Consider the following 60,948-nt stretch of genomic DNA (forward strand, 5'->3'; position numbering starts at 1 on the left):
CTGCAGCTCCGGCTCCTCCTGGCCTCCCGGGAACTACAAGTCCCAGGGGGCCTGGCGGCGGGCGGCGGGCGGAAGAGGCGGGGTCGGCGCCGCGAGGCCGGAAGTGGCTGTGGAGGCGGAAGTGGCGCGGCCGCGGAGGGGCCTGGAGCACGGCGGCGGGACCCGGAGCGGGAGCGGCGGCGGCGGCGGCGGCTGGGGGCGGCGGCGGCGGCGGCGGTGCACTGGAGGCGGCCATGGCAAAGCAGTACGACTCGGTGGAGTGCCCCTTTTGTGATGAGGTGACCAAATATGAGAAGCTCGCTAAGATCGGCCAAGGCACCTTCGGGTAAGGCTGTACCCCCGGGGGACCGGGAGCCCTGGGCCTGCAACCCTCAGGGCCGACGTCGGGATGCCCAGGGCCGGGCCCAACGTGGTCGGGACGCCACAGAGCACCAGACGTGTCCCCTGGTCTCTCTAGGCCGCGCCGCAGCCCGCCTGGGCCTGACGGAGCCGGCTGGCGGGGAGGAGCCTGAGGCCCGTGATGGGGGGCGGGGAGGGGTTGCAGAGAGGAGCTTGTGAGGGGAGCGGGCTCTCCAAGAGAAGCCTGGGTGAAGAGTCCGAGGAAAGGAAGTAGAGGCTTGGAGAGGAACCGCAGATAGCGGGAGGATGGGGCGGGCAGAGTAGGCGAGTGCCCTGAGTACTCGGCCCAGCCCCGCCCGGGGAATCCCTTTTTTCTGCCCTCCTCCTCAGGTGGGGGAGGGGCGGGCCCAGCAGAAACGGCCTGATGAAACCTCTTGGGTCCCCCCCTCTCGGCCTGCAGGGAGGTATTTAAGGCAAAGCACCGTAAGACCGGCAAAAAGGTGGCTCTGAAGAAAGTGCTGATGGAGAACGAGAAGGAGGGGGTGAGTACGGGCGGGGTGGGCGGGCCTGCGGTCTCCTCTCGGCTCGGGGTTGGGTTTCCACCCTGCTTCTGCTAGGGCTCTCACGTCGGGAATCAGTGTAGGTGTGGTAGTTTGGGAGTTTCCATATTCCAGGGAATTTGGCTTCGTAGTTCAATTTTTTTGTTCAAATGTTTTAGAGCCTTTGAGATTTCATTTTTAGGTAAATACGGTTGGGGCCAGGAGGGGGAGCTCATGCTTGCAGAGTGCGCCTCGGTTCCTCAAGTTAGGAAGCTTTTAAACACTCTGTCCTTAGCGTTTATTTTGGGTAGCAGAAAAAGAAATTCCATGCAGTGGCCTTAAAAGGGTGATTGGTACTCAGTTGTAAAGGAACAGCCCCCCCTTCCATACATCAATTTAGCTGTAGTCCAGCTTCCCAGAGACCTGATTCTTAGCAAGGAAATGTCTTTGAATAGCTGTTTTTGTTCCCACCTAGTAAGTTAAACACAGGCATAGAGCTAAATTTAAGGGTTGAAGAAACTGTGGAGCATTTGGTGACTAGCAGTGAAGTGTTAAGTACCACTGTTTCAGTTCATCGTCTCAAAGCGGTGCCTTGAGGGTCGCGTACTACTCTTAACACGCATTTTACAGATAAGACATCTGAGACTGCTGATCTCAGAGCCTGTCACCTTACTCTCTTTCCCAACCTGTGCCCCTTACTGTGGAGCTCTTGGCTCGATCGTGGGTCTGTAGTTCACTCGCTCACCTTTGACCACCTCCTGTCTTTCTCCCACTCAGTTCCCCATCACAGCCCTGCGGGAAATCAAGATCCTCCAGCTTCTAAAACACGAGAACGTGGTTAACTTGATTGAGATCTGTCGAACCAAAGGTAAGTTGTTTGGATCGGGTCTCCATCTTCAGATGGGGAAAATGAGGCTTACCCGTCCCAAGGCTTTGTTTGTAAAGTTGGAAGCGGACACGCTTAAATCGCCTCTTCTTAACCCAGACCTACCGACTGTGACTGCTTTCCCGGGTCCTTTCGTCATAGCTCTTGCTGCCCCGGGGCCTGCCACAGCACCTGGCCTGGAGGAGGCACTCAGCCAATAGTTGACCAGTGAAGGAATGCACAGCCGGCTACCTGAGTGTCCGTGGGTTGGAGGGGTAGAAGCTGGCTGTGGGAAGATAAGTTGCACATGGGGTTTTATACTTTCTTTTTCTCACCCCCTTGCCCGTTCTTCCCGTCTTAGCTTCCCCCTATAACCGTTGCAAGGGCAGCATATACCTAGTGTTTGACTTCTGCGAGCATGACCTTGCGGGGCTGCTGAGCAACGTCTTAGTCAAGTTCACGCTGTCCGAGATCAAGAAGGTCATGCAGATGCTGCTCAACGGCCTCTACTACATCCACAGAAACAAGGTGGGGGGCAGAGTGGGGGAAGAGACCGAGGCTGGGGTTGGCCTCCGCTCCCACTGCAGGGTGGATGTGCCTGAGGGGCCCTCGGAAACCTGATCGAGCCGTCTTGTGCTTCCTGCAGATCCTGCACAGGGACATGAAGGCGGCTAACGTGCTCATCACCCGCGACGGGGTCCTGAAGCTGGCAGACTTCGGGCTGGCCCGGGCCTTCAGCCTGGCAAAGAACAGCCAGCCCAACCGCTATACCAACCGTGTGGTGACGCTCTGGTACCGGCCCCCGGAGCTGTTGCTCGGTGAGGACTCCCGAGCGGGCGGAGGGGGGCAGGGGCTGGGCACTTACCCGGCCTCAGTCCCCCACTGCCAGGGCTTCTTGAGCCGCCGGCCCTGGGGCATTGCGTCTCAGGAGGCCCTCGGGCTCAAGGGGCCCTCCTGGTGCGCTCTTCTTCCCAGGGGAGCGGGACTACGGCCCCCCCATTGACCTCTGGGGTGCCGGGTGCATCATGGCGGAGATGTGGACCCGCAGCCCTATCATGCAGGGCAACACCGAGCAGCACCAGCTTGCCCTCATCAGCCAGCTCTGTGGCTCCATCACCCCTGAGGTGCGTGGCCAGGCTGCAGGTCCCCAGGGTCCCCACAGGATGCAGAGATCTGGAAGTCCTCCTGGCGAGGGAGGAGTGGGGAGTGGAATGGAAGGAAAGCCCTGGAGAGGTGGCTGGTGGAGGGACAGGGCTGGTGGTCGTTAGAGCCACACGGGCAGTGTTCAGATCTCACCCCCATCGCAGTTCTGTGGCCTCGGGGAGGGCATTTGAATCCCTCACCTCAGGGCTGAGTTTTCTCCTGTGTGAAACAACTACGCCTGTGTCGGGCTTGGTGAAAATACCGTAGGTGACTTGTGTAAAAGGGTGTGGCGCTTGGTGTGTGTCAGGGACACAGTCACTGCTGCTTTTGCTTTGGAGAGGTCCGGTTCGTCCTCCAGGGGTGGTCTGGGAGCATCTGAGCGGAGAAGTTTTAGTCCCTTCGGGTGCCCAACCAGTGGACAAAGCCACGCACCCCCCTGAATTGACGCCGTCCTCTCCCCATGCCTCCCGCCCAGGTGTGGCCAAACGTGGACAAGTACGAGCTGTTTGAGAAACTGGACCTGGTCAAGGGCCAGAAGCGGAAGGTGAAGGACAGGCTGAAGGCCTATGTGCGTGACCCCTACGCGCTGGACCTCATCGACAAGTTGCTGGTGCTGGATCCCGCACAGCGCATCGACAGCGACGACGCCCTCAACCACGACTTCTTCTGGTCTGACCCCATGCCCTCGGATCTCAAGGGCATGCTCTCCACCCACCTGACGTCCATGTTCGAGTACCTGGCGCCACCGCGCCGGAAGGGCAGCCAGATCACCCAGCAGTCCACCAACCAGAGCCGCAATCCCGCCACCACCAACCAGACGGAGTTCGAGCGCGTGTTCTGAGGGCCGGCTGTCGGCGCTTTGCATTAGGGCAGTTTTATTTTTTCTCCTGCTGTGTGACTTGCGTTGTGGAGGTTATGGGGCATTTGAGTTTTCCCTAGTGCTTTATTTTATTTGATCCCCACCCTGGGCACTGGGAACGCCAGCTGAGTGGACTGGAGGAAAGCTTTGGCTGAAAGCCCAGGAGGGCACTGGGGCTGCCTCCCCTGGTTGCCTGGCTTTCGAGATGATGACCAGAGGGTCTCCGTTTACTTTCAGACAGGAATGGGGTGGGAGGAGAGGCACACCCCACCAGTGACTTTGTAAGCGTTCCCAGCGTGACCGGAGCAGGGGACAGGCCCCTGGCCTCTCGTCAGCCCGCCTCTCGAGATGAGAAACTTGCGTGGGGGATGGAACCAGCCTCGGGAATGGGCTGGTCTTGGCCCAGCCCTCGGAAGCACTGGGGCTGGCAAAAACTTGGTTTCTTCAATAGAAAATTTTATCGTGTTTCTTTTGTTCAGTTGTTTGGAGACATTCCTGGACACAGTTTGGTCAGTTACGATTAAAGTTGACTCTCTTTTTTTTTTTTTTCACCCCCCAGTAAGTGGCTGTGTGCTGTGTTCTGTGTTCAGACCGCCAGCCCTTAACCCTGTGGCCGGCACGCTGGGCCTGAGCATTGAGATTTGATTTGTCGAGTCTTGACTCTTTTCTTTATCCCCGTTCGTGTTTCCGGACGTAATTGCAGAGGACTTTCGTCTTTGTTTTTCTTTTGAGTATCTTCTGGAACACCGGTTATGATGCTCCCTTAGTTCTCTCCACTCAGTGTCCGAGGAAGAGGGAAGACAGTTGCGACAGGGTCGCAGTTCCCCGGAGAGGGAACCCGGGAGGGTCTGCGATAAGCTGCATCTGCAGCAGGGACCCCATCTACTGTGGCCGACAGACACGTTCAAACTTGACTCACAGGCACAGGAGGCTGCAGAAGGCTCTTAATCAGAACGACAACCGTTCGATCTGTCACTTTGCAAAGGGCCCTCAGGCTGCTGAGTAGCGGGTGGCTTAGGAGAGGCAAGAGAGAAAGGACCAGAGCAGTTGAAGGCTCTCCAGGGGCTTGGGGAGGTGGCGGCCACCTGGATTAGGATGTGAGTGGGCAGGAGGACAGAGAACCGTGTGGCGGTTGGAGTGTCAGGCACAGGAGCTGGAATCCTTGGACGAGAAGCACGTTCTGGTGGATCTGTTTCCTGTGAGCATGAAGCTCAGGACAGACACGTTTGAGGCAAATTCTTCTACATTCTGGTCACAGGAGGAGGCCTTTTGAAGGGGGTCCCCAAAGGAAGGTCGGCAAAACCTTTTACCAGAACTGTCCCTGCAGAAATTGACCCAGATCTCGGCTTCACAAAAGGCCAGTAGAAGTAAAAAAAAAAAAACAACAACAACAAAAACACCACCACTTGACTAGTACATTGAGTTCTCAGGGCTGCTGTGGGGAATCACAGACTGGGTGGTTTACAACAGAAATGTGTTCTGTCACCGTTCCAGAAGCTACAAGTCTGAAATCCAGGTGTCAGCAGGGTTTGCCAGCGAGGCTCTGCGAGAGAATGTTCCATGCCTGTCTCCTAGCATCTGGTGCCAGCCCTTGACCTTTCTTGGCCTGTACATGTATCTCTCACGTCTCTGCCTCCCTGCCTCCGCCTGCAACCGGGTCATCTTTCTTCTGTGTGCGACTGTCTCTCTGATGAGGACACCAGTCCTTGGATTTCGAATCCATCTTGATCGAGTATGATCTCTTCTTAACCAGCTACACGTGCAAAGACCTTTTCAAATAAGGTCCCATCCTGAGGTTCCAGGTGGACGTGAACTTCTATTCAGCTCAGCTAGGAAGGAAGCAAATCTGTTTGGAAACAACGTTGAGGTGTCCTGATGGCTATCGAGTTGGTAGGTTTTGAGTGACCCGATGAGGGAGAATTTCCGGGGCTGGTCTCATGGTTCGAGGTGTGGTTTTTTTCTCTGAAAGCTAAAAAGCTGCTCCGAAAGAGACACCTGCTCTCTGACCCAGCAGTTCACAGAAGTTTCCACTGACGTACAGGGACCGTACGAATCCTCCCTACCTCTCTGATAGTTTGGTTCCTTCATTCAGCACTTACTGTCTGTGTCTTCCGAGGACCAGGCTTTTCTAGACTCAACACAGCTACAAAGCAGTGGCTTCACCCACCTCTGTGCTACTCACATTCTAGTAGGCTCAAACTAATCTGATGGGATAAATTGTGTGGAAAACGACAAGTGGAATAAGGGGAAAAGAGTAGGGGTCAGTTGAGGGGCTCCGGGTGACACGGGAGCAGAAATCTCAAGAGAAAGGGGGTACCTGGGTGGGGGGTGGAGAGTGGCACCAGCACCAGATCCAAGACTGGGAGGCTTTGAGAGCTTGTGCAGAGGGGGACACGTGTTGAAAAAGTTGCCGTGACTTCAGGGCGCCTGGGTGGCTCAGTTGGTTAAGTGGTTAAGCATCCTGACTTCGGCTCGGGTCATGGTCTCCCAATCTGTGAGTTTGAGCCCCGTGTTGGGCTCTGTACTGACAGCTCGGAGCCTGGAGCCTGCTTTGGCTTCTGTGTCTCCCTCTCTCTCTGTCCCTCCCCTGCTCGTGCTCTTTCTCAAAAACAAATAAACGTTAAAAAAAAAAATTAAAAGGTTGCAGTGACTATGTGGAGACAAACGTGGGCAGAGCTGGAAGCAGGGGGAGCGGCCGAAGCTGCTGGAATAATCCGGGCATGAGGTGGTGGGGGTCGGGCCAGGTCATTAATACAGCTGGTGGCAAGTGCGTTGATTTACAGGTGGCCGTGAGGGCAGATGTATTTTCGGGTTGGATGTGAGTGTGAATGAAGGGAGTCGAAAGTCCCAGGCTTTGCCGGAGGGACGACGAGGCTGCCATCCCTGAGACGGGAGGCCGAGGGAGGTCAGGCCAACCCACCGGTGGGTCAGCGTGCTGATATGGAGGTGACGGATGGACATCCAGTTGAGTGGGCAGGTGTCTGTGTAAAGCTAGCTCAGGGCCCCCAGAATCTGCCAGCACGGTGGTTTGTTAAGGCCCAGGGCAGGAGGGGAGAACAGAGACCACGGCCTCCTGGGCCCTTCAGTGTTGAGACGTCCTCAGGGAATCGAGAGCAGCAACCGATGAGGTACGAAGGGATCAGAGGAGGAAGGTGTTCTTTTTATTTAAAAAAATTTTTTAAATGTTTATGTATTTTTGAGAGAGAAGGCAGAATGTGAGTGGGGGAGGAGCAGAGAGAAAGAGAAATCCAAAGCAGGCTCCAGGCTCTGAGCTGTCAGCACAGAGCCCGACACGGGGCTCGAACCCACGAGCCGTGAGATCATGACCTGAGCCGAAGTCAGGCGCTTAACCAACTGAGCCGCCGAGGTGCCCCGAAGGGAGAGGGTGTTCTGGGGAGGAGGGAGTGCTCACTTGGACAGGTACCACTGGTGAGTCCAAACGATGGATGGGAGTGAGAGCTGACCAGGCATAGCCATGTGGGGGTCAGTGGTGGGTGGTTCAGACAAAGGCCTGCCGGGAGCAGCAGGATTACAGGAGAACGAGATCTACTGACTGAAGAAGGATTAGGGGGGCACCTGGGTGGCTTAGTCGGTTGGGCGTTTGACTCTTGATTTCGGCTCAGGTCTCACGGTCATCGCGCTGAGCGTGGAGCCTGCTTAAGGTTCTGTCCCTCTGCTGGAGCTCTCCTAAAGCAAAACAGAACAAAACAAAGCAAAAAGAACAACTAAGAAGGATCAGGGGTCCAACTAGTCTTGGATAGTCAAAGAGCCCTGACACTGGAGTGACCCAGTAGAGACGACACACGTTGATTCTTGTCCTGTAGACAGAGGGCCATGTGGCCAAGTGGACAGCGGCCACACAAGGTCTGTAACCTGAAAGGCTACACCCCTCACCCGTCCTCTGCTACCTCCTCCCAGTGTGTCCATGATGTTCAGGGCGGCCCCGTGGGGGGAAAAGCTGGGAAAAACCTCCCTGGGCTTCCGAAAATTAGAGCAGCTCTTCTCCACCTCCAACACACGTCCAGATCTGTGACTCCCAGGCCGGGGTGGGCGCCTCTAAGCAGGCTGACCGGTGATGCCCACACTGCTGGTTGGCATTCGGGCAGCATGCGCAGGCCTGGATGGAATGCTATGCAGTTGTGGAAAAGGATGTGGACTGGACGTATGCGCGCCGGGACAGAAAGATGTTCCAGAAACAACAGCTGGAAAGAGCAGGCTATAAAATATCTGTTGCCTGAAATCATTGTATAAGAAAAATAATCACACGAAACCATTACCCAGGGTTTTTCTGGATGGTTTTGTTCCTCGTGTTTCTCTGTTTTCTCCTATTTCCTTAATTAATAATTTTACTCATGCAGTCAAACCATATCTTTAAAAAAAGCAGGCCCTGCATGCTGGCTCTGAGCTCCCCAAACACAGAACACCCCAGAGAGGAGGCCTGGACTAACCAGCCTCAAAGCCTGGTGCGCTGGACACGTCCTCCTGTCTGTGGAGGGAGATGCGTGGCCTGGCATAGAAGCTCCCTGAGGGCAGGGCGTTATGGGGCATTACCCTGAGGCACCTAGAGAAGTGCCTGGCATCTGCGAGTCTCAACTACCAGCGGGAGTCAGCCCGCACAAACAGGTGGTTGAAGAGGCCGTGTGGCATCCGTGAGAAAGGCCTTCACCAGCAACTTTGGGCAGGCCCTCTGTGTCACCCTGCAGGCCAGGAACTCAGTCCGTGTCCTGGCTCCTTTCTGAGCAGATGATTTGGTGAAACACAGCCTCTCCCCCTCAGCAGGCTCTGACTCCTCAGGTCAAGGGTGCCTGGGCTTCCTACCCCTGCTCTGCGGGGATCCCAGCCTGGCAGGGCCTGAACTGTAAGGGGAGGTGGGCTGTGATGATAAGAGGCCAGATAAGGCCAGCTCTGCTCTGCAGGAAGCCCAGCCCAGGGTCTGGAAGTTTCCCAAGTGCCTGCTTCCCTCAGCAACACCCCCCTCCCCTCCCCCCCCCCCCCCACTCACCTTTAACCTTTGCTAGGTTGTTCTTTAACTAGGGAGATTCATCAGAGAGCTCCCTCCCGGGGCAGATCCCAGGATGAGAGCAGGCACCTATCAGGTAAGACCTTCCTCCCTGCACACGGGGAGGCGCAGGCCATGGGGTGGGGAGAGGGAACCCCCCGTCCCCCGACTCCCCTTCCTTTCTGTGGCCCAGCTGAACCCCGGGCGGGGCAGGCTTGGCAGAAGTGCCCCCAGCCATGAGTCACTTTGTGCCCAGCCCCGATGGGGTGCGGGAAGCCCAGGGATGAAAGGTACCAGGTCCCTGGCTGCCTCCTAACCGGTGGCTGAGAAGGCGTGCTTGCAAGCAACCAATGGAGCAGCCGGGCCCATCGGGGAGTCTCTTCTCAGCTAACACTGCCTCCTTTCAGGTAGGAGAGCTTGCTTACCTCGGGCAAGTGGCCTTCCTCTCTAAGCTTCCATTTCTTTCTTTTGTGTAATGTGTGTAAATATCTCTCTGGGCCCAAGGCCATCATCAGTGACAGCCTCAGGGGAAACCCTTGTTATCCATAAACCTTGTTCTACAGGCTTGGGGTGATCAGGGGCCCCCCTGTGGACCTCAGTTCCACCTTTTAACCCAGCTGGGGGCTCCACAGAAACCCCCGCCCACTGTGGTCATAGGGAGACTTGAGGAAGAGGGGAGGGTCTCCAGAGCATAACTGACGGCAGCCATGGGTGGTGCAGAGGCCCCTCAAGGGTCTTCCTGTGCTCTGGGCACCGTGGATGTGATCCATGACAGGATTTCACCTGATTCGCCTCAGGACTGCTCTGTAAGGAAGGGTTGTCCACTGCAATGATAGTAATAATGGTAACGCTCATCTAGTGCTTACCATCTGCTGGGCTCTGTGCCCATGTTGTCTCCATTTTCTAGATCTGGAAGGTGTGGTTCCGAGCAGTTAAGGACTTAGCCCGTTAAAGATTTCTAACCTCTGTTCCCATGTGGAGCACTTGCTCTGTGCTCCCGGCCCAGCACCCCCTCATTCTCCCTTATCCCAGCCCTCTGAGGTGTGACACCCATTTTACAGATGAGAAAATGGGGTTCTGAGAAGGGAGGAGACTGGCCCAGGACAGCCCCCACCTTCCAGCCCTGCCCCGGAGAACCCTGGCTAGGGCTTCAGAAGTCCAAGGGAGATCAAATTTCATGTCCTGACAGGCACTAGACAAGTTGCCTGGCCTCATCAAACCTCAGTTTCCTCCTCTGCTGAATGGGCACACAGCAAGTCAGGATGTCCCAGCCTCTCAGGATGGGAGTCTGAATTCCAGGCCAGAACGGCCAGGGCTGCCATCAGTCAGCGTCCCGTGGGGCTGCACACCAGGCCAGGCCACTCTTACCCAGACCCTCCCGACTGATGGAACCTCCTGCCCAGCAGCAGAGGAGGGGCGGCCCCAGATGCCAGGGTTTGAGAGCAGTAGCTCCTGAGAGGTCATCTAGGCCCCCTTCCCTTAGAGGCCAAGGACCCTAGGGAGGAGACATGACTTGCCCAGGGTCACATGGTGTGGGTGGGGAGAGAGAACTGAGGGCAGCTCCCCGGGGGCTGGGCTGTGGGGTATTGACATTTCACACGGCATCTCGAGGCAGTAGGGCCTCCTTCTAAAGTAAGAGCTCAAGGCTAGAGCCCCATTAATCAAATGACCAGGTCACCTCACAGAACACAGGGCAGGTGGGGGGCAGGGTCCAAGGGTGGCCTAGCGCTGGATCTGGGGCCTGGCATTACAGACCCCTGTGAATGACTAAGCTACTTTCCCTATTAGCCCTTTGTTGCCTCCCCTGAGAAATGGGTCCATGCATAAAGATCTCTGCACAGTGCTGATGTCTAGAAAGAATTCATGTTAACTATTATTTAAGGAAATCAAGTCACAGGAGCTCCTGGCTGGCTCGGTCAGGAGAGCATGCGACTCTTGATCTCAGAGTCATGAGTTTGAGCCCCATGCAGAGTTTACTTAAAATTAAAAAAAAACAAAAAAACAAAAAACCAGGATTCCCAAGCTTGATCAGAGAGTCTAAGCAGTAGCAGCCGAGGGTGCCTGGTTGGCTCAGCAACTCTTGATCTCGGGATGGTGAGTTTGAGCCCCACGTGGGGTGTAGAGATTACTTTAAATTTCAAAAATAAATAAAATTGAAAAAGTAAATCAGCAGCAGCTGGAATCAAATGGCCCTGGGACTGGGCTGAATCCTTGTTGCGCTGCTTGCCAGCTGGTGAGCTTCACAGGTGGTTCTGCACTTCCAGTCCTCAGTTCCTCACCTGTCAAATGGGCTCGGCACAGCACCCGCCAAGGAGGAGAGTCATAAATCTCACACCCCAGGGAGCAGGTGCTGAAGACAATCGTGGTTGCAGAGATAACCAGTTGAAAAAAAAAAAATTCCACACACTTTTTCCCACTCTGAAAATCGGTAAAACAGCTGCCGTCAGGTCTGAGCAGGGGAGGCCTCAGCCAGCTCAAAGAGCACCCAGGCCCCTGGGGAGGAGGCCAGACTGAAACCAGTCTCTCTGTGGCCTGGCACACCAGATGGCCTCGCAGCACACACCTGGTGCTCTCGGAGGGCCCCTCTTGGCCACGAGTGGGGACCCCAGGAATATCTCAAGAACATCCGTAAAGCCATGCCCGGTCCCAGGTCAGTGCTGGCCCCTTACTGGGCCTCAGTGTCCCCAACTGCTGGACAAAAGGGCAGATGGCGAGCAGAATGCGGCAAGAAGGTGACATTTGAGCAGAAACCTGGGATGATGGAGAATGGCTTGTGGGAACTTTTGGAGGAAGAACGTTCTAGGCAGAGGGAACCACCAGTGCAAAGGCCCTGAGGCTTTGTCCTACATTTTCTGTGTGACCTTCGGCTGGCTGAGTAACCAGTCTGTGCCTCAGTTTCCCATCTGTATAATGAGAATCATCACAGTGCTCGAAAAGCTGTTGTGAGGGTCACAGGAACACCTTTAACGCTAAGGGCTCACTGGACGTGGACCTTTGCAGAGGTGGGTGTGAGCCTGGTGTATCTGAGGACCACAGAGAAGGCCAGCAGGGCTGGGGGCTGCAGGTGATGGTAAGAGATGGGTAGTTCAAAAGCTTGGATTTCATCCTAAATGCAATGGGAAGCCACTGGATGGATTTAAGCAGAAGAGAGACGAGATCTGATTTTCTTTCTTCTTCGTTTTTTTTTTAATGTTTGTTTATTTTTGACAGAGAGAGAGAGAGAGAGAGAGAGACAGAGCATGAGCAGGGGGAGGGGCAGAGAGAGAGGGAGACACAGAATCGGAAGAAAGGCTCCAGGTTCCGAGCTGTCAGCACAGAGCCTGATGCGGGGCTCAAACTCACAGACCACAAGATCATGACCTGAGCCGAAGTCGGATGCTCAACCGACTGAGCCACCCAAGTGCCCCTGATTTTCTTTAAAAATGACAGGATGCAGGGCTCCTGGGCGGCTCAGTCGGTGAAGCATCTGACTCTCGATTTCAGCTCAGGTCGTGATCTCATGGTTTGTGAATTCGAGCCCTGTGTCGGGCTCCGTGCCGACAGTGCGGAGCCTGCTTGGGGCACCCCCCACCTCTCTCTCTCAAAAAAAAAAATAAATAAATAAATGACAGAGAATGCTTGTAGGGGTCAAGCGAGCAGCATCGAGACTACGGGGCAGACCAGCGGTGGTGGCCTGGAGGGGAGGCAGTGGCCGCTGGGGAGGCCATAGGGTAGAGAGGATAGGTGTGTGGATGGCTGGGGTTTGGGGGTGAGGGAGAGGGAGAGGGAAACCCACGGTGAGAGCCGCTGGCTGGATGGTGAAGCTGTGTCCCAGGCTGGGAAGCTCCAGCTGCTTTCAGGGAGGAAACAAGGGAACAAGTGTTAGGGATGTGACCGGCTTAAGACACCCGTGGTCCAGCCTGGGGGAGACGTCAGGAGGCCGCTCGTGTCTGCAGCTCAATGAAGAGGGACATTTGACAGTCAGACATCATCCCAGACCTGGGACCCTGGAGAGAGAAGCCTGAGCCCCGGGTCCTCCAACATGAAGATGCCGAAGGGGGAGGGTGCAGCCAGCAAGAAGGAAGACGCCGAACCCAGGAGGGAGGTGTCAGGGAGACCCAGAGAGCACAGGGTTTCGGGAAGAAGGGCCTCATCGCCTCGTAACCCGCCACCCAGGATGGAGGGCGATCAACATGGCCCGTGGGGCTCTGGACGCAGTTCCAGTTGTTTCCACAAGGTCATTTTTAGAAGTGGAATTGTGGGATCGAAGGGAGGCCTATTTTTCAGGCCCAGGTGCCCTCCCAATAAACCGAAGTCGCAAACACCTTAGTAGCCAGAGTCAGGCTGGGGATTTGGCATGGCCACACCCCTGAGGATATGGAATTCTGTCTAAGGCAAGTTTTCTCCCCCACCCCCCCAAAATTGCAGGAAAGTGTTTTCTTGTAGGTCACAGGATGTAAATAGATATTCAGAGGTGGAAGAGTTCTTATGTTTATCTGAGGGTCAGACCCCAGAGTGGCTATCAGGCTTCTGCACAAACCTGCCAATGAACTTGAATCTCCCTTGGTCCCTCGGAAGGGACAGCTGGATCCCTCTAGTCTAGGCTCTCGGGAGTATGGTGGCCTTTGGAGACTCTTGTCCTCAGTGAAACACCCACCCATAGATTTCCCCAGAAATTACAGGCTGGGACACAGCTCACTTCAGCTCTCACCCTACTAAGGAGGAGACAAGAGTCAGACAGGATCAGAGAGGGGGAGCAAACTGCCCAGGGCCACACAGTGCATTGACAACAGGAAGCCAGGGTCACCAGACAGGTGAGCCTCCATTTCTCCACCTGTAAAATGGGACCGATCTCTAATTTACACAGTTTTCAAGAGCATGAAAAGAGATTGCAGTGCCAAGTGCAGGGGTATTTCATAAATGTTAGCTAAAAGCAACCCACTCAAAGAAAGCAAAGGAGAGGGGCACCTGGGTGGCTCAGTCAGTTGAGCATCTGACTCTTAGTCTTGGCTCAGGTCATCTCACAGTGGTGAGTTTGAGCCCCGCATTGGGCTCTGCACTCACGGCGCAGATCTTGCTTGGGATTCTTCCTCTCTCTCTGCCTTTCCCCTGCTTGTGCTGTCTCTCAAAATAAATAAAAACTTGAAGGAAAAAAAAAAAGCAAAGGAGAAAGGTGTAGGGGAAAGGTATTTCAGGCAAAGGTAAATGTGAGCAAAAGCTTGGAGGTGGAAAACACCAAGGCCAATTCCTAAAATCCTTGCCAGCTGCAGGGATGGTACTCTGCAATGATGGAAGAGGCGGGAGGTGGGCAGAGGCCGGGCTACAGTGATTTTATGGGCTTCATTAATCTTGAGGGCATGATGGGCCAAGAGAGGGGGCAGCGACTCAGGCAGATCTGAGTTTAGAAGGTCCATCCTGGGGCCCAGCATGGGGCCTTTGGTGACCTACTGTGTGACCCCAAGCTATCTCTGTCCCTCTCTGGGCCTCAGTCTCCTGCCCCTTACAGCAGTGAGCTTGGCTCTGATCAGGGTTATCAGGGTTTGCAAATACGTATCTTCCTTTGTGAGTTTCCTTCTTTACTGTCTTCTCACCTTGGACAGGGCGCTCTGCAAACAGGACTGTCATCTGTCCCCTGAACCCAGTGTCTCCAGCACCAAGCCCAGGGTTTGGCACAGAGATGAATGAATGAATGAATGAATGAATGACATCCTTTCCCTTTGGGAGGGTAGAGGTTAAAGCAGAATCCCTCTGCCCTTGCTCCCCACTCCACACACCTGCAAATCTGCCTCCAGTGGGTGGACACCCACCCACTTGCCAATTTCCTTATGCCTTTTTTTTTTTTTTTTCCCCTCTTCTGGCCAGACAATGGCTTTGTTTCTATGGTTCTTTCTGGAGAGCAAGAACGTTTTCATGCTGGCACCAAAAGGCCAACATTTGTTCTCCAGGTGTATGATGAAGATGCCTTTGATTTTCTCCTTGACACATTTCTGTTTCCTTCTGTGCACATCTGTGACTTTCAAAATGAAAAGCAATGATACAAAGGAGGTTAGCAGCCCCTACATACAAATGGTTTTTAATTATAAGAAAAAGTGCTCAGCATCCTCCAAATGAAATAAATGCAAATAACAACTAGCTTGAGAATCCATTTTTCCACCTATGCAGTTGGCGCGGATCAAACTTGGCTAAGGTCTGTGTTGGTGAGGAAATGGCTGGCTCACGCCCTGTGGGGGCCCCCGGGGGTAGAAATGAATCCCGCCCCTTTGGAAGACAATGTGGCAATGTGTGTGGTGTCAGTTGCCAATCACCTTTGACCCAGCAATTGCACTGCGCTTCTTGGAATTCATCCGTCAGATGTGCTCACACATGGAAGAAATGATTAGGGCAAAATGTTACCCATTGCAACATTGCTTGTGATGGCAAAATATTAGAAACCTAAACGTCCATCAGTAGGAGACGGGGCCAAATCCACAGTAGTACTTGCACACCAAGAAGTGCTGCGGCAGCTTCAAGAAAAACAAATTAGCCAGTGGGGCAACTCTTCTGTACTGACACCGTCCAAAATAAGGCCCAGGATGTGAAGGTATGTGGAAAACGTACCACGCAGAGTTGTGTATACAGTCTGCTGTCCGCAAGTATAAAATGGAAATCTGTATTTGTATTTGTTTGCAAATGTATAACCGATCTCTGGAGAGATCACAGGAAACCTAATTGGTTGCTTTTGGAGAGGGTAATTAGGATGTGGAGACCTGGCGTGAGAGAGAAACTTTTCACCATACAGTTTCTGTACTTCTGACTATTTGAGTGATATGATGATGTAGCATCCATCCAAAAAATCCTAGGACTTAAAAATCAAATAAAAACAGGAAAAGTTTTTTTTTTTTTTTTAAGTTTATTTATTTTGAGAGGAGAGAACGTGAGCAGGTGAGGGGCAGAGGGAGAAGGAGAGAGAGAATCCCAAGCAGGCTCCATGCTGCCAGCACACAGCCTGATGTAGGGCTCAAACCCACGAATTGTGAGATCCTGACCTGAGCCAAAGTCGGAGGCTCAACAGGTTGAGCCATCCGGGCGCCCCAAGATTTTTTTAAAGTAATCTCTACACCCAACATGGGATTCAAACTTGCAACCCCAAGATCAAGAGTTGCGCCAGCCAGGGGCCCCAAAGGAGAAACATTTAAAGCTCCTTTATGATTGTTTGTATGCAGTTGTTAAATTATATACATGTATAAGTGTAGAGAACATTTCATTGATGAAGAAGAAGAAAAGGAAGAAGGAGGAGGAGGAAGAGGAAGAGGAGAAGAAGACCAAGAAAGGAAAGCACCTCTTTCTTTCCCATGAGGCCAGCCAGGGAGGGGGCGCCCAGCAGTGATGTGAAAAGCAGAAGTCCAGCCAATGGCAGAATCTTCCCAACATGTTATTTGTTTATTTCAAAATCAAACAATCTCTGATAAATATTTAGCCCCAATGCCTGCAGGAAAGAGGGAGGGAGGTGCTGAAATCCCTTCAGTTGTTTAAAATTGTCTTTGGTCTGTGGGAACTTCCCTAGAGGGCCCCATCCCCCACCTCCAAAAAACCAAAACAAGACAAAACAAAACCCACACACCTTTCTGGGACCTTTCAGCTATAAAAAGAGAATCTCCATGCTACTTTTTCCACGGTAGCAGTTGGGGCCAAGAAGGTCATAGACAGGAAAAAGTTCTGAAAAGTCCAGGACAAATCCGCCTCACCCACAGCTAGGAGAGATTACTGTCCCCTCCCCGGGTGGCTCTCCAACCCACTCTCCACACAAATCTTCCAAAGTGCAAACCTGATCTTGTCATCTTTCTTTAAAACCATTTTATTGTCCAATTTCAATCCAAATTCCTTAGGCTACAAGATCCTACTGGATCTGGCATTCCGGAGCAACCAGGCCCGACCCAGTGGAAATGCAGTTCCCTCGGGCTAGTTCCCACCCCACCCCTGCCCTCCTCCAGCCGCTCCCCTTCCCTCTTCAGTCCTTTGCTTTTCAACACGGCGTTCCCTCCCTACGCCTGGAAACCTCTCCCCCGACCAGCTCCGCTACCTCGCGGACTCGGCCTCATCCCCAGGCCTCTGCCAGGATGCCGCTTCTTCCACGACGCCTTCGCAGGCTGCCCAGGGACGGTAGGGGCCCCAATAGCGTAGGAGCTTGGGGTTTGGTCTATTGCCTCGCAATCGGGCTGTCAGATTCAGGAGTGCAGGGGCCAAATACCTGCAGCCTGCGGTCTCTGCTTTAAACTGCGACATTTTGGGGCTTGAATTCAATGACCTCCACACAAGTGTAAGCTAGCTCCGTATTCCATCCGGACTCCTAGCTGGTTCTGGCAGAGCACCAGTCTGAGGATTGCAGACTGGGACTATTTGGGGGTGTGGCCGGGTCCTGGAGATTCTCAGTGCTTGCAGAGGGAGCCTGGGAAACGTGCCCCTCACAAACAGGGGCGAAACCCTCCGGCCAGCCCCGACGCCTGCCCCTCACAAATATGGCATCCTGCGGATTCTTATTGGTCCTGGAGGGCTCCCTGGGCAGCGCTGATTGGCGAACGGCGGGGGCGAGGCGAGGCGAGGTGGGGCGGGGCGTCTCCGGCCCGGCCTAAAGTGCGGCTGCGGGCACCGGGACTATGTCGCAGGCACGCCGCCACCTGCGACCCGCTCTTTTCCTGGCGGCGGTTTCTGCGCGCGTTGCAACTACCGGGGTAGCGGCTCGGCGAGGGTTGAGCGCGTGGCCCGCGCCGCAGGAGCCCGGCATGGAGTATCAGGTATCAGGTATCGGGCGGGCTGGCGGGGGAGGGGGGGGGGGTCGTACGACGACACGTGGGTCGGGCCTGAGTCACTGACCGGGAGCCTGGCTGTGAGGGACTCGGGGGCGGGGACATGAGCCAGGAAGTTGGGCCTGGTCCGCGGGTTCTGGGAATTCTGAGGCTGAAGTGTCCCCGCCTTAGAGAATGGGAAAGGGCTCCCACTGATAGGGGAAAGAGGTCCATTGTCTCCGGAGTCCCAACTAGCAGGTGGGCGGTGGGAGGAGAAAGAGTTCTAGGAGTTCAGACTTGAGAGATCTAGGAGTTTATTTATTTATTTTGAATTGTTTATTGAAATAAACTCTACACCTAACGGGAGGCTCGAACTCATGACCCCGAGGTGAAGAGTCACATGCTCTCTAGACTGAGCCAGTCAGGCGTCCCAAGTGATCCAGGAGTTTAGATCTGGGGTTGGAGTCTCCAGGAATCAGGGCATGAAGATCCAAGTGCCTAGAATTGGAGCTCTGGCAGGCAGGAATCAGTGGCATTGGTGGAGGCAAGAATCTGGAAAGCGGAAAGTTTCCACCTGGCTCTGTTGCAGGGGTTGATTTCCACAGATCACACCTGATGCCTGCCAGGCAGATGGTAGTTTAATGGGTGTGGAGCCTGCAACCGGTTATTGAAGCCCTAAGGGCAAATAAATAGCATCTCCACTCTAACCCCCAGTGTAGACTCTCCTGAGGCTGTACCTACCCACCTTTCTGACTGGTGACTCCCCCGCATACCCTGTCTTCCTTAAGGCTCCTTCTCTTCCCCACCTGGTTGCTTCAAGCAGCTCTTCTTTGAGTCAGAATGTGGACCTCCAATCCTCAGGATTGGGCATGGAAGCCTCCAGGGATTCCTGGTTCTAATTCCTCCAGTTCTAAGACCCCAGCCTTCTGTGGTTCTGCTCCTGACTCCCCTCACCCGCCCCCGCCCGCCTCCAGTTTAGGGACCAGTATAGCAGTGGACCTCATTGGAGGGAATGAGCGCAAAGGCGCCCATGCAAGGAGTGAGGATCTGGAAGCCCGAATTGGGAACGGGAAGCAAGGCTTCTCCCGTTCCAAGGAACCTGCCTTGCCTGACATTCCTGGGTGGGGCCGATCAGCTTCAGGCTCCCATCGCTGCCAGAGCTGGAGAGATGCCACTTCTCCCTCACACGTGCCTAACCTCTAGGCTGGGGCAACAGGGCTGGCATTGATTGGTAGGCTTAGTGTCCTGGCTTGGCCATTGATGCCCTGGGGTTCCTCTGTTTCCGTGGTCCCCTGGTTAGTCTTAACCTGCTGCCTGGGGACTGTGGTTGCCAGGATGCTGTGCGCGCACTGAACACCCTGCAGACCAATGCTGGCTATCTGGAGCAGGTAAAGCGCCAGCGGGGTGACCCCCAGGCACAGCTGGAAGCCATGAAGCTGTACTTGGCACGGAGTGGGCTGCAGGTAAGGATGCGCAGGGCCTGTGACTGCCCCCTACCCCACCCCCATCCCCTTTCTAGGAGTCTTGTGGCTGAGATGGTTGTCTGTATGTCTCAGGTGGAAGACTTGGACCAGCTGAACATCATTCACGTCACTGGGACCAAGGGGAAGGTGAGGGATGGGACTCGGGGGTCGGCTATCTACTTGATAGGGTGGTGGGGTCCAGCCTGCCCAAACAAGACCTTTTCTTTCTAGGGTTCCACTTGTGCCTTTACTGAACGTATTCTCCGAAGCTATGGCCTGAAGACAGGATTCTTTAGGTACTGAGGTGTGGCGAAATTTGGGATCCCTTAGCTCTCGGCGGTGGGGGGGTGGGGGGTGGGGCGGCTATGGAACCAGCTAGCAGGAGCTCAGCTTCCTGTCTCTCTGCCCAGTGTGGATTTGTTCGGTAAGCATCCCATTAGCATTAGTGACCTCAGTTTAACATATTGTCCAAGCTTGTGGCAGTCTTTAATTTTCGTTGTGAAACAAATTTGGGGGAGGGGCAGGGACTTGAATATGTAAGCTAAATATGTAGCTTCATCAGGCATCTTTTTATTAACTTAAATTTCATCTACAGCTTTTATTTATTAAAGTTTTTTTTTTCAGTATTTATTTTTGAGAGACAGAGCATGACGTGGGGAGGGGCAGAGAGAGCCAGGGAGGCACAGAATCTGAAGCCGGCTCCAGGCTCTGAGCTGTCAGCACAGAGCCCCACTCGGGGCCCGAGCTCATGAACCATGAGATCATGACCTGAGCTGAAGTCGGACGCTTAACCGACTGAGCCACCCAGGTGCCCCTCCGTGTACAGCTTTTAAATCACAGAGAAGTCTTTATCAATTCAGACGTCTTTGCAGTAAGGAGCAGAAAACCTAGCTTGGAAGGGTATAAATGATGAGGTGGTTTGTGAAGTCCGAGGCAAGGATTCCCTTCTGCCCGGCCTGCCACAGCTGCTATTTGCCTTTGACGTAGCACCTCCTCATGGTTGCACTCAGGCACCCAAACTCACACCTGAGGATGGGGTGTGGCCTAGATATGGGTCCCTCCTCCCTGGGCTGCACCTGCCCCTCCTTAGCTGGTCACCTGTAAAGCAGTGGGGATTAATGTGATGCTCAGTCGCTCAGAATTTGCTCCTTGGGTTGGGGGCACTTAAGATTTTTCCTTCCTTTTATGTTACCGGTTCCATCAAGTGACTTTCTGTAAGCGGCTTCTTTTCACAGTTCTTTGTTCAGAATAAAGAAACACAGAGAAGGACTCAGAATGTGAGAGAGGCTTGCAGGATTCAAATATGAGCTGACAGTCTCTCTTCTAAAACAATCTTTGGGCTACAAACCCCGGCCTTTGACTTTGGCCCCCGTAGCCGCGTGGGCTGGCCTGGGGATGCAACCTGACCACCCAGATGGGCCTTGCCCTTGAGGGCTGGAAGACGACATTGCGGGGGCAGATGTCAGCAGAGTGACTGATGGGTGTGTGGTGGGTAGAGCACAGGGAGCTGTTGGAGCCTGGAGCACATCCCTGATCAGCCGGGTGGGGGGGTCCTTTCTCCTTTTCTGGAGGAGGCACCATCTCAGTCAAGGCCTGTGGAGTGAGCCGGGTGGTGGGGAGGGTGGGTGGGCTGGGCTGGAGGAACTCAAAATAGGCCAGAGGGGCTGGGGCACAGGGAACTGTTGGGATGTGGGAGAGGTGACACACAGGCCAGTGGCATCAGCCGCACCAGGGCCTGGGAGGCTGGGTGAGGAGCCTGGGACTCTGCAGGGCAGAGGGAAGTCCTAGAAGGGCTATCAGCAGGGCAGTGACATGGTCAGAGTTGGGTCTCTGAAGACGGACGGGTCTGAGGGGCTCGGGAAGGGAGTCCTGACGACTACAGGTGTCCCGGCAGCTCTCCCCACCTGGTGCAGGTGCGGGAGCGGATCCGCATCAACGGGCAGCCCATAAGCCCTGAGCTCTTCACCAAGCACTTCTGGCCCCTCTACCACCGGCTGGAGGAGACCAAGGTGCCCATGCAGGAGGGCTGGTGGGTGGGCAGGGCAGGGGTGCTGGGGAGCCCCGGAGGGTGCCGTGTGTCCCGGGACCCCATCTCCCCGGAGCAAAGGTGGCAGGGCCCCAGGCCGACGTGTTCTCGTCCACAGGACAGCAGCAGTTATGCCTCCATGCCCGCCTACTTCCGCTTCCTCACGCTCATGGCCTTCCACGTCTTCCTCCAAGAGAAGGTACGTGCCCACCCCCCGGAGTCCTGTGTCTGAGGGGAATCCCAGCAGGCCGGGTGCCCCGGGTCCCTGACATGCCGTCTGGTCCTTTGTAGGTGGACCTGGCAGTGGTGGAGGTGGGCATTGGTGGCGCTTACGACTGCACCAACATCATCAGGTGAGGGCAGCTGCTTGGGGAGAAGGACGGTGGCCATGAGCCCAGGGCCGGGGCGACACGGTCACGGCCCCCCTCTCTTCTGCAGGAAGCCTGCGGTGTGTGGCATCTCCTCTCTTGGCATCGACCACACCAGCATTCTGGGGGACACAGTGGAGGAGATCGCGTGGCAGAAAGGGGGCATCTTCAAGGTGACCAGGCAGCCCTGGGGAGGGGAGGTACATGGACGATCTGGGCCTGGCCCTCCAGGCTCAGGAAAGCGGGGCTGGGGCAGGGTAATCTGTGTCCTGACTCGGGATAAGGTCTTGGGCGTCAATGGGGCTTTGTGACTGTAGCAAGAGCCCTGCCTCTGGCCTTAGTGTCCCCTCGAGGGGTTCCCATTGGCCCTACGGACAGAGGCTGAGTGAGCTGCCCGGGGATAGAGGCCCCTCAGCAGCTCGTCTCACCCACTCCCTCTCCTCCGCAGCGTGGCGTCCCCGCCTTCACCGTGCTCCAGCCTGACGGTCCCCTGGCAGTGCTGAGGGACCGGGCCCAGCAGATCTCGGTGAGTCCGGAGGCACTGGGGCAGGGCTGGCAGCTGACTGGGGAGGCACGTTATCCTTTTGGGCCTCAGTTTGCCCATCTGTGCAGTGAGGGGCAGCTGCTCGTCCAGCCGGAGCACATCTTGGTTCTCCAAGGAACAGGGCTTGGTGGGTTCTGGTTGATGGGGAAAGATGGAAGGGCCGACAGCGTCAAGGAGGGGAGCTCCTGGCCGAGGCAGCTGCAGCAGCACCCCCTGACCAGCGGTCGCCCATCTCCTTGGCAGTGTCCTCTCTACCTGTGCCCACCACTGGAAGCCCTGGAGGAAGGGGGGCCGCCGCTGACTCTGGGCCTGGAGGGAGAGCACCAGAGGTCCAATGCCGCCTTGGCCTTGCAGCTGGCTCGCTGCTGGCTACAGCAAAAGGACTACCGGGGTAAGTGGGCAGGCAGTGGCTGGACGGGCGGGCTCGTGGGTAGGGGACAGGTGGAGACTGCCTCTGAAGGTCCTATGCACACGCAGTGCCACGCAGCAGGCCCTCCCCCATCCCTCGCTCCTCAGGCATCGGGGAGCTGAAGGTGTCCAGGCCCAGTCTCTTGCGGCAGATGCCCCTGGCGCCCGTGTTCCAGCCCACGACCCACATGCGGCATGGTGAGTTGGACCTGCCCGCCCAGCCGGGCCCCTTCAGATGTCTGTTCGAGTTTGCTGTTTTGAGAGATGGGGGCAATCGGAGGTGGTGCCCAGGACAAAGGACTCTGAAGTCAGTAAGCTTCCCTGACTTTGAGTTCGTGGACTCCGAGCCTCAGTTTTCCCACCTGCCAAATGAGGTGATGATGGGACCCGCTGTGAGGTGGCATGAGTGGGGGGCTGAGGCCAGGGCCTGGTGGGTTTGGGATGTAGTGCCCTGCCAGAGGCACCTGCTATTAGTGTCCTTCTCGTCTTCATTCTTGTAAGACCATGAGGTTCTTGAATGGTGACCTTGTCTGGCTTCTTGCTCCCCCCCCCCCCCAAGACTTGCAGCACATAGTAGGCGCTCACAGCCGCCAAACCCTGTTAGCAGGTGATTGCAGTGTGCCCACTGTGTGCCAGGCCCCATATCAGGGCCATGACAGTCCTGCAGCTAGGCACCTCACGTCCCTGCACGCTTGTTCAATGGGTTAGGGCTCTCTGCCTCCATGTAATAGGGGACTATATTTGGTAGTCCCCTGTCAGGTCTGCCTGGAAGATTCCGTTAGATGAGGCAGCCCAAGAGGTGCCTGGCACCTAACGCTGCTAAGAAGCTTCTTGGCTCATCAGCTGTCCCCCCTCTGAGCAGCGGCCCTGCGAGTGGGTTGGTGTGTGCGAGGACTAGGGTGGGAGACGGCTGCCTTGCCCCCTCCAGGGCTTCGGGACACGGAGTGGCTGGGCCGGACGCAGGTGCTGCGGCGCGGGCCCCTCACCTGGTACCTGGATGGCGCGCACACCGCCAGCAGCATGCAGGCCTGCGTGCGCTGGTTCCGCCAGGCGCTGCACCGCCGCCCGAGGCCAAGCCGGTGAGTTTCGGGCGGGGGCGGGGCCTCGGGGAAGGGTGGGCGGGACCGGGCCGGTGGGGGGGCGGGGCCTCAGGGGACAGGGTCAGGGTCAAGACAGGGCCAGTAGAGGGGGCAGAGGGGCAGGACTGGGGACCCTGCTGGGACTGGATCCGCGGGGGAAGTGGGGTAGTTTCTGGAGGAAGGATGGGGTGGGGCCCGCGAAGAAGCCTGGGATGTATGCATCTCCAACCTGCCTCCTCTCCCCTCTCCCAGCGGCTCTGAGGTGCTTGTCCTGCTTTTCAACTCCACCGGAGACCGGGATCCTGCAGCACTGCTGAAGCTGCTGCAGGTGAGGGGCCAGCCGGGGGGTGGGCGGCAGGCCGACTAGCCCACCTTTTGGCTGTCGCGTCCCCAGGGGTGCCTTCATCCCTGAGCCTCTGTTTCTTCAACTATAAAGCGAGGCTCCCGCGAACCGAACTGAGGATCAAACGTAAAAGCACCCACACGTTCGTAGCCAAGTCTAGTCCCAGGTCACTGTCGTCGTCCTCCCGGGTCAGGCTGGCGCCCAGAGTTAGAGGAGGGACTAGGGAGTAGCCTGAGGCGTAAGCTGTGGACTCACTGGTCATGGCTCTTCAGACATTAGCATGTGACTCTGGACAAAAGTGGCATTTCACTGGGCTTCATTCAGTTTGCCTTTCCAGAAAACGGGGGTGCTACCAAGGTGACGTGCTTATTGAGTTTGGTTTAAGGAGTTTCCAGGTTATAGAGCAGGTAGGGGCCCTGCTCTGCTCAGGGAAACTGAGGCTGCCCTCGGCTGTCAGGGCTGAAGTGGTTCCTAGGGATCACTTCCTGTTTCACAGACCAGGAGGCTGAAGCTGTTCACCTGTTGTGCAGACAAAGCCTTTCCCCATCCTGGACTTGAGACGTGCTCAGTAGCTGGGTGATCTTAAGCAAGTATCCCCCGCCCTGCCTGTTTCCCTGTCTGTACAGTGGGGTCTTGCTGCCCAGGCCACCGGCCTGCAGGGTATATTGAGATAGATGGGCCGCGGAAGTGCTATGGCTGGGTTTATCCAGCATGACGCCAGTTCAGCCGGGGTGAGGGCATCTCCAGGGATGGGGACGTGTGGGGGCCTGGGGGCAGGGCCCTCAGGGCTCTAACACCCAAGTTTTTCCTCTCGGCCTTCTAGCCCTGTCAGTTTGACTATGCTGTTTTCTGCCCTAACCTGACAGAGGTTTCAACTGTTGGCAATGCAGGTAAGAGGTGACAGGATGGTCCCTGAGAGTGGGCGGGGGGGGGGGGGGGGGTCATTGCACTGCTTAAGGCCCTTAGGTGGACTCCTCTGTTGGTGACAGTGGGGGCTTCTGAATTAGAGGTCTGGGGTAGGAGCTAGATTTGGATACATTTTGGATATTGTGGCCACAGTACCCGACAAAAGAATTACTGGGGAGAACCGTTTTCAAAATGCAGGTTGCAACTCACTGGTGGTTTGAAAATCAATTTAGTGGGTGTCAAAGCGACACTTTGTTTTAACGAAGTAGAAAATGCATGTGCCTCCTGTACAAAGAGTAGGTACTGTTTTATGAGGCTTCTGTTTCAGACAGACAGTATCCACCTAGGTGAGTACTGTGGGTCACGTTCAAAAAAAATAACAGCATAAAAAAATACAGGTCCCCAGCGTCCGACTGCCGGGGAGAGTTCAGGGATGTGATTCCTACTTATGCCGGCCCACGTGATGGACGCTGCTTTGCAGATAAAGGCAACGAGACAAGGGTGGGGAGATGTGCTCGGGAGGCAGAAGCCCCAGCTTTGAAGCTAAACCGCCTGGCCCTGCTTCCTCCCGGCTCTGGGACAGTGGGCAAGTCACGGGACCCTTCTGCACCTTAGTTTCCTCATAGCATTGCCCGGCCCGAGGACCCGGGATGCGTGTACCGGGCCTGGCGTTAAGCAGGCGCGCACAGCAGGTGTCCCTTGTCGCCCATCCAGACCAGCAGAACTTCATGGTGACCCTGGACCAGGTGTTGCTCCGCTGCCTTGCACACCAACAGCACTGGAGCCGCCTGGCCGAGGAGCAGGCCGGCCCGGAGCCTGGTGAGCCCACATCCTCGCTGCTGGCTCCCCACCCGCCCGAGCCGCGTAGCGCCAGCTCCCTCGTCTTCAGCTGCATCTCCCACGCCTTGCTGTGGATCAGTCAAGGCCGGGACCCTGTCTTTCAGCCACCCAGTCCCCCGCAGGGCCTCTTCGCCCACCCTGTGGCAGGCAGCGGGGCCGGCGTGCTCCGTGAGGCTGCCGCCATCCACGTGCTGGTCACCGGCAGCCTGCACCTGGTGGGCGGCGTCCTGAAGCTGCTGGAGCCGGCCCTGTCCCAGTAGCCCAGGCAGTGGGGGTGGAAGTGGGGGCCTCCCACACCTGCCCTGCGGCTCTCCACGGACTGCTACGTTAGGTGCCTTTTGTTTTTTGCTTTTCTGGTGGTCTAGACTGGCCCAGGGACCCAGGCTTTAGGCAGCAAGATAGAGGGCTGGAGGTGGGAGGCTGAGATGGGCCATCCTCTGTCTCTGAGCCTAGGGTGCCTCTGGCCTCTTCTTCCTCCCGGCTGAGAGAGCCAGAGGGCTTCCTGGTTGTCCCGCCGTCGTGGTTAGGCCTGACCACGCAGCCCACCTCCCCTCCCACCCTGCCTGCTTCCTGGCTCAGGCTTAGCTTCTTAGGCCAGGCCTAGGGTGCTGCTGGGTGCTGGTTGATAGATTTCCTCCTCCTAGTGGCCTTCTGGGAAAGAGACGGCTCCCGCCTGGGGCCCCCTAGGGACAGAGGATGGCTGGAGACAATTAAAGCCTTTAACTTTTTTAAAAAAAGAAATGGCAAACGTTTGCCTCTTGATTTCTAGTTCCCTCAGCACATAAATAGGGGCCTACAGGGGGTACCGGAACTGGATTGTGTAGGAGCCCACGCTGGGCTGTCTGAAATGAGAACACTGGACTGATGTCCATCGGCCGCAGACCTCCCCACAGGGCCCTTGTTACGGATGAGGGAGCCGTGGCTGGCTGAAAGCCATGGGATGCGCCCATTAGCCCCACAGCCAGTCAAGTGGCAGGTGCAGGATTGGAACCCAGAGCTGTCCCCTCCCCACCCGTTGTAGGTTTCCCACCCCTTCGCCCAGCCCAGCACTCATTTCATGGTCTAATTTATTGGTGGTGAGTATACAGGGGGTGGGTCCAGGCCAGACAGTTGGGCCACTCCCCATCTAATGCCTGCCTGCCTTGGCGGGGGGGGGGGGTCTCCGTGTGACAGTTGCAGGGAGGAGCTAGGCTCCCCCGTTCCCAGGCTGGGCACCCCTAGGCTTCTCGTTTCCTTGCCAGAGTAGTGCCAGCCCAGGTGTGGAGGCCGCTGGGAGCAGGTCCGGGTGGCTCTGAGCTGGCCTGGGTGAGTCTGTTTCTCCCCTCCCACCCAGCCCAGGTCGCCAAGTGCTGGATCCGGGTTAAAAATTACAGGGACTTGGTTTCTACAACAGTGTGGACTTATAGGGCAGTGGTCTCTCTCTCCGTGGTCCTGGGTGGCCGTACTCCAGGCCCACTGGGTTTGAAGGTTCGGTGGGGTGGGGGGACCCCAAGGTGTTCCAAGCTGGTGCCCCCTCTGGCAGCAGGCCCCTGAGAGGGAGGCAGGAGGGGTGGGTGCAGAGGGCATGGTCCATCCTTGGTCGAGTGCAGCGGTTGGGGTCCCGGGATAAGTTCATGGCCAGTGGTTCCCAGCTGGTGGCTGCTCAGTCTCTCTTGCTGGGCGAGGGCTGGCTCGGGGGCCCCCAGGTCTCCAGGCGGGGCACTACGCCATGCTGCTGGTGGAGCAGGGGGTGCTCTGGGTGCTCCCGATGCTGTGGTTGGTGCTACTGCTTTCTGAGGAGGCCGGGGCGGCCACCGCCACCACGGGCTCCCGCTTGCCGGGGGGACCTGGGGGCAGGGGCGGAGGTCAGGGCCCCGGCCGGGGCTCCCCGCTCCCCCAGAGGCTTCCCCGGGCTCCCCCAGGTGATGGTGGTAGAGGGGTCCTGAGCACTCATGGCGGGGGCCTGGGATACTCACGCGTGTGCGAGTAGATGTACCAGAGTGCAGCGGTGAGCAGGGCCCCGATAAGGAAGGCGCCAAAGGTGATGCCCAGCACGGCGGGCAGGACGAGGCCTTTGTCTATGCGCGCAAGGGAAGGGTGGCCGCAATCAGCACTGTGGTCTCCTCCCTGGCCCCCTACCCTGTTGTGCCGGCCAGGAGCACAGATCTGGGGAGGTGGGGAGGTCAGCCCCAGCTCTGCCACGGACTCTGACTTCTCTGAACCTCCGTCTCCTCATCTAGCAAATGGATTCCTCATACTCATGCCTGGCACTAAGCCGTGGTTGTTCTGACCGTTCACCCAGAGGGCCCAGCCAGGCCATTGGTCCATGCCTCTGCCTTCCAGGGCTGATGGAGATGCGTTTTTAGGGAGAACAGATGGTATAATCTGAGCCAAGAGTGAGTGAGGCCTGGGAGTGCAGAGCCTGCCCCACCTTACTGTGGGACCTTGGGTCAATCCCTTCGCCTCTCTGAGCCCCATACTACGGTCGTGATGGGCCAGGGCACTCTGTTCTTGGGTTTTCCCAAGCCTCGTTCCATCGACACTCTGGCCTCCTGTGTGACTATGGGCCTCCTCTTGGACCTTTAAGCTCCCATCTATGCAGTGGGGTAATTAGGCCTGCTCTCTTGGTATGGGCTGGGGCTGGGGGCTCCATCCTGGCCCAGGTGGGGTGGCAAGGAAGCAGGTGCCCCCCCCCCCCCCGACCTCTGTCCCCAGTGTCAGTGACCTCCTCTGCCTGGTGGGGGCCTGGGCCCAAAGGGAATTAACAAGGAGCCTGGAGCGTGCTGGGCTGAAGGAGCATCCTCCACATGGGGGGGGCCAGCCCCATCCCAATGTGCCTTCTGCCTCATTTGGTTCTAGGACCCCCCACCACACACACATACCCAGCAAGGTCAGCTAGCAACCATGGACATTTGGAAGATCTAAATGCCTGGGATCTGGTCCACAGGGTAGTCAAGAGCAAAGACTTTCTATCTAGAAGATGCGGCATGGATCCTACTCTAGGCTTCTGGGGACCCTTCTGCCCTCCTCCCAGGGCTGCTCTTTCTGGGGTCCTCTCTGCATGTCTGTGCCACACCCCTCTGGGCCATCCAGCAGGCCCTACTCTGGCCTCAGCCCCCGGAACCCTAGAGGGACTCACCAGGCAGTCCAGGGCTGACGATGTTCAGACGCATAGAAATAGTCCTGTGGACTTCCTGGAGGAGGAAGAGAGAGTGGTGAATGAATGGCGAAGTCTGCAGGAGGCAGCTTCAGGGCTTGTTCCCTGGCTCTGTGATCCTGGCCTGTCACAACGCACCCTGGGGCCTTGGCTGTGGATCCCATCCCACCACTTTCTAGCTGGGAGCCTTTGGGTAAGTCCTGGGAGATCTGTACTGAGGGAGGGCGGATGGCCCTTTGCTGCTACTGGGATGTTCCCTGGGAGGTTCCTGACTCCCATGAGGATTGTGGGGTCACTCTGCCCTGCATCTGTGACACTTGTCAACACCTGGGAGAAATGAGCCAGGTCAGCCCAGAGGCCCATGCCCACTGAATCTAGGGTGGAGAGGCCCACTCAGGAGTGGCTCAGAGGCTTTCCTGGCTTCATATAACCAGAGAGGTTTCTAATCCTGGAGATCCTTCTGTGTGCCAGGGCCTGGGGGTGTGTGTGTCCAGAGCTGTGTGCCTGAGAACAGGGATCCCCACTGGACGGTGAAAGAGAAAATCAGAATTTTGTGTCCTTTATCTTAACCCCTCTCTGCTGAGATTTGTTTAATGTAGTGGCATCGGTGACTGTACCACATGGGGAGAGGGGTAAGTCTGGGTGGGTAGATTGATGGATGACTGGGTGGGATGGTAGGAGGCTGCTGTCTGGCTGGGATGGTGGAAGGACTACGGATGAATGATTGGGTGGGATGATGAGAAGTGTCAATTGATGAATGGATGACTGGGTGGGATGGTGGAAGGCAGGATGGATGAACATAGACGGGTGCTGGAAGGATGCATGGATGGAAGAATGAGTGGTTGTTGGAAGGATGGATGGTGGAAAGATGAAGGGAACAAAAGGGAAGAAAAATGGCCGAAGAAAGGAAGGATGGATAGGTGGAAGGAAGAAAGGAAAGATGGGAGGACAGATGGTGGGTGGATGACTTGGTGGAAGGACAAATGGATGGATGGATGGATGGAATGATGGATGATGGAAGGAGGGCCAGACAGAAGGAGGGATGGAAGAACAGATGGGTGGATGGTAGAAGGAGGAGTAGATGGAAGGATTGATGGATAGATGGAAAAAAGGAGAGATGGATAGAAGAAAGGAATGAAGGATGGATGGGGGCGGCAGCAAATCCTACTAATGTCCGAGATACAGCAAAGCCATCAGACGGCAGCAGGGTGGCACAAAGCGTACCCTTGGTAGCCAGAAGCCACACGCCAGTCTGGTTCTGCCCCTTGCCAGCTGCTCCCATAACATGGGCTGTCACATCCCTTCCTGGAAATCCCGGGCCCGAAGCCACCCTTGAAGCTGAGCTTGGCTCGGGCTCCACTCACCAGGGACCAAGTCCTCGGGCGCAGGGTTATGGTGCAGCTGAGGGTGCCAGTCGTGGGTGTGGGCACCATGTAGCCACGGAGGAGGAAGCTGAAGCGCATGTCACCACCGGGGCCTGGGGACAGCAGGCTTACACAGCTGCCCTTGGCTACCTGGCTCTGGATGAGCTCCACGGTGTCCGCGTCAGGCCCCAAATCCAGCTGGCAGCTGTCCAGCTGGAGCATGAGCTCAGGGATCGACGGGGACATGCTCACCTGCAGGGGGAGGTGAGAGTGATGAGGCATGGTCAGTTACTCACCCTTGCCCTCGTGGAATAAGCTAGATTCACTCTGGAGCTCCACCCCAGTGATAAGGACAGTCCTGGTTCTGCCTGGAGCAAACGAGGAGGAGAAGACCTTCCACCCGGTGTCTCCCCACCCCCCCCCACCCCCCCCCCCCCCCCAAGCACCGTGCTGGCTGCCTCCTCGCACACCTTCTCTGTACTAATGGTGGAAAGGAAGGATCCCGGGAGTGGGCAGGCGGAGAGGTCAAGGCCAGTACCTGCACAAAGCCTTGTTGCCCCAGCTCGATGGTGTTGGAGGCCTGGAGGAAATGCGGGCTGAGATACAGGCCCAGCTGGAAGGAGAGGCCCTCCGTGGTGATGCAGTGCACCTTTTTCTGTGGGAGACAGGAGCGGGGGATGGTCAGTCTGGGAGGCACCCGGCTTAGGAAGGTAAGGAAGGGGTGCGGGTGGGGGTGGGAGTAGGAGCCATGGGCCCAAGTTGCTGCCTGACCCTGATTGTCCCCTTTAAAAAAACAAAAACCAAAGCTAATATTTATCAAGAACTTGCCCTGTGCCAGGCCTGTGTGAATGGTTTTCCGTGTGTCTGTTCGGTGACTGTTCACAGGCACCCCCGTGGGGGGGATCCGTTCTTACGCCCCTGGTTACAGACATAACTTCTGGGCCCAGAAAGCTTAGTGGATTTGCACAAGGCCACACAGCCAGTATGTACTAGAATCCTCTGACCGGAGAGACTGAGAATGTCACCCTAAACAGTACCGGGGGAGACTGAGGTACGCTCAAGATAAAATGGCTTGCCAGGATCGGGGCCTGAGTTTTCTGAAGCCTGCTCCCTCCCAGGCCAGGAAGGGGCGCCAGGACCCTGAACCAGATGGGTTAGCATGGTAACCATCCATCTCACCCGTTGCGGTGATGAACTTGACAAGAGGTTGATGACCACCTGCAGGAAAAGAGCCAAGGTCAGAGCCACAAAGTACCCCAGAGGGTACTTTCCCACCCAAACCACCCATTTAATGGATGGGAAGACTGAGGCAACCGATGGCTAAGTTTGTCTTCTACTGAGCACCACACCACACTCTCCCAAAGGCCCTTCAACCTGGAAGGTCAAGGAGGCACCAGCTAAGCTGGCCCAGATACCTTTCCTGCCCATCCTAGTTCTTACCTCATTACTGACCACATTGTCTGTCACTTTCGTGCCACAGCTGGAGTAGGTGCTGCGCAGGACAAACTGTTCATCTCTGTCCTCAGCCTGGCAGCTGGGGTCCCAGAAGGTCAGGCTTGTGATGGTGCACCTCAGAGTCTGGGCCAGGATTGGAGCAGGGGGGCACTGTCAGGAGGCATGGGGCTCTGGCGCCTGCCCGTCATACCCCCAGCACCAAGGACTGACATAACCCAAGGCTCCCAAATCAGCTTCTCCCGTCTTCATTTTTGTTAAATCTTACACCACACCATTTAAGTCTTAAGACTTTTCCTGGGGCTCAGTTAAGCATCTGACTCTTGATTTTGGCTCAGGTCATGATCCCAGGGTTGTGGGATCGAGCCCTGTATCAGGCTCTGTGCTGAGCGTGGAGCCTGCTTGGGACTCTCTCTCCCTCTCTCCCTGCCCCTCCCCTACTCATGCACACATGCCCTCTCTCAAAGTAAACATTAAAAAAAAAAAAAAACAAAAAACAAAAAACAAACAAACTACACTCACTTTTGTACTTAAATAAATGCAGCACTATTAAAATTTAAAACATTAATTTGAGTTCTACATAAAATCATTGCCCACAGCCCAGGGGCGTGTAATCCCACCAGCATAACCCAGTCTCAGAACCCTAGACTCTTAGACGTGGGGTTGCCAAATTTTTCCTATAAAGGGCCAGATAATAAACAGATTCCGTGGGCCATGTGGTCGCTGTTGTAATTAGCAAACTGCCATCATAGCCTGAAAGCAGCTATAGAAACAGGTGAATGAATGGGCTGTGTGGTAGTAACACTTTATAGAAACACAGAGGACCAACGTTCGCCACCTCCTCTCTTAGAAGAACCAATCTTAGAATTTTTCAGTCACACTCGCAGGATCAAAGAATCTCGGAGTCTTAGAGTTGAGTGAGTTGAGTGAGCACCCGAATCCAACTAACTCACGTCTACTCCTCCAGAATGCCACTCCTGACTGCTACTGCCCCCCAGATGCCCAGAGCCACCTTGGGAGATAATAGCCCACCAAATAAAAATGACTCTGGGTCAAGCCGCAGTGACCCATAGGCCTGGAATTCAAATTCTGCACGCTGACCACATTTCATAAATCAGTGAGAGGGTAGGATGCTCTGTGTTGGGGTAATTCTGTTCAGACCCTTTTCTTTGTATTTTCTTCTACATGGATGCTGTACTCAGAAAATGTGCAGGTGGGTTTTTTTTGTGTTTTTTTTTTTTTTTTGTATTTTTAACAAATGGCATCATACTGTCCACCCTGTAGCTTAGTTTGGTAAGTATGATATAAATCATATATTTCTCTATATTTCTAGATCTAGCACATTCTTTTGAATTGTCATGTAACGTTCCAAAGATTGATGGATTACAGTGTACTCATCCAGACCCCTTGGGCTGGGCAGCAGTAATGCCAGCCAGATAGAGGCAGAGGGGGAGAAGAGTGGGGCAGCAGACAGGTGGCGATTCGTATTGCCCCTGAACCCCACAGCCCCCCCCCCCAAATTTCCACATGGACCTAACTACAGATTTAAGTGTCACTCTCAAAATCCCTGAGAACATGGGTGATTTGTCGAGGCCCTGGCAAAGATTTCCTGCCTCAGGCTGGAAGAAATCCCACAGGGGAAGATGGGCAGCTAGGATGGCCCAGTGTTTTTAAATGTCCAAAAACAGGGGCGCCTGGGGGCTCAGGTGGTTAAGCTTGATTTTGGCTCAGGTCATGATCTCGGCTCAGGTCGTGATCTTGCGGTTTGTGAGTTTGAGCCCCACATTGGGCTCTGCACTGACGGCACAGAGCCTGCTTGGGATTCTCTTCCCTCTCTCTGCCCCTCCCCTGCTTGCACTCTCTCAAAAGAAACTTAAAAAAAAAAAAAAAACCCAAAACTTTAAAATGTCCAAAGACACAAAAATCACTGTAGCCAAAATTTAGAACAAGGTTATTTCAAGTAAGAATAATGGACAAAGCCCCCCCTCCCCTTTTTAAATGTAAAATGCTTATATAAAAATCATCAAGAAAAATACTGAGCTACCTTGATAAAGCACTTTAGGTCACATGGAGCCACGCCCATACTACTAATCAAAGAATTAAACATTGAAACAAGAACACCAAAGGTTTTTGGAATTTTTAAAATTCTATTTTATTTTTATTTTTTAAGGAAGCCCTATGCCCAGGGTGGGGCTTCAACTCACGACCCCAAGATCAAGAATCACATGCCTCACCAACAGAGCCAGCCAGGTGCTCTGGCAAAGGTGTTTTTTTGTTGTTTTTGTTTTTTTCCTTAAATCATTGTCTGGAGAGAGAGTCAAAGTGTTCCCCTAAATCAGCAGTGAAAACTAGAATCTTTTGGAAAGTAGGTTGGCAACGTGTATCAAAACTTAACAGAATATTCAATCATTTTGACCCAGAAATCTCACTCATGTGGAAATCTATCCCAAGAAAATAATCCTATGTGAAGAATGCACAATATTTTCCGCGCATCTATAACGTTGCACAACTGCAAGCAATCTAAATGTCTGACAAGGGAGGAAGGGTTAATTATGTCGTGTCAAAGTGACGGAATATGCACTCATTAAAGTGATATTAAGTACATTCGTCAAAGTTCTAAAAATACATGAAGCGAATATAACAGGAGACAGACAAGTGCATTGGACAGGATTTCACCATGTAAGAAATCCACAGAGAACATGTTTGAGAAACACTAAAATATTGGTAGCCACTGTCTTTGGGCAGGAAGACTGCGATTTTCTTTTCTGGTTTTTCACATTAAAAAAAAAAAATCCAGTGTTATTTTTATAGTAAGTGCCTTGTTCTTCAATCTGGTGGAGATCATGTTGTTTAAAATATTCCATTAAATGACCCCTCAGCTCAACCTGCATTTAGGATTAATTAATGATGACTAACTACTATCTGCTTTTTTAAACGTTTTGTTTTTGAGAGAGAGAGAGAGAGAGAGACAGAGCATGAGTGGGGGCGGGGCAGAGAGAAAGGGAGACACAGAATCCGAAGCAGGCTCCAGGCTCTAAGCTGTCAGCACAGAGCCCGTCGCGGGGCTCGAACCCACGAACCGCGAGATCGTGACCCGCGCCGAAGTCAGATGCTTAGCCTACTGAGCCACCCAGGTGCACAGGACCCCCAAGATTCTTGGCCTAAAGGAACGACCAGCTCTGCTCCCTGGGGCTGGGGGGTGGGGATGCCCTTACCGAGATGAGATCTTTCTTGAGTACCAGAGTCATGACGCCTTCGGAGCACTTGGGCTGGATCAGGGACAGGAGCAGCTCCTGGTTGCAGCTCTCCTTGGGAGGGGTGGTGTGGACAGGTGCGGGAGAGGTCTGCAGCCCACCATCTGCAGGGCAGCAGAGGCCGGCAGGCAGTCAGCGCTCCCTGTGCGCCAGGCACCAAGCGCTTCGGCAACTAGCCGCTCAGTCCTCAGGCGGGGCACAAGGAAGACAGGGGACAGGAAGACAGGGCTCCCCTGGGCTGACGCAGCGGCCCCGTTCACACAGCGGCCAGGGGCACTTTCGCTGTCCCGGGGCCACTGATCCAGGGAGAGGGCGAGGGAAGGGAGGAGGGTGCTCACCGCAGCTGCGGGCCTGCAGCGAGACGACACTGGCCAGCGGGAGCTCCACGAACGATGCCACCACGCTGGCGTTGAGTCTCCGGGCCTCCCCCAGCAGGCCTTGGGGTGTGTCAGGGAGCACGAAGCCGCGGATGTTCTTCTCCGGAAAGATCTTGAAGGAGTATTCCCCAGTGGTCTAACGAGAGAACAGAGAGCCACAGCCGCAGTCAGGGGGCAGCCTGGCAGCCAGGGTTATGGCAGGCCTCAGTGCCACCCTCCTTTGCTCCTACGGTTTCCTCTCTGCCTGGGCCACCTCCCCTCATCTCCTGGCTGCTGTTTGTCCTTCACATCAGCTTGGGGTTCACTTCTCCAGGAAACTTCCCTGACCCTGTGGGCTGGGGTAGGGGCCTCCCGAGGGGATGATGGAAAGCTTCACGGAGGAGGTGCCACCTGGGTGGAGGTCTGAAGGAAGAACAGATACTGCACAGAGGAAGAAGGTGGATGTGTGAAGGCTCAGGGCTGGGGTGCTAATGCGGGGAGTTTGGGTTCCCTCTTTGGAGAGCCCCTGCGAGGCCCGCGCAGGGCTGTCTGGGTCGCGGAACAAGACTCACCCAGATCTGCATGTTGTGGTTGGCGTCGATGAGCCAGGACACGTAGGGGGGCCCTTGCAGGATAAGCACAGCGTCCGGATCCCCCGAGGCACAGCGCAGTTCCACCTTCACGGTCACTGTCCGGGGCCTACAGGGAGACAGACCCCGGCGTCAGCGCAGGGCAGGAATGCGGGGTTGGGCGGGACCTGATGGAGACTGGCCAGGAGGGAACCAGGCCTGGGGTCTGGTGGGCAGCGATTGAGGGCTTTCGCCTGGTCTCTGTAGGTCCGCGGGATGGGCGTGGAAGTGGGTGGGGCTCAGGTCCATAAGGGGCGGGGCCCAGAGATAAGGTGGCAGAAACAATACTGTTACTAGCCAGGGGTGGGGCTTGATGCGGGCGGGGCCTGGGGCGGGGTCAGGCACGCTTACCTGTCCTGGGTGCCTGGCAGGACCCTCACGATGTGTGCTTCCTTGTGGCCAGGCACACCTTCCAAACGACAGCCCCGGACAGAGGCCGGAGTGAGCGGCTTCCATTCGAGCGTGTGGCCCATGTCCATGAGGGGTTCCAGACTGCAGGAGGACGGTGACCCTGGGGCTGTGGGGACAAGCTCACCTCAGTTCCTCTCTGGAGCAGCCTGGCACCGCTACACAGTAAAAGTGGGGTGGGCAGGGTGGAGCAGCAAGGAAGTGGGGTGCCTGGGAGGACCGGAGTTCCAAGTCTCCCCTCCACCACTTACTGCCAGGTGACCTGGGGCAAATCCCCTGGCCCGTTGCCTCATCTGTCAACACAGGGCTAATAAAGGCATGAACCCATGGCTCATGTTAGGGGTGCAGCCCAGCAGTGACCAGCGCATCACCTCACTTTCTTCTCTCTTTCTTTTTTTTTTTTTTAACTTTCTTCTTTCTTACGGCATTTACCATGACCTGAAATTATGGAATGTATTCATCTGTGGATGTGTTTATAATCATCTCCCCACCACGGTGTTGGCTCCAGGATGGCAGGATCTGGGTCCGTCTGCACAGACTCCCCAGATGCCTAGCATAGGACTGAACACATAGTAGGTGCACAATAAACAATGTAAACGTGCTGCTTTCTAGGTCAAAAATTACCGTCCCCTTAGAGCACTGACTTGCTCTATGTGACCTGGGGCAAATCACATCCCAGTTTGGAGACTTAGTGTCCACATCTGAGGAACGGGTCAGAGGAATTCACATTTTTTTCCAGAGCTGAGTCCTGAGTCCAAAGAGGCTGCTGGGGGAAGCTGACCTTGGTCCAGACGGAGGAGGATGCTTTCAGGGTCGTTCAGCTCAGCGACAGATGCGATGGGGCCCTTTGTATCTGCCCAGTTGAGGAGCTGACTCTTGGTGGTGAGGGGTGGTAGCTTTGTGGTGTTGATTCCTGGGTGCCCTTGGAAGATGACCATCTTGGGGTCCTGGGAAGACACGTGGAGGCTCAGAGTGCTGTTCCTGGGCCTGAGCCCCCTCTGTTCCATTCAGGAGGTTGGGAGGTAACTCGGGGAGGCAGCCAGTTGGTTAACCGGAGGAGGCAGGGCTGAGAATCCCGAGGCTGATAGATCTCAAGCCCCCTAATTAGCCCCCGACCCAGAGCGAGATCTGTCCCATCTCCCTCCCATACCTGGGGTGCCGGATGGACACGCATCTGTGTTCATTCACCTGTTCATTCAAACACCACCTCCCCCGCCTTCCATAGTTTTACTCATTCAACCTACCCTTGTGACATTATGTGGCTAGGGTCTGTGAGGCACAGTGTCTGCCTCGCCCACCCCTGCATGGTGCCAGACACATAGTAGGCACTGGGAAACATTAATCTGACTCTGTGCCCAGGCCCTGGGCCCAGCACCGGGGATCCTGACGTGTCAGATTTACCCAGATACCTAGCACATAACAGGTGCCCCTTGTGCCGAGGGAAGGGAGCAAGGAAGGAAAGAAGAAACAAACGAGCAAATGAATGAATGAATGAATGAATGAATGAATGAATGAAAGACTAAGGGACTGTCCCTGCCCTGGGGGATCTTACCGCCCAGAAGCCAGTCATGCCTCAAGTCATTTGAAACAACGGAAGACAGAGGATGTTATTTAATAGACGCAAGGGAGCAAGACAGGTCTCTGGAGGGACAGGGATGGGAATCTGGAGGCGTCTAGCACCTCACTGCTCTACTGCCCATGCCTCAGGTGAGACCCTGGTGGGCCAGGGGAAGGAAGCAGGGAAGACTTCCTGGAAGAGGTGTTCTGTTGAAGCCAAAAGGATTCAGAGGAAGCTGCTGGGGCCCCAGACTCAGGAGTTCCTTTGCATTCCATCTTCAAAGCCAGGCGCATCGCTCTGGAACAATACCACCTTAAGGGCTTCAGGCTAGATACTAAGGGGGACTGCCTGGCAGAGGGGGTAGGCAAGACACCACAGAATGGTCCACCTAGAACGGAGCAGGACTTAAACGAGGGAACGAAGTGATGAGCGCCCGGGTGAGGATCCCAGCCCCCATGATAGAAGGACTGGGGCAGTGGTTTAGAGCTGGAGGAGAGGAGGGACCTTTACCCAGTCTGACTCTCAGGGTCATCATCTGTAAAATGGGCATGTAACAGGGATTAAAGGGCAAGGCCTTTGTCAATTGCCTGGTGCTGGGTCAGACCCAGAGGCCCGAGCCCCAAACCCTGCTGCGGCCCCTCTGGTGGGAGTCCCTCCACCCGCTCAGGTAGCTGTGGCTGGGACGCCAGCAGCTCCGACAGTGCCCCACCCCCATCCTGAGTATTCTTAGTTCCAGGGAGGAAGGCCTGGCCTGGCTGGAGCCAGCCACTACTGCGACCTTCCTGCCAGGCGGGTGCATTTTCGTGTTCCCTGCGTCACCCAGGGCCCCGCCTGCAGGGCCCAGGAACGGGAAGGGGAAGGGGTGGGGGGGCTGCAAGTCAAGGCGGGGAGGAGGAACCCTGGCAGGCCTGGCTCTCCACGGGGCCTTGATTTACCCCACGGGGAACAGAGGGAAGTACCACATGGGGCCGTTCGGGCTCTGCCCTCCTGATCGGCGTCCATGGCTCCCGGGGCTTTCAGGCTGGCCCTCTCCCTCTGGTGCCTGGGGCCAGCCTGGCTGCTTCACCCCACCCCCAACCGCTCTCGTCTCTGGGCCCATCTCCCAGGCAGCCCTGGATCTGGGTCTGTCTGGGTTCCCAGCTCCCCTCCTCCTCCTCTCTCTGTGGTTTCTCTGAGTGTCTGTCTGTCCCTCCCACAACATGCTGCCTCTGCCTAGTTCCATTTTTCTTTCTGTGTCTCTCTCCTCCTTGTTATCTTTGCTGTCCACCCCCACCCCTGCCCTCTGCTTTCTCTGGCGGTAAACAGCAGCTGCTCCCATCTGGGGGCCACCTCCCAGGGCCTTCCAGTAGGGGAGGCAGTGCCCACAGGCCACCCCACCTCCTCCAGCCCTGACCCCCCCTTGCTGTGGGTCCCAGCCAGTTGACCTCCTCTCTGCTGGGTGTGCCTGACACTTAAAACCCGAGTTTTTAAAACATATTTTTTTCTCCAGTGTAGGCCATGTTCATGAGAGCAAATGTTGCAAATTCAACAAAGCATAAAGAACAAATAAATACCTCTCTCAATCCCACTTCCCAGCCGTAACCACTATTAACACATTGTTAGGTTTCCTTTTCCTTTGTACACAAATGTTTTCAAGCAGATCTTGTAGTTTCTTCAAAGACAGTGACCAGATTACTTTACGGGATGTCACTGAATCCGATTCTGCCACCGGACAGAAGGGAAAACAGAGGTGATGCAGGAGGATTGGAGTTGGCCGGGGTTGCCCGTCACCCTGACTCCCACGTCTGGGTTTGGAATCTTTACCCCAGACCCTGCCGCCTTTTGGGCTCTCTCATCAGGGCCCCATGGGATTCGCCAGGCAGGGCCCCGGTGAGTAATGTCAGAATGAAAAGGAGAAGCGGGGCTGCTGGGGCAGGGGAGCCCGGCCCACAGAGACGGACAGCAGGGGCCTCCGCCCAGGTTGGAGGTAACACACTCACGAAGGCCAGGTTGAGTGGGATTCCTGGGGCCTGTAACCGCAGGAGCACGTTCTTGTTGGCGCTGAGGACCAGGAGCACCTCTTGGGGCCACGTGCCATTTTGCGTGGACTTCTGGATTTTCAGCTCCAGCTCTGACACCGCCTAGGGTGGGGGCAGAAGAGGGACACACGCAGCAGTCAGGCTTGCTCAGGCTGTAGTAAAGACTCACTGTCAGCTTCCCCTCCCCTCTCCCTGCCCCACCGGGCTGCCCCTGTCTCCCAGCGCCCAGAGCCGCGCCCGGCCTTCGGGAGACGCTCAGGTAATATTTGCTGAGTGAACGAAGGCGATTAGTCTCATCAAATCCAAAGAGATTTTTAAAAAGGCAATAAGCCCGAACTTTATCCAGTAGATCAAAGGTGGTTGTTTCTATTGAGCGCCTGCTGTATACCAGGCCTGCAAGCGTCTGTGTGACTTAGCGCCCTGTGCCCCTTCTCTGTTCTTAGGCAGCAATGTTGAGGCACCCGCCCCTTCCCAGCTTGCGGTGTTCCTGTTTGCCTTACTATCTTGAAGCACTAAAATGCCCGTATTTTTGTGGATGGAACGCCATCCTTTTGCTAGAAGACGAGGAAGTTGAAATCATTTGTCTTGAGAGGTACCTACTGCGTGAAAAGTTTTAATCTCCCGTGGCGTATGCAGTTAGGATGCTTTCGTAACCACAACCGCATCCACAACAACAACGTCTAACACTTACGTGGTGCTTACTATGTGCCAGGGCCGTTCTGTGTTTTGCATACGGACTGATCTACTCACAACCTGAAGAGGTAGGCAGCATTGTTCTCACTTAATAGATGAGGAAATGCACAGAGAGGTAAAGTCACTTGCCCAGGATCACACAGCACTAAATATGGAGCTAGGATACGCACTTGGACAGGCCTCGCCTCTCACTGTACGGCCCCACATTTTTCTATACCTCCTTATTCCCAAGAAGAAAAAGGACACGGCGATCCCCCAGGCAAAGCTTCTATGGAAAGAGCAGCACCCTCAGCCCTGCCCAAAGACTTTCTGAGCCAGTGAACAGGTGGCTGCTGAAACCGAGGCAGGGACGTGCCTCGGGGGCCCCACCACGGACTCACGAGGACAAAGACGGATGGAAACACTTCCCTGGAAAATGAGCTCCGCCGCTCTCCAAAGCGGGCAGTCTCTACACGGAGATAAAACCTAACCCCTTAAACCTCCTCATACTTATCAAAAGGGAGAGCGGTATTTCAAGATGAAGACATCAGTGGAAAGTTTTAGATTTCACTTCCAATTATCTCCTGGCCATTTCCCCAGCTGATGTCACAGAGCCAGAGAGCGTGTTGCAGCCACTGGAAAAATCTGCCCAGAAGTATTTCCGTCAGTCAATAATGACACCGTAGTCACTCTTTGTTTGTGACTTTGCTCTTTAAAACAAAAGAGCGAACGATGTGATTTCATTTTCAACGTTTCACAAGTAGCTCTTTCATTTTAGTGAGCTACTGAGGTTGGCTATCTTTGAATCATGACTTTTATGCGAATTTATACAGCAATATTTATAAGATCACATTTTGGATTTGTGTTTTCTTCTATAGTTGATTTATTGAGAGAGAGAGAGAGAGAGAGAGCAGGGGAGGGGCGGAGAGAGAGGGAGAGAGAGAGAATCCCAAGCAGACTCCGCGCTGTCCCCACAGAGCCCCATGAGGGGCTTGGACTCGCGAACCGTGAGATCACGACCTGAGCCAAAACCAAGAGTCAGAGGCTTCGCCGAATGAGCCACCCAGGCACCCCTCGTTTAATTAGCGTTTTCTAAAGGGTTTATAACATTTTGGTTTTTGAAATATCTTTTAAAATCAATTTCGTAAAATATTTATGCACCCTAGGGGTGCCTGGCTTAGCGGAGAATGGGACTCTTGATCTCGGGGCTGCGAATTCGAGCCTCACTTTGGATGTGGAGATTACTTAAATAAAACTTAAAAAAATAGGTATACATTCTAAACACCTTAAAAGTTAAACACTGGGTTTAATAGATTTGGGGAAACTATGAAATACAAATCTAAATGTCAGAACTGACATTTTGTTCCGGGATTGTGATCTCTATCTGAAATTGTTGTTTAATTAATTAATTTAAAAATTGAAGTATAATTAGCAGACTACTTGAAATTAACCGGAGCAAAGGGAGACCCACCTCCGCGGTACAGCCGACCTGCCAGAATCTTTGAGAACGGACCTGCCCTCGCCTCCTTACCCTGAATGTGTGTGTAATCACAACTGTTTGCACAGCTCTGTGTAGCTACTGAACGCCGTTCAACTGTACCCTCTAAACGGGCACACTTGACCTAGACGAAACTGTTGACAGATCAACTGACTATCGGTAATTTCACATGGTTCAACTTAACCTGTGCCTGGCCCTGTACTGAGCAGGTGACATGTGCTCTTGTGAAGCAGAATCGGGTATTTATTCTCCCATTTTACGGGTACAACACCACTGTCTAGCCCCATCTGTCTGTCCTCACCCGAGGGAGTGACCTTTGGGGCCGCACACAGCGGAGAGATGGGCCCCGTGATTTGGAGACGCTCATCCGCAGGGATGAGATCTGTCCTCTGCCCCTTGCCGGGCATCCACGGCCCGAGAGCACGGCAGGCGACAGAAAAGCTGGGAGGGCACCCTCGGAGCTGGCAGGAAAGAGCCCTGGGAACCCTCATTCTTGCCGCTGCTTGGCAACTGTACCTGCTCCCCTGTACCTCAGTCTCCCCACTTGGTAGGATGGGGTTGGGAACAAATACCAGGTAGGGTTCTGGACAAAGGAAGTGAAAAAAGAGAAGTGGAGGTCAGCGTCGGGTCATGCCCAGGGTGAGGGCATTAAGAGACTGAAACTTCAGGACATTTGTCACGACACACTCAGCTCTCCACCCACCACGCAGTTACCACCACGTCCCTCCTTGTACAGTTGGGGACTGAGACACAAAGAGGGGGAGCCACGGGCCAGGGCCACACGGCAAGTGAGAGGTGTGGAAACTCAGGGAGGCGGGAAAGCTGGGCTCCCTGGGGTCTCGGAGCTCCCGGACCTGGCCGAAGTCAGCTGGTTCCCAGAAAAAACCGGTCGGGTTTCCACAGCAAACATTTCCATCCCGTGGCCCTGACTCATCCCTGCAGTCCCTCACACGCACACGGACTTCCCTCTTCCTTCCCAGCCCAGAGCCCAGAGGCAAAGGAAAGGGGTCTGCCTTGCCCCCCACCTCCAGGTTCCCAGTCTTCTGAATGACATCCTGGGAATTCTGGGGAGCCTCGTGGAAGTGGGCAGGCCGGCCAGCCCCTCACTCCCAGCTCCGAACTGGGCCAACCCCCGCCCCTTCCCCGAGTGGGTGGGCGGGAGACCGAGTTTCTATTTTTGTGCCAGCGTCCCACAGATGCCATTGTTGGCCCAGCGGTTGGTGGCGGGAAGGGGGGATTTCGGTGAGGAGGCCCTGAACACTAGTAGCCACTTATAGAAAGCTGCTTCCAGCAATTCTTCTAGGAGCGGAGCCTTGGGGCTGCCTGCAGCCCCCACCCTCCTAGGGCCAGACTGGAGCCGGCCAGATTGGAGCCAGCCGTCCCTCTGTCCAGCCCGGCAGACTCAGATGATACGTACAAGCAGGGTGGCCGGGGAAGGGGGGTCAAAGCCAGACTGGTCTGATTTCAAATGTGGGCTCAGGCGTTCACCTGTGACCCTGGGCAGTCACTCTTCTTCTCTGGGGCTCGATTTCCCGATCTGGAAAATCGGCTGAACGATACGCCCGCTTCGCAGACTTGTTGAGGATTCAGTGAGATTCTGCTTCCAGAGTGTGCTGGCCAGTGCCTAGCTAAATACACAGCAGTGGATGGCTTTCATTACCTGCCTTTTCCTCCTCGCCCGCCCATCCCGAGTGCCATGGGTTGGGGCTGGGGAGGTTGGCATTAGAGGTGGGCAACGTAGCTGGAATTGCCTTAGCTACGTCTCACTGTGGCATCCCGTCTCTGGGCCTCGCTCTTCCCCTCTGTGTAGTGAGGAGTGGGGCTCAGCGACGTTCTAGTATTGTGTGGCCGCTGGATTTCATCCTGCCATCTTGGGTGGGGGCGGGCGGCCCAGTGTTTGGCATTCCAGGAGTCACAGTCTCTAGCCAGGTGGACACAGAGTGGGTTTCCAGACCCCCCCACCCCCGGCCCCAGGAGAGACCTACTACTTTCTGCAGCTGAGGGCCCCTGGTCAGCCTATGTTCTCCCCACCTCCCCAGTTTCATTTGCCAATCTGAGAGGCCAGTGCTGGGCCCAGCCTGGGGCTTCTGGGCTCTTGAAGGGGCACAACTCTCTCCTCCAGGAGCTTGGCAAACACCCCTAAACAACCGGAGATGGACAGCAAGTGGCACCACGAACCCCTTGGGATGGTCAGTCAACAAATGTTCACGTGCATGTATATTTCTCCTTCCTTCCTTCTTTCCATTATCCATCCACACACCCATCCATCCAACCACCCATCCAACCACCCATCCATCCATCCATCCATCCATCCATCCATCCATCCAATATTTACTTCCAGCCTGACCCTGAACTTGACACTGGGGACACAGCAGTGAGAAAGCAGACTATCCCCACTCAGCCTGTTTGGCTGCTGCCCATTCTGTGCCTTTCCACCAAACTTGCCCCTAATATCTGTAAGGCCTGGGTTACGACTACAAATGGGAGCCCTGGCTTCCAGCCCACCCTCCTTTCTTTTTACCTCCTTCTCTTCACGAGTATGGATGTGGGCAACGCAGCCCAAACGCCCAAGCTCTGCCATGGCCACCCCCTACACACAGCCACTGTGCCCATCCTTTAGGTCTGGAGGGGCTTCTACTAGTCACGCAGTGCCCCCGCTGGAGGGTGGGACAGGAAAGAGCCCCATGCAGCCTCAGGAGGGGGCTCAGCACACACAGGGCAGAGAATTCTGGAGTCCGGGTACCCAGAGCACGGACTCGGGGGACGGGTACAGGCTCCACGTCCCTTTGACCTGCAGCTACCCTATCCCGGGGGAGGAGCACAACTGGAAGAGGGCCAGAGAAGAGCCATTAATTGTGGGGCCTGAACAGGGGTCCCCATTGCCCGAGTCTGAGAGTGACACTGCCCTCCACGGCCCTTCACAGCCTCTCAGGATGGTAACCCAGGGCGCCTCCCGCTCTCATTCTCTCTCCGTGCCTGAGCAGCCTTGCCTGCCCCTCTGGTCAGGAATGAGTCAGTGCAAGAGCCCAGCAGGTTCCGTCTGCTTGGGGGTGGGTGGGGTGTCTTTGGCTCCGCGGGTTTGCCCAGAAGTAGGGTGAATCAGCGGCTGCCCCAGCTCTGCCTGGCTGCCTGGGGTTTGTTAGGAGGACAGATCGGTGCAGTCGGTCTGACGGGAATCGCTGAGACACCAGGCCGGTTTCCTGTCTCCGCGGGTCAGGATGTGACCCCGGGCCCCCTCCCGGAATCCAGGCTCCGGCCTGCCCTTCGGGGACCCGGTGAGATAGAGCCCCTGCCCAGTGGCCCCCTTGTCTGTCTGCCGCAGACCTCTCTTCCCCGAGCCGCTTGGCTCCCTCAACTCATCGGCTGTCCACCCGCAGGAAGTCTGAGGATTCAGACGCTGCGCAGGGGTGGACGGGACAGCCGTTTCTGCGTGCCAGGGTTTGAAGAAGGCGGCCACAGGTCGGGAGGGCTCGGGCTGGTTGCTGAGATAGCCGCCCCCCCCCCCCCCCAGCCCCCTGCCAGCTCATGTTTCTGGCCTCTAGGCCTTTGCTCCTGTGGGGCCCTCTGCCTGCAATGCCCTTCACCCCCCCCCCTCTGTCTGGCTAGACGCCAGGAGCCTTTCACTAATGCCCCTTTCCCTCCACAGCCCCACGTACCCCTCGTTGCCGATCCCATTACTCAACACCCGGGGTGCTGATGCCCACCTCTGCCTCTCCTGGCTTGGGATTGGCTCGATGGCAGGGGTCACGTCTGCTTTCTCTCTGCACCATCAATGCCCAATGCTGGCTGGGCACAGAGCAGGCACCTGTGGATGGCTGGTTGTCGGGCGGTGGCAGGGGAGGGGGGGGGGAGCTATCAAGGACCCGATCCCTGGGGGCCTCCCCAGGGAGAAAGGTGCCTTCTGGGTCACAGCATGGGGTCTGGTGGGATTCACGGCCCCTACCTCAGCCACCTGGTAGCAATAACCTTTGGGGATCAACTTAGTTGACTGACGGGACGATATTCTGGAAACCATAGCATGCCCGGCAAGATTTTTACAGGTGAGACACGGAGACCAGAGAGAAGACATTATAACAACAAGCAGTGCTACTGGGCAGGCCTGCACTCAATATTTGCCTGCCCCACCCCACTGGATTCTCACCGCCCCCAGAGGTGCTGTCATGGGCCCCGTATTTCCCGTGGAAAACCAAGGCCTTAGAGAGGTAGCCCAAGGCCGTGCTGCCCTGAGCTGCAAAGCCGAAGTTCAATCTGAAGACTGGTTCCAGAACCCGCGTGCTTCACTGTTGCATCAAGGTCACACGGCAGTGCGTGCATTCATTCATTCATTCATTCAATCATTCATTCACTCAGCAGTTATTTGGAATCTGTCAGGCCCTGGGCCAGATCCTGACACTCTGATTCTTCGGTGAGTCCCTGAGCCCAAGAAATATGTGTGAGGGGCTCCTGGGTGGTTCAGTCAGTTAAGCATCTGACTTTTGGTTTTGACTCAGGTCACGATCTCACAGTTCGTGAGTTCGAGCCCCACGTCGGGCTCTGTGCTGACAGCGTGGAGCCTGCTTGGGATTCTGTCTCTCTATCTCTCTCTCTCTCTCAAAAAGAAAGACACAAACATGTAAGAAATAGGTGTGTGTGTTGGAGAGTGAGGGGAAGGGGCCCCCTCTGCAGTCCAGGCACCGTGTGGGGTGCTGGTCAGTGACATCCAAGGCTGGAGTGCCAGTCTCCTGAGCCCCAGCTGTCTCCACCACCCCCTCAGACAGACATGCCTGGCAGTCCCGGAGCTTGCAGCGTGGCTTCTTGGATTAAAAGCCAGACGCCCCAGGGACTGAGTTTTCTGGAAGAGGCAGAGGGTGACGGGAGATTCTGTTGCCGTGAGCTCTAGGACGGCATGAGTGACCCTGACATTCTACCGTACCCCTAAAAACCCTCCGATGACTGTCACTGCCCACGGGATAAAGACCAAACTCCTTAATATGGTGACAGGGCCTTCTCACCCCCGCCCCCATCCCTGCCCCAAAGGTGGACAGCAAGCTCCCACCACGGCGAACCACATTTGGACCCTAACCACGGTCCTTACCTGCCTGTGCATTCACTCTGCTCTGCTCTTCCCTAATGCCTCCTTCGCTCCATGAGCTCCTGACCATCCTTCGTGTTGTTGCTTCCTCCAGGAAGCCCTGCCTAATCCCACAGCAGTTGGAGTATCCCTGCCCTGCTCTGCCCTCCCCAAGAAAGCACCAATCACCCGGATCCTGGCTGACTGTCTACACATCTGTTTCCCATAGACCCGGGCACTTGGCAGGGGGCTTTTCTCTGACTCTGGCCCCTCGTTGAAAGATTAGGGTTGGGGGAGCCCAGTCACCCAGAGGAGGTACAGAGACCTGATCATCAGAACAAACAAAACGAACTTCTAGAGGGCAATCTTATTTTCCATATCATCACCAAACTTGAAAAAAATTACAATGGCTACGAAAACCCTATAACATGTGCTTGGTGCTATCTTGGCTTGGGGATTATCGAGGCCCACAGTCCCGGTGGCAGGCAGGGCGGTGGGGAGCAGGCCCCCCCCGATATTGGTGGTCTGGGCACCCTCTTATCACCACACAAATGCAGGGCAACTTAACAGTTTCAGGGGCAGCTTGGCCGCAAGTTCACTGAGCTGACACCACTAAATCGCTTTCAGGACCTGAGGCCACATCAGCCAGGTGTGGCTACCAGGCCAGGCAGGCCAGATGCCCACTGAACGCACACCCAACTGGGGAGCCAGGCGACAGCCTAGCGTGGGGGCTCCCAGAATCTAGTGTGAACTGTGGCCTGGGGCATGTTGCTTTGCCTCTCCAGGCCTGTTTCCTCCTCTGAAACGTGGGGGTAATAACAGACTCTGACAGATGGGCCCTTGGGAGGCTTAACACACATAAGATGTTGAACTCAGGTCCTGGCTCTTAGTAGGTCTCTAACAGTACCTAGCACACAGGAAGCCTCACACAGAGTCTGGCACAGAGTTTAGCGCGTAGTAAGCATTCGGTCGGTGTGTTATTATCATTAGGAGGGACTTAAGCTAATGCTGGACCTCAGGAGGGGTCTCAGGAGGGACGCTGGGCTCCAAGGTGGCATCACCGGCCGTCCAATCTCTGTGGGCTGCCTGGCCAGGTCATAGATGTTCAATGAGGGACATTCCAGGGAGGGGGATTTGGACTCCGCGGAGGGAAAGCCCTTCTCAAAGCCCAAGCTGCCCGGAGGGGAGCTCAGTCCACCGAGAAGCGTCAAGATCCTCACCGCTGCAGGTGCACAGGGGGTGGCTCACCTGGTTCGTCTCACTGCTCACGTGGTTCTTCTCCACTCAGTGGCCAAACCCCCCTTCCCACCTGGGTCTTGTGGCATCCAGCAGACCTCTGTGATGCTGGCCCCAGAAATGTCATCCCTTACCCACCCTGTGAGATGCCCACGTGTCCCTCCTGGCAGGGGCCCTGGTGAGGATGTGACCCACTGCTCCAGGGACGGCCGCAAGGAAGGCTCCCCTCATCCCCTTGGCCCCGGGCCTTTCTCTGGGGCCCCACCCAGCCCTGCCAGCAGGCGCTTACCCTTGAGGACTCCAGGAAGAGAATGTGGACTTGAAGGGTAGCATTGGGGACCTGAGCCACGCAGCCCTCGGGAACCCGACTCGTGACGTATGTCACCTCGGCATCCACAGGCTGTAGGTCACAATGGACAGTTTCTGCAAGACCTGTTGGGGAAGCAGAGCCAGAGAGAGCCCCAGATAAGAATAAGGTGGTGACAATGTTCCCACTCTCTGAATGCCTACTGGGTGCTTGGCACCGGCTGAGGGCTTTATTACCTTCTCGCAGCTACCCTACGAGGTGGATGTCATTATATCCATTCCACAGATGGAGAAACTAAGGCTCAGAAAGGAAAAGTCTCTTGCCTGAGCTCACAGTGCTACTAGGGGTTGGGTTGACGGAGAAAATGCAGGATGCCCAGTTAAAGTTGACTAAAAAATGATTAAGTTTTAGAAGTATAAGCATATCCTAAATATAATAAAATGGGACACATATTATTATTTTTTTTAATGTATATTTATCTATTTTCGAGACAGAGAGTGAGTAGGGGAGGGTCAGAGAGAGAGAGGGAGACAGAATCCCAAGCAGGCTCTGCGCTGTCAGCACAGAGCCCGATACAGGGCTTGAACTCACGAATCATGAGATCATGACCTGAGCCGAAATCAAGACTTTGACGCTCAACCGACTGAGCCACCCAGGCACCCCGGGACATATTTCCACTAAAATTTTTTTCATTGTTTACCTGAAATTCAAATTTAACTGAGCCTCCTATATGTTCATTTGCTACATCAGGCGACCCTTGCTATGTGGAAGGGCTCACACATGCACGCAAGCCTCCAGGCGGGCTCGCTCCAAAGGGAGACAAGGCCCGAGATCAGGAGAGGAAAACCTTCCCTCCCGTGCCTCGAGGAGGCTGGGAGGAACGAGGCAAGGAGGGTTGAGAGTCTCCTGGCCCCGAGGGACAGAGGGAGCCAGAAGGGCGGCCCAGGTTCAGAGGGCGGCCCTGGGAAGTAGGCCTGGGCCGCAGAGCCTGCCTCTGGGCCGCCCGGAAACGCAGGTCCTGAGGGAAGGGAATGGAATTTCACCCTGACCCAGCAGAGGAGGAAGAGGAAATGAGGCCCCTACACCTCGTCCTAAGGAATGTGCCGGGGAAGGGGGGGCTCCGGAGGAGGGAAGGAGGACAGAGAAGGGGAGACTGTTTGGAAGTTTGTGTCTCCATCTTGTCGCGCTCACTTCCTGTTTTCTTGGAGATCAAAGATGGGCGCGGAGCGACTGGCCGCACGTCCAGCCGTCGCCAGCTCAGAGGAGGGGGGCTAGGGAGGCTTCTTCCGAATCCCAGGCTATTGGACCGTCTTTGTCTAAGCCAGCCTTGCTGGGCTCAGGACCCCCAGGGGTAAGAGAAGGACTCAAGATGGCCGTCCCTGGTCACAGCAACACCATCCACCGGCAGCACGTTGAGAAGGAGAAGTTCAGGACGAGGACGTTTGGCTGCTATGGGGGCCCAACCTTATACGTCCTTGCCCTGGCCCTGTCCTGTGTGCAAGAATCAGAACGCAAGCGTCATATGACATTTTGATTGAAGGCAAGGGTCCTGGAGCCAGGCCGACCTGGGTTTGAATCTCTGGCCTGCACTTACTGGCTATGTGGCTTTGGTAACGATTTCACCACTTTGGACCTCATTTTCCTCGTCTGTGGAACGATAATTAGAACCCACATAACCCGTAGAGGTTGTTGGGCAGACTCCATGAGACAGGGCATGTGGCACTTCTTTTGGTTATAGTTATTTGAGTGACTTCCATCACTGGAGAGGAACGAACTGCATGAGGAGGTTGGGGTGAGGTGGAAAGGGCAGTCTGCAGGTGAGAGACCTCTGACAGGGAGGTCACTGGTGCCTCAGGCCAGCAGACCCCCTCTCCCCAGCAGATGGGAGGGCTGACCCCACCTCCTGCTGTCCCACCCCCTGGTGGCCCACTAGGCCCCTCAGTGCTCCTCAGTGCTCTCTCTCCCACTGCCTATCAGCAAACACAGACTTGGTCCAAACCCTTCCTATACAGATGGGAAGACTGAGGCCCGGAGAGGCAGGACGTGCACAGATCACACGGCACATGGCTAACCAGGCTGGGCCTTGGACCCACCTCTCCCCACAGTGACCTGGGGTCTGGCCTGCAGATTAACGCGGTGCCTTCCTCCTTTCCTTGGGACTTTCCCTGCCCCCTCCCCAGACTTCCAGGAACCCCAGTTCCTCCTGGATTGCCGGGCCACCCGGGGCCACCTCCTCCATGCCGTCAGCGGGAGAGGCCACAGGCCTGGCCATTATGTAATGATCAGATAACGGGCCAGGCTGGGAGATCAGATAAGAGGTCCATTTATTTTGGGGCCTTTTCGAATCCTGGCTCCCCCACCCCGCAGACGAGAATGGGGAGACAGGAGGGAGTATGACGCCCGGGCCTGTCTCCCGGAGCCGGAGGCGGGCCCAGACAGAGCTGAAAACAATCCCCTGGCACCAAGGGAAACGCCAGGGCCTCCCGGGACCCGGCTTGGAGGAGGCGCCACTAGGGGCCTGGGTGACCCGGCCTGAGCGAGAGACCCAGGAGCCACTTTCCCACCTCTGTCCCCTTCCTCCTCCGCCCCACCCATGAGCATAGAGCCACCTCGGCGCTTTCCAGATGGCCACCCCGGCACCTCGAAAGGCCACAGAGAATAATAACGGTCGAGAAAAGCAACTCCAGAGTCAGACAGCCTGGGTCAGACCCCAGCTCTACCCCTTAAAAAAGATGGTCACCTTGAGCGAAGGCCTAACTTCTCTGAGCCTCGGTTTCCCCGGTTGCAAAACAGCTTTCATCGTGCTTACTGAGAGCCAGGACCATTTCGAGGCTGCCCAGAAGTTCATTCGTTGGATCCTTGCAGCAGGCCTAGAGGTGGGTACCGTTACTGTAACCACAGGACGCACGGGGAGACGAGATCCGCAAGGTGCAAGAGTTTGCCCGAGGTGGCCCAGCTATTAAGTGTCAGAGCCCTGTATTTGTACCCCGGGCGATCCGGCTCGTGCACTCAGCACCCGCTTCCCAGCCGTGTGAAGAGCCTGGTGCCCCGTAAGCACTCTGAACACACTAGCTGTGATTATTTCATAATACTGGGGCAGAGCCTTATTGACAGGCTTTTCCTCTTCCTCAGTCACCCATCCACCCTTTGCTCCTTTCAGGGTCCAATTACAGCCTCACAGATTCCCCAGCTTCCAGCCCAGCCACCCCCCAGTGACACCCCAACGCTCCCTTCTCCCTTCTCCAGTCTTTCCCGTGGCTCAACGCCCTCAGGGTCAAGTCCACACTCTACAACCTACCACGGAATTGACAAGGGCAGGGATGGGATACATGCCAACGTTCAGGTCCCGATTCTGCCAGCTCCCAGCTTCCTTTCCGTGCCTCAGTGTTACCATCTTCACAACGGGAATGACGGTAATCACAACACCCTCCTCATCCACTTGCTGAGAAAGTTGGTCAGAGGACGCCTGCCCGCTAAGCGGGCTCCTGATGCGCGGGGTTGCTCAAGACTGGGCAACTGCTCTCATGATTATTTATGCCCGCTGGGGAGACGTGAGCTTTTCCTCCAAATACACCTCGTTCCCTGCATCAGCCGTGCTCTTTCCCAGACCAAGGGTCTTCCCTTACTTGACCTCTTGGTCGACTTCTATTCAACTCTCAGAGCCCTTTTGTGACGGGACCGATCCGGTTACACTCTCGCTGGATGGGTCAGTGTAAGGCCAGGAAGGGAACCAAATCTCCCCTCCTCTCAGGCAGTATCGCACAGTGGTTAGACCCAAGGCTCAAGCTCCAGCTGCTCATTTCTGGGCGGTCGCATGAGCAGATCTCTCCACCTGCCTGTTCCCCAGTCTCGCCCGCTGTCAAATGGGGGCGACAGGAGTGTCTGCTTCTTTGGGCTTCTGTGAAGTTTGAGTCTGATGGGACAGATCAGGCATAGTTCAGCGTCTGGCACAGAGTGAGTGTTGAGTCAATGTCAGCAGTCACATCTGTCCCTTCACCCCTGTCCCTGTCCCAGGGATCAAGTCACCTCCACCCCAGATGATGGTCCTCTTCAGGCTCCGGGGCTGATGTCCCAAAGCTGGGGCCGGAGCTGGATCTTAGTGTCACTGTCTGTCTGGCCGAGATGACAGAGAATCTCCACGGTCATGTCCCCAGGGTCTCGTCCTCTGACACCTGGCTCACACATCTCTTTTGCCTCCCGGCAGATGGGAAGCTGTGCTGGAGTGCAGGCTCTAAGGGATGGATATTTGTGGTCTCTGTCCTGTGTCACTAGCCCCCTCTCCAGAGAACCCCAGATCCCCGCACAGGTGGTAGGCAGCACAGGGCTCCGAGTCCCATCTCTGTCCCAACCCTCAGTGTAGGCTTGTCCACACTTCAGAAACACTCTTTGATCCCAGCCACCCAACATGGGCCTCGAATCCCAGCATCCTCGCCTCTGGGACTCTATCCAAGTGAAATACTCCAAAATACAGGAAGAGGTGCATGTACCAAAAACGTGCACGGCAGTGGTATTCATAACCAGCCTCCAAGGGGAAACCACCTAAATATTCAGCAATGAGATTCACCAAACGACGGGATGGCACATTTAAGGGGAAGAACATTCTGGAAACACGATGGGGTGGTTATGGAGTCTACATGACAACATAGAAACCTTCTGGGGCATAAGAAGGGTAACCAAGACTCCCAAGTGTTGATTCGTTTGCATGAAAATTACCTTAACAAGCTAGACAAAAACTAGTAAGCAACCCGCCAGCATGTTAACAACGCCTACATTAATAAAAGAACTCGGGAAGTGATTTTTTCCCCCTTATCTATTTTCTTTAAGGAGGAGCCCGAAGTGAATATATAACTAAATTGCTCTTTAAAAACCTATATGATGGGGCACCTGGGGAGCTCAGTTAAGCATCCAATTTTTTTGTTTGTTTGTTTACTTATCTTTGAGACAGAGAGAGAGAGCATGAGTGGGAGAGGGGCAGAGAGAGAGAGAGGGAGAGAGAGAATCCCAAGCAGGCGCTGCACTGTCAGCACAAAGCCTGACGCGGGGCTCGATCTCACGAACTGTGAGATCATGAGCTGAGCGGAACTCAAGAGTCCGGAGGCTTAACCAACTGAACCACCCAGGTGCCCCAAGCATCCAATTCTTGTCTGTAAGACAATTAATTGCCTAGAGAAACCTTGTGCTGGAGAGCAGGGATGTGGGAATTTTATCCATGCATACTGTGCGTTATTACTGTTTTCGTCTTTTTTTTTTTTTTTAAGATTTTCTTTTTAAGTCATCTCTACACTCATAACCCTGAAATCAAGAGTGTCACGTTCCACCGACTGAGCCAGCCAGGCGCCCCTATTACTGTTTTATTCTTACAGAGATAGAGTCATGGCCATTTGAACATCTAACACTGCGTCCCAGACATCTGTCCACAACGGTGTATAGATTTAGCTTTTTCTTGGTTTTGGCTGCATGGTATTGCACTGCCTAATTATTCATTTGATAGGAAAAAAAAGATAATTTATTGGATAGGACCCAGGCTGATGGACATTTGGGTGGTTTCCAGTTGGGTTTTTGTTCCAGGTACCTATGGACCATACAGTTGATTTTGGAGTTGGACAAATCTTTATGGAGTTGGGCAAACAGCTCCATAGACCTGAAGGCTGAGCTGTTACACAAATTACGGTTTTGAGAGATTCTGCCAAGCTGTGTTTCCAGAAGGCTGGACCCATTCTTGGACTCGTTTTGGACCCATTTTTACCCTCTCTGGCCTGATTGAGGATGTGAGGGTCACTCCCACCCCATCCCCAGCGTGGAGATCTGGGTTCTACACCTTAACCCAGGCCCCCCATCTGCCTTCCATGGGTCGCAGATGGTAAATGAGTTGAGCTGGATGGTTTGGAATGTCCTTGAGCCCTGTGATCACCAGCAGGGTGCTGGTACCTGTTCACAGGAGCAGAGTGATAGAAGTCATCCGTTTTTCCGACTGGCTGTTAAACACAGCCATTATTAAAAATTAAATTTTGGGGTGCCTGGCTGGCTCAGTTGAGGGAGCGTGTGAATCTTGATCTCGGGGTTGTAGGTTTGAGCCCAGTTTGGGTCCCAGGTCAGATTCTTGGGGTTGGGATTCTCTGCTTCCCCTCTCTCTGCCCCTCCCCAACTCGCACTGTCTCTGTCTCTGTCAAAATAAACAGATAAACTTAAAAATAGATAAATAGGGGTGCTCGGGTAGCTCAGCCAGTTAAGCATCTTGACTCTTGATTTTGACTCAGGTCACGATCTCACGATTTGTGAGATCGAGCCCCACATCAAGCTCTGTGCTGACATCCTGGAGCCTGCTTAGGATTCTCTCTCTCCCTCTCTCTGTTCCTCCCCTGCTTGTGCACGCACCCTCTCCCTCTCTCAAAATAAATAAACTTTAAAAATAACAATAAATAAAAATAAAATCTTAGGGGCGCCTGGGTGGCTCAGTCGGTTAAGCGTCTGACTCTTGATTTTGGCTCAGATCATGAACCCGAAGTCATGGGATTAAGCCTCGAGTTGGGATCCTCGCTGAACATGGAGAGTGTTTAAGACGGACTCTCTCTCTCCCTCCCCCTTCTGCCCCCCCCCCCACCTCGCGTGAGCACGCTCTCTCAAAAAATAAAAATTAAAAAAATAAAATCTTAAAAAAAGTAAACGTTATAAGCTTACAAATAAATTATGTATTTTAAATGGTAACAAATAGCAAAACTCATTACTTCCTACTTATTTTACTCCATTTTACTAGATCCACGCTCTTGAGGTTATCTCTGTCCGTCCCATCTTTGGCGTGCCAGACAAAGGCACTTCTGGACCTCGCATCCTAAGTTCAAGTTTGGGGAGTTGGGAGCTTGAGTTCAGCCACGTGGGAACATTTACACCCTGGACATTGACAAAATGCTATCCCCCACACCCTCCACCCCTGTTGTTAATTATTTTCCAGCACACCCCTGCCTTCCATCCAGTAAAACCAGAGCCTACATGGATCTTTCTCGGATGATCACGAAGAAGAGAGTGTTATCAAGCTAGAAAAATGTGGGGGAGGCGGGAGAAAGACAGGGCAGCCTGGGGACCATTGCGCAGCTCGGGTAGGCTTCTGTCTGGGCTGTGTGAACTTGGCAGGTCACAGCCTCTACTTCCTCTCCTGTAAAATGGGGAGATAAAGGCGGCCATCTTGCAGGGTTGCTAGGAGCTACATGGGTGGGGGGGGGGGGGAGCTTGCTTAGTACACGTGGTTAGGAGCCACAAGCCCGAGGTCAAATTCATGCTAGGTCACTTAATGTCTGAGACAGTTTTCTGTGATCAGTGAGGCAGTGGTAGGCGTTAGGGGGTTTAAAATGCCACAGGTGGAATCAGCTGGGGGGGGGGGGGGTCACTGTTGTGCTCTTCCCTTATGTTCTCCCCACCACACCCCCAGATCTTCTAGGGAGTTCCTAGATGCACCATGGGTGAAGGGGTGCCCACAGGAGCTGTCCCCTGGTTTTAGGCGGGCACAGAGAGGCCCACATGAGTGGGATGAGGGGCTGGGAGCCCCCAGCTTCTCACGGCCACTCATCTGGTCAGTTTCAGAAGGCCAAGAGCCAAGACCACCTGGAAAACCCCCAGGCTGAGGAACTCCCACAAAACCCCTAGTCCAGGGTCGTGCCCCCACCCGGCAGCATTTCAAGGAGGCGGGGGTAAGTAGAGGCAGAGGGAGAGCGCTAAATTCAAGAGCATTCTGGGAGCCACTCACAGGCCCCGGAGAGGCGAGGGGCAGGAATTTAAAGCTAATCATACAGCCACAGTAAACAGCACAGGACCCTCCAGCCTTCCCGAGAACTCTCTCTACAAGGCTGGCCTCACCACCGACCATCCCCACAGCCCAGGAGGAGTTCTATTCCCACCCCCACTTCGCAGTTCCCCAACATCACACCGCGAGGAAGCAACCACACGAGATGCGAACCAAGTGCCCTAGTGCTGGGAATCCACACACCCTCCTTTCCACGGGTTCTTCAGACAGGAACCTTAGGCTCAGAGAGGGCAGGAGACTCTCCCAGGGCTGCACAGCAAGCATTCTGGGACCTGGGCTTCTTGGGGAGAAACTGGACGTAGCTGGGAGGTTAGAGGCCAAGGTTGAGGTAAAGGTAAATAACTCATCCCTGTTTGAGACTTTCAGGGCTGAATGTTCGTCGTCTTGCCAAACCAGGATGGTTTGTCACCCTATGGTGTCCATCTGGGGCTGTCCAAAACCCCTCGGACGGCCCCACTGAGCATGAGCTTGGGACCAGGCCAGAGGCCGGGAACACTTGGGGCCAAGTCTCCCCACCCGGGGTCCCTGGACACCTACTTGTCGGTCTGAGGCTGCAGACGGCCAGCAGCAAGGCGACAATGGGGAGAAGCGTGCCGCGGTCCATGCTGTCCAGCTGGGGGTCTGTGCGCCGGGCCTTATCCGGTGTCCAGGGGCAGGGCTGCAGGCGGGCGTGGGGGCCGGCGTGGGCGCGAGCGGGGACCCAAGGGGAACAGGCGGCCGGAGCGGCGGCGTCCCTGCTCCAGCCTTCTGAGGTGGCGGCCGAGGGGTCAGGAGAAGTGGGCACAGGGGCGCAGGGCTGGGGGTCGCTGGCTGAAGGATGAACGGGGAGGGGATGCTGGGCTCCCGTGGACGGCAGCTGCGACACAGCCCTGGCCCGGGGGTGCAGATAGGAGCTAGGGTATGAGCGGCAGCGGTGGGGAGCTCCCGGCTCATCCAGCCTGGCCCGGGGAGGCAGGAAATGCGCTTCCTTAGAGAAGGGGCCGGGCCAGGCGGCCTGCCAGGCGGGGAGAGGAAGTGCCACGGGCTGTGTCGCTGGGTGGGGGGCCCTGAGGCAGGGGGGAGGAGGCAGTGGGGGTGGGAGGGCCCAGGCTCCAGGCTTGTCTCCCCCACACACCCCCCTCTCCCATCCCACCCTCTCCAGGGCTGGTGGGGTGCCTCCGGCAGCCCCCCCCGCCGGCAGATGAAAATAATCACCCTGACAGCCTACCCAGAAGACCTTTCCGGGGCCGGGCCCTGGCCAAGGAGGCTCAGCTGGAGCTCCTAGTCCCGTGAACTCCGTTGTTCCCATTTTGCAGATGAGGAAACAGAGGCCTGATGTGGTGAGATAACTGGCCCAAGAAGATGGTGGAGGTGGGATTCACACAGGTGTCACTCAGCACCAAAAGTGGCTTATACATAAGCCTGACACTGGCTCGTCATCCCCTGTTTTGCAGGCAGGGAAACTGAGGCCCAGGATAGGGAAGGAACACTCTCCCAAATGGAGGCTGGGGCTGCCCCCTTCCACGGGTGGAAAAATGCTCCAGGGACAAGAGATAGCCCCAAACGAAAGAGGGACCCTCTGTAATGTCCTTTCTTTTTAAGTTTTTTTTGAGACACACACACACACACACACACACACACACACACACACACACACACAGCGCGTGAACAGGGGAGGAGCAGAGAGAGAGGGAGACACAGAATCTGAAGCAGGCTCCAGGCTCCGAGCTGTCAGCCCAGAGCCCGATGCAGGGCTTGAACTCACAGACCGCGAGATCGTGACCTGAGCCGAAGTTGGACGCTTAACTGACTGAGCCACCCAGGTGCCCCTGGAATGTCCTTTCTGAAGTCAGATGGTCCTGGATTCAAAACCTGCTCTCCTTGCTCTGAGCTACGAGGCCTTGAGCAAGTCTCCACAGCCTTTACCCTGTTTGTAAAGTGGACGCAGCCGTGCCTTCCTCACCAGCCTGCTGTGAGATTTTGGGAGGTCAGGGCACTACAGCGCTGAGCCTGGGCCTGACTCAGGAAGTGCTCCCCCATCGGTGCTCCCTGAGCCTGGGAGACAATCCCCAGAGCAGTCCCTTGTTCATCCTGCAAATAGTAAACGCCAACTGTGTGCTCCCCATGGTTTTAGTCACAGGTAGCCCCTAGGGTCAGGCCAAGGGAGCTCAAAGAAAGCCTGAGCTGCCTGGCCTTTGAAGGACTGGGGGAGTAGGGGGTAGGGTGTAGAAGAAATGGGTAAAGAGGGTACATGGGGCAGGGGACCAATGGCAGAGAGGGGAACAGAGGCAGGAAGTGGTTGGACAACTTGTGGGACAAGCAGGGAGTGTGGTTGGGACAGGAAGCCTGGAGAGGCAGGCTCTGAGGGGGGCGGTGGGGGGGGGGGGTGCTTGAAGGCCAGGACTTGATCCTGAAGGGTAGGGGGAGTCATGGAAGGTTCTGGAGCAGAAGGTACCGGCTTTGAGAAGACAAATTGTGGGGTGTGCTGGCAGGACCCACAGAAGGGATGGGGCCAGGAGGCCTTTCTGTTTATACTTGTCCTGGGTCACAGATGGGGAAACGGAGGCCCCGGGAGGGAGGAGAAGCCAGGAGCCCTGGGGGCCTCTGGAGGGAGAGAGCAGGAGTGTGGTTGTCTCTGAGGAACTGACACAGGGGCGTGGGGAGTGTGGGCATGGCTCCTTGGGCAGGGATAGGGGGAAGGTTCGCTGTCAGACCCCTGTAGCTGCCCGGCCCGTTTCTGGTGACGCATAGGTGTGGGGTCATGGGGGACCCATCCGTGCCCAGCAGGCAGGAAGGCTGTGATGGGGAAGATGGGGCCACCCCGAGAGTGACCACTCCTCTGCCTGTCCCGGCGGGTGCGGAGATGGGGAGGTGGGCACCACAAGGCCAAAGGCGGCTGCGAGGTTTCCCCAGGCCCTCGGAACAGGAGCCTGTACCCCAGGGACAGTTAGTTAATCCAGCCCCAGGGGCTGAACTCCCCAGGGCCCCAGGCTCCGCCCTAGGCGGTCACCTTATCAGCTCTGAATCCTCACAGCCACCCCTGGAGGCCAGTGACATCAGACCATTTACGGAGGAGGAACCCAAGGCTCCCTGAAGTCTGCCTGACCCCCAGCTGGAAAGTGGAGACCTCGGGACCGCCTGGCTCACCTCCTCCTTCGCTGAATGTGGAGAAGACAGATGTCGCTGCGGCTGTGGGTGTCACAGGGCGATGGCCATCCCAGGCCGTAGCAAGGACCCCAGGGGAGGCTCTCCCCAAACCTTCCTCCTTCTCACTTCCTCCCTTCGCTACACAACCCATCTCCACCCACTTTATAAACAAGACCCACTGGGTTCTCTAGAAAGCAGGAGAGGCTGCAGGCAGACACAAGGAAGGACTTACAGGAAACTTCCAGGGGCAGAAAAACCTACAGGCGGTTATGGAAGGGCCTGGAGCCCTGGCCCCAGAGACCTCGTGGAGGAAGGAGGAGATCGGGACCCCCAGCTGTGGAGAGGAGATCACCCTGAAGTTCCCACAGCACCCCGGGCCTCCCCACCACGCCCTAGTCTGTGTGGGATTGTGTTGTCTAAGTCTCTGCGCTTGACTAGAAGCCCCTTGTGGGGGAATTTTGATGCCTCTGCACTGCTGTGTCCCCGGCACAGAGCCCAGGACCCTTTGGGCCTTCAGATATATTTATTGAAAGCCCGACGTATCCAGAAAGATAAGGCAGGGGCGGGGGCTGGGGAGGCATAGGGAAATTGAGGTACAGAGAGGCGGGCCTTGCTTCCTGTTCCTCAGTGGAAGAAGCCAGTCCTCAATCTGGGTTGCCTGTCCCTGGAAAGCTTGACGGTCATATGGTCTCACACCTGGGGACAGACCTTGGGTTAGCCATCCTCCGTTTGCCCCCAGATGTGTTCTCCATCTCGACGGACACATCTGCTGCCTCCTGTTCCCCTCAGCCCTGCACAGATCACAGAGAGGAAGGCGGAGGGGGCCGGGCGGGTAGGATTCATTCCTCGGACGTTTTCCCTGCTGGATCACTCCGCTGAAGGCCACAGCGCTGACCAGGCCCTCTCCAGGCCGAGGGTGGTCATGGCCCATGCTGCCGCCAGCCCTGGGCTCTGCCCCGTCCCTCGTGGTTTCCCTACACCCTGTCTACACCTGCGTAAACAGACCCTCCATTAAATTCTCAAATTATCCCATTGGAGCGTGCCATCTGTTTCCTGCTGGGGCTCTGACTGACACAAATGCATTCAGGTGCCGCCTAGCCACACGCCAAAGAGACATGTGGCCAATGGCCAGGCCCCTGTGCCTCAAGCCTACAATGGGCAGGTGCACAAATTCTGCTGCTTCCTCCTCCTGGCTGGCTGGGAAGGCCAGAGCTGCAGGAAGGGATCAGCACGTCTGCTTTGGCCACCAGCCACAGGAGGAATTTTAGGCAATCCCCAGGGACCCCCCCAGGCGGCTGTCTGTCTCCAGCATCGGCCGGGAGCCAGGGGCTGTTGGAACACCCGGGCCAAACCCGCAAGGACAAGGGAGAAAGTGGGTGCACAGGAAAGAGAGCACGGGACTGGGGTCAGGGTGTACAGACTCTGTCTCCGGTGGCCTCGGGCAAGACTTTTCTATGCTCTGGGTCTCAGTTTCTTCGTCTGCACAAGGGGATGGCAGCCTGCCGGCCTGGAGAAGCTTGAAGCCCGGGACAAGAATCAGAATCGCTCCCCCATTAACAAAGCTTGCCCGGCCCCGTACCAAGTGCCAACCTACTGCCACCTAACAGGCTGAGACTGTCACGTCTCC

At 55.6% G+C, this 60,948-nt stretch overlaps 3 protein-coding genes across 5 annotated transcripts in view; 2 read left to right on the top strand and 1 right to left on the bottom strand.

Moving 5' to 3' along the window:
- Nucleotides 1–4,307, top strand: part of CDK9 (cyclin dependent kinase 9) — a 4,546-nt gene extending 239 nt beyond the window's left edge. Inside the window, exons 1-7 of the mRNA XM_019421058.2 lie at nucleotides 1–325; nucleotides 800–881; nucleotides 1,656–1,746; nucleotides 2,105–2,271; nucleotides 2,390–2,561; nucleotides 2,719–2,867; nucleotides 3,362–4,307. The exon at nucleotides 1–325 is cut by the window's left edge and continues 239 nt beyond it. Coding sequence (XP_019276603.1) covers nucleotides 1–325; nucleotides 800–881; nucleotides 1,656–1,746; nucleotides 2,105–2,271; nucleotides 2,390–2,561; nucleotides 2,719–2,867; nucleotides 3,362–3,727 — 1,352 coding nt within the window. The 3' untranslated portion in view covers nucleotides 3,728–4,307. The remainder of the gene's footprint in view (nucleotides 326–799; nucleotides 882–1,655; nucleotides 1,747–2,104; nucleotides 2,272–2,389; nucleotides 2,562–2,718; nucleotides 2,868–3,361) is intronic.
- Nucleotides 4,308–8,839: 4,532 nt separating this feature from the next.
- On the top strand, nucleotides 8,840–26,213 carry FPGS (folylpolyglutamate synthase). Of its 3 annotated transcripts, none has more exons than XM_019421042.2 (15): nucleotides 8,840–9,151; nucleotides 18,820–18,948; nucleotides 19,042–19,095; nucleotides 19,180–19,244; nucleotides 20,843–20,957; nucleotides 21,093–21,173; nucleotides 21,266–21,327; nucleotides 21,413–21,515; nucleotides 21,791–21,868; nucleotides 22,130–22,277; nucleotides 22,403–22,492; nucleotides 23,223–23,373; nucleotides 23,626–23,701; nucleotides 24,540–24,606; nucleotides 25,337–26,213. In XM_019421042.2, the coding sequence occupies exons 1-15, from the start codon at nucleotides 9,095–9,097 to the stop codon at nucleotides 25,720–25,722; spliced, it is 1,662 nt and encodes a 553-aa protein (XP_019276587.1). In that variant the 5' UTR covers nucleotides 8,840–9,094; the 3' UTR covers nucleotides 25,723–26,213. The 3 variants fall into 3 exon arrangements, with proteins under 3 accessions (XP_019276587.1, XP_019276586.1, XP_019276589.1); XM_019421041.2 differs by lacking the exon at nucleotides 8,840–9,151 and adding an exon at nucleotides 15,878–17,494; XM_019421044.1 differs by lacking the exons at nucleotides 8,840–9,151; nucleotides 18,820–18,948 and adding an exon at nucleotides 17,393–17,494 and having other exon boundaries at nucleotides 19,005–19,095.
- A 299-nt stretch (nucleotides 26,214–26,512) lies between these two features.
- ENG (endoglin) lies at nucleotides 26,513–57,174 on the bottom strand. Its single transcript, XM_019421039.2, has 15 exons — nucleotides 56,733–57,174; nucleotides 48,383–48,525; nucleotides 39,599–39,739; nucleotides 36,843–37,008; nucleotides 36,005–36,170; nucleotides 35,597–35,723; nucleotides 35,007–35,181; nucleotides 34,630–34,772; nucleotides 31,403–31,540; nucleotides 31,142–31,180; nucleotides 30,501–30,617; nucleotides 29,963–30,214; nucleotides 28,581–28,635; nucleotides 27,418–27,519; nucleotides 26,513–27,288 (listed from the first exon to the last, which is right to left on the bottom strand). The coding sequence occupies exons 1-15, from the start codon at nucleotides 56,797–56,799 to the stop codon at nucleotides 27,164–27,166; spliced, it is 1,956 nt and encodes a 651-aa protein (XP_019276584.2). The 5' UTR covers nucleotides 56,800–57,174; the 3' UTR covers nucleotides 26,513–27,163.
- Between the last annotated feature and the right edge of the window lie 3,774 nt (nucleotides 57,175–60,948).

This window comes from Panthera pardus, unplaced genomic scaffold (genome assembly GCF_024362965.1).
Source record: "Panthera pardus isolate Hobbes unplaced genomic scaffold, ASM2436296v1 HiC_scaffold_20, whole genome shotgun sequence".
NCBI lineage: Eukaryota > Metazoa > Chordata > Mammalia > Carnivora > Felidae > Panthera > Panthera pardus.

What these genes read in the sequence shown, in the direction of transcription:
- FPGS (XM_019421041.2), top strand. Translation starts at nt 17,357, where the DNA reads ATGTCGCAGGCACGCCGCCACCTGCGACCCGCTCTTTTCCTGGCGGCG. An exon ending in ACGTCTTCCTCCAAGAGAAG is followed by an intron (nt 21,174 to 21,265) that starts GTACGTGCCCAC and finishes GGTCCTTTGTAG; the next exon opens with GTGGACCTGGCAGTGGTGGA. An exon ending in ACCGGGCCCAGCAGATCTCG is followed by an intron (nt 21,869 to 22,129) that starts GTGAGTCCGGAG and finishes TCTCCTTGGCAG; the next exon opens with TGTCCTCTCTACCTGTGCCC.
- ENG (XM_019421039.2), bottom strand. Translation starts at nt 56,799, where the DNA reads ATGGACCGCGGCACGCTTCTCCCCATTGTCGCCTTGCTGCTGGCCGTC. An exon ending in GCTGCAGGCCCGCAGCTGCG is followed by an intron (nt 34,773 to 35,006) that starts GTGAGCACCCTC and finishes GCTGCCCTGCAG; the next exon opens with ATGGTGGGCTGCAGACCTCT. An exon ending in CGTCAGCCCTGGACTGCCTG is followed by an intron (nt 27,520 to 28,580) that starts GTGAGTCCCTCT and finishes TTGCGCGCATAG; the next exon opens with ACAAAGGCCTCGTCCTGCCC.